Source organism: Camellia sinensis, chromosome 2, assembly GCF_055761805.1.
Source record: "Camellia sinensis isolate YWXY chromosome 2, ASM5576180v1, whole genome shotgun sequence".
Taxonomy (NCBI): domain Eukaryota; kingdom Viridiplantae; phylum Streptophyta; class Magnoliopsida; order Ericales; family Theaceae; genus Camellia; species Camellia sinensis.
The window spans coordinates 128,390,796-128,462,884 of NC_138962.1; the positions used below are offsets into that span (position 1 = coordinate 128,390,796).

Below are 72,089 nucleotides of genomic sequence, written 5' to 3' on the forward strand. Positions count from 1 at the left end.
TCTCTTCTAGCTCTCAAGAAGATAGTTTATCTGTATCTTTCTCTGTCCATCTTCTTCCTTCTCCCTTTTGGTCTAGAAACTAATTAGCTTAGGTAACTAACTGTTTCATCAGCTTAAGTGCCCAAAAGTTTAAATCAAACTAATTTTCCTTAGCCTCTAACGAAGAGAATTGTCTGAGTAATTGTAGTTCAACGATATTAATTTATAACTTAAACACCTCATTTATGGTTTTCTAAATCACCTAAGTGTTCAATTGTCAAGTCCGAAAGGATGAATTTGAATTCCGGTTAATTTTCTTCCAATTTCTCTTTCTTTTCTATGACTTTCTCTTCTTGCTCTCAAGAAGAAAGTTTTTCTGTAACTTCCTCTGTCCCTCTCCTTCCTTCTCTCTTTTGTTCTAAAAACTAATTAGGCTTGGTAAATAATTGTTTCATAAGCTTAAGTGACCGAGTTTAACTGAAACTAATCTTGCTTAGCTTCTAAGATACAGAATTTTCTAAGCAATTGTAACTTAACGATACTCATTTAAGTTAAGTACCTTATTTATGGTTTTCTAAATCAACTGAGTGCTCAATTCTCAAGTCAGAAAGGATGAATTTGAATTCTTTTCGATTTTCTTCATATTTCCCCTTCTTTGCACTAACCTTTTTTTTTTTCCAGCTCCGAGGAAGGAAGTTTCTCTGTAAGTTTCTCTGTCCCTCTCCTTCCTCCTCTCTCTTTTGTTCCACGTACTCATTAGCTTAGGTAACAAATTGTTTTTCATAAGCTTAAGTAGCCAAGTTTAACTCAAGCTAATCTTGCTTAGCCACTAAGATAGCGAACTTTCTGAGTTATTGTAGCTTAACGATACTAGTTTAACATAAGCACCTCATTTAAGATTTTCTAAATCACCAAGGTATTCAATTCTCAATTTCACAAAAATTGAATTTGAATTCTCTTTGAATTTTTTTGGGTGGGTAAGTCATAAATTAAAGACAAAAATTTACACATTTACAAGGGGCATACCCCAGGTAATACAAGATATCAACTTGACCACCCAAAAAGGGGGAACGAATTCTCTTTGAATTTCCTCCTATTTCTCTTTCTTTTCTCTAACTTCTCTTCTAGCTCTCAAGAAGGAAAGTTTCTCTGTAACTCTCTCCATCCTTCTGCTTCCTTCTCTCTTTTGTTCTATAAACTAATTAGCTTAGGTGAGTAATTGTTTCATAACCCTAAGTGGCGGAGTTTAACTCAAACTATCCTTGCTTGGCCTCTAAGAAAGAGAATTTTCTGTAGCTCAACGATATTAGTTTAATATAAGAACTTCATTTAAGGTTTTTGAAATCGCCTATGTGTTCAATTCTCGAGTCCAAAAGGTTGAATTTGAATTCCCTTTGATTTTCTTCCTATTTCTCTTTCTTTGCTCTAACTTTCTCTTCGAGCTCTCAAGAAGATATTCACCCAAAAAAAAAGAGCTCTCAAGAAGAAAGTTTCTCTGTAACTCTCTCCTTCCTTCTCCTTCTTTCTCCTTTGGTTCCAGAAACAAATTAGTTGTGGTAACTAATTATTTCATAAGCTTAAGTAGCCAAGTTTAAGACAAACTAATCTTGCTTACCCTCTAAGAAAGAGAATTTTCTTAGTAATTTTAGCTTGACGATATTAGTTTTACTTCGGCAACTCATTTAACGATTTCGAAATCACCTAAGTGTTCAATTCTCTAGTCCAAAAGGATGAATTTGAATTTCCATTTTGTTCCAATTTCTCTTTCTTTGCTCTTACTTTCTCTTCTAGCTCTCAAGTGGCCAAGTTTATGAAGAATTTACCAAGTAATTTACTAAAATTTTGCTGGGAATTTACTATTTAATTTACTGAGAATTTACCGGGAATTTTCTGAGTAATTTACTAAGAATTTCCATGGAATTTTGTGGAAATTTACGGAGAATTTACTATGAATTTACTAAGTAATTTACTGTGTATTTATTGAGAATTTGCTAGGAATTTACTGATTAATTTACAGAGAATTTATTGAGTAATTTACAAAGAATTTAATGAGTAATTTACTGAGAATTCACTCGAAATTTACTAAGAATTTACTAAGTAATTTGTTGGGAATTTACTAAATAATGTAGTTAGAATTTATTGGGAATTTACTGAGAACTTACTGTTAATTTACTTGAAATTTTCTGAGTAATTTCTGAGAATTTACTGAGTAATTCATTAGCAATTTACAGAGTAATGCACTGAGTAATTTACTGCGAATTTACTGGGAATTTGCTGTGTAATTTATTGAGAACATAGTGGGAATTTCTAGAGTAATTTATTGAGAATTTACAGGGAATTTACTTAGAAATTACTGGCAATTTTCTGAGTAATTTACTGAGAATTTACAAGGAATTTACTTAGAATTCACTGAGTATTTTCTGAGAATTTACTGAGTAATTTACTAAGTAATTTACTCAGTAATTAATTGAGTAATTTTTAGGGAATTCACTGAGAAAATTTCTAAGTAATTTATAGAAAATTTATTACGAATTTACTGTGTAATTTACTGGGAATTTGTTTAGAATTTATTTGGAATTTACTGAAAATTTAGAGAGTAATTTACTGAGTAATTTACATTGAATTTACTTTGTAAATTATTGGGAATTTACGGCGCAACTTTTTGAGTGTTTCCTGGGAATTTATTGAGAATTGATTGGGAATTAACTGAGTAATTTACTGAAAATTTAATGAGTAATTTTTAGAGAATTTACTGAGAATTTTCTGAGTAATCTACTGAGCATTTGTTGGCAATTTACTGAGTAATTTTATGAGAATTTACTGAGAACTTACAGAGTAATTTGCTGGGATTTTATAGGGAATTGACAGAGAATTTACTGGGTAATTTATCGAGAATTTATTGTTTAATTTGTTGAGAAATTTTCTTAGAATTTTCTAGGAATTTACAGATAATTTAAGGAGTAATTTATAAAGAATTTACTGGAAATTTACTAAGTAATTTTACTAGGAATTTTATGAGTAATTTACTGGAAATTTACTTATTAATTTACTGAGAATATACTAGGAATTTGCTGAGTAATTTACTAAGAATTTACGAAAAATTTGCAAGGAATTGCCTGAGATTTATTGAGAATTTACTGAATAATTTACTGGGAATTTACTAGTAATTTACTGAGCAATTTACTGAGAATTTACTGAAAATTTACTAAGAAATTTACTGGGAATTTAAGGATTAAATTACTGAGAATTTTTTTAAAATTTGCTGAGAATTTACTCAGTAATTTACTTAGTGATTTACTGAGTATTTATTGAGAATTTACTGAATAATTTTGTGAGAATTTATTAGAGATTTACTGAGCAATTTCTAGGAATTTACTGAGAATTTACTGGAAATTTACTTGGTAATTTACTCACAATTTACTGAATAAATGTACTGAGTAATTTAATGGGAATTTACTGAGTAATTTATTGAGAATTTATTTAGATTTTACTGAGTAATTTACCGAGAATTATAGTGTAATTGACTGAGAATTTACTGACTAATTTATTGAGAATTTACTGGGAATTTATTGTGTAATTTACTGAGAATTCACTGAGTAATTTAGTTAGATTTTTTTTTGGAATTTATTGGGAATTTATTAGGTAATTTTCTGAGAATTTATAGAGAATTTACTGAAAATTTACCGAGTAAATTACTGAAAATTTACTATGTAATTTACTGAGAATTTACTAACAATTTACTGAGTAATTTTCTGAGTAATTTACAAAAAATTTAGTGAGAACTTATCAAGTAATTTACTGAGAATTTACAGGGACCTGAGAATTGAGCACTTAGGTGATTTAGAAAACATTAAATGAGTTTCTTAGGCAAAAGAAATGTCGTTAAGCTACAATTGCACCGTATATTCTCTTTCTTGGAGTCTAAGAAAGATTAGTTTGAGTTAAACTTGGCCGCTTAGGCTAATGAAACTAATAGTTGCCTAAGCTAGTTTGTTCTTTTTCTTTTTTTTTTTTTTTTTTTTTTTTTTTTTTTTTTGTTCTTTTGTTCTTAGGGTTTTTGCTTCAAAAATTTCGGCGGGGAAGAAAGCAGAGCTTCTCTCTCTAGAATCTAAGCTCCCCCCGGAGTGAAATGGTGGCATGTTACCGTCTTTTCCTCACCCTTTGGGGGAAAAAAGTGAGTTTGAGTGTGTGGTTTGGTTTAGGGTGATATTGGGTGCACGGTTGTACTCTGGTAGAGCAAATACAAGACTTTTTGTGATCAGGTGTGTCTACTCCGGCACCGGTTCGGTCTGGTATTGGTGTTGGACTGGCTTATTTTCGGCTGTTCTGGACTGGTGGTGTGCTGTAACTCAGTTCTCCTGTGAGGTTTTCTGGGTGTGTCGTGCCGTTTCAGACATGACGTTGGTTGCTTGGTTGTTATTCCGATGCCATGTCTATGGTATTAGAAGAGTGGATGTTTAGTGATCTGCTGCTGTAGGTGTTTCTATGTGTAAGCCTCAGTGCTTCTGTTTTGGGTGGCTGGTGTTTCATTGGTATATGGAGTGACGCTGGGGTTATCATGTGTCACGGGTGCGCTGCTGTGGTGTGGACACTGGTGCGTCGCCGGGGTGTGTCTCTTTTGGGCACCTCAGGTGAGGCCGGTGTATCTTGGTACTGGATCTGGATTTCCAAGCTGGTTTATATGGATATTCAGTTTCCTTTGGTCCAGGTCGGTGATTACGCCACCCATGGTAGCAGCCCAATGACGCTGTTGCTCTCTGCTTCCAGCGCGAGATTGACGGGCACTGGGCTTTCTAGCATGGTTATCAGAATCCCGATCCGGATCTTACGATCCTACGATCTTACGATCCATTTGAGTGCAATCGATCCGGATCGTGTAAAAAACTCTTTATAGATAGGATCTTTCGATCCTGGTAGTGGGATCTTATAGGATCGTGGAATCCCGATCCGAATCCGATCCTATCCGATCCAATTTACAAGTCTTGTTTTGTATTGTATGACATATTTTGTTGTAAATTTTATGTTTGTTGTCTAAATATCAATTTATGTTGTCAAAATAAATAATAAAAATTAAGTAGTATTGAATCAAATAGACTAAGAAAAACAAACTAGGAAACAAATATTCAAATATTGCGGTAATTTAAGAAAATTAAATAGTCGGAAAAACAAACTTAGCTTTAGCGGAGTCTAAGAAGGGTAAGATGATTGTAACTTTATCCCAATTTCTGGAGAAATTATTTTCGGAGAGAGTTAGAGAGAAACTTTCTTCCTGAGAACTAGAAGAGATAGTTGGGGAAAAGGGAGATAAATAGAATGAAACTTACAGGGAATTGAAATTCATAGATTTGGATATGAGAATTGAACACTTAGGTGATTTAGATAACATGAAACGAGTTGCTTAAGTTAAACTATTAACGATAAACTACGATTATTCCGTAAATTACCTTTCTTGGAGGCTAAGCAAGATAAGTTTGAGTGAAACTTGGTCTCTTAAGCCAATGAAACTGATAGCTGCCTAAGCGAATTAGTTTCTCCAATAAAAGAGCGAAGGTTCTAGAAGGACGGAGGGAGTTAGAGAAAATCTTTCTTCCACGGTGGTGGAAGAGAAAGCTTGGGCAAATAAAGGGAAATATGATGGGAATTGAAATTCAACTTTTTGGAATTGAGAATTGAACACTTAGGTGATTTAGAAAACATTAAATGAGTTGCTTTGGTAAAGGTAATATCGTTAAGCTACCATTACTCCGTATATTCTCTTTCTTGGAGGCTAAGAAAGATTAGTTGGAGGTAAACTTAGCAACCTAAGCGAATGATACTAATAGTTGCCTATGCTAATTGGTTTGTAGAAGAAAAGATAGAAGGTTGAAGAAGGACAGAGAGAGTTAGGGAAAAAATAGGGAGCTAGAGAGACGATAGGGAATTAGGAAGAAAATTAAAGGAAATTCAAATTCAACCGTTTGGACTTGAGAACCGAACACTTAGGTGATTTAGAAAACATGAAATGAGTTGCTTAAGTTAAACTAATATCGTTAAGCTACAATTACCCCGTAAATTCTCAGTCTTGTAGGCTAATCAAGATTAGTTTGCGTGAAGCTTGACCTCTTAAGATAATGACTAAGCTAATTTGTTCCTACAATAAAAGAGAGAACGTTCTAGAAGGACGGACGGAGAGAGTTAGAGAGAATCTTTCTTCCAGAGTGGTCGAGGAGAAAGTTAGAGAAAGGAAATGGAAATACGATGAAAAGTAAGGCGAATTCAGATACATCCTTTTGGACTTGGGAATTGAGCACTTAGGTGATTTAGAAAACATTAAATAAGTTGCTTAGGTAAAAGTAATATCGTTAAGCTACAATTACTTCGTATATTCTCTTTCTTAGAGGCTAAGAAAGATTAGTTTGAGCTAAACTTGGCCACCTAAGCAAATGATACTAACAGTTGCCTAAGCTAATTAGTTCCTAGAGCAAAAGGGAGAAGGTTAGAGAAGGACGGAGAGAGGAAGAGGAAAAGGAGAAGGCTAGGGAAATGAAAGGGAATTGGGATGAAATTTAACAGGAATTCAAATTCGTCCATTTGGGCTTGAGAACTGAACACTTAGGTGATTTAGAAAACATGAAATGAGTTGCTTAAGTTAAACTAATATCGTTAAGCTACAGTTACTTCGTAAACTCTCTTTTCTTGGAGGCTAATCAAGATTAGTTTGCGTGAAACTTGGCCTCTTAAGATAATGACTAAGCTAACTTGTTCCTACAATAAAAGAGAGAACGTTCTAGATGGACGGAGAGAGTTAGAGAGAATCTTTGTTCCTGAGTGGTAGGGGAGAAAGTTAGAAAAAAGAAATGGAAATACGAAGAAAATTAAGGCGAATTCAAACTCAAATTGTTTCATAAGCTTAAGTGGCCAAGTTTAACTCAAGCTAATCTTGCTTAGCCACTAAGATAGCGAACTTTATGAGTTATTGTAGCTTAACGATACTAGTTTAACATAAGCACCTCATTTAAGATTTTCTAAATCACCAAGGTATTCAATTCTCAATTTCACAAAAATTGAATTTGAATTCTCTTTGAATTTCCTCCTATTTCTCTTTCTTTTCTCTAACTTCTCTTCTAGCTCTCAAGAAGGAAAGTTTCTCTGCAACTCTCTCCGTCCTTCTGCTTCCTTCTCTCTTTTGTTCTATAAACTAATTAGCTTAGGTGAGTAATTGTTTCATAACCCTAAGTGGCGGAGTTTAACTCAAACTATCCTTGCTTGGCCTCTAAGAAAGAGAATTTTCTGTAGCTCAATGATATTAGTTTAATATAAGAACTTCATTTAAGGTTTTTGAAATCGCCTAAGTGTTCAATTCTCGAGTCCAAAAGGTTGAATTTGAATTCCCTTTGATTTTCTTCCTATTTCTCTTTCTTTGCTCTAACTTTCTCTTCGAGCTCTCAAGAAGAAAGTTTCTCTGTAACTCTCTCCTTCCTTCTCCTTCTTTCTCCTTTGGTTCTAGAAACAAATTAGTTGTGGTAACTAATTATTTCATAAGCTTAAGTGGCCAAGTTTAACACAAACTAATCTTGCTTACCCTCTAAGAAAGAGAATTTTCTTAGTAATTTTAGCTTGACGATATTAGTTTTACTTCAGCAACTCGTTTAACAATTTCAAAATCACCTAAGTGTTCAATTCTCTAGTCCAAAAGGATGAATTTGAATTTCCATTTTGTTCCAATTTCTCTTTCTTTGCTCTTACTTTCTCTTCTAGCTCTCAAGTGGCCAAGTTTATGAAGAATTTACCAAGTAATTTACTAAAATTTTGTTGGGAATTTACTAATTTATTTACTGAGAATTTACCGGGAATTTTCGGAGTAATTTACTAAGAATTTACATGGAATTTTGTGGGAATTTACGGAGAATTTATTATGAATTTACTAAGTAATTTACTGTGTATTTATTGAGAATTTGCTAGGAATTTACTGATTAATTTACAGAGAATTTATTGAGTAATTTACAAAGAATTTAATGAGTAATTTACTGAGAATTCACTCGAAATTTACTAAGAATTTACTAAGTAATTTGTTGGGAATTTACTGGGAATTTACTAAATAATGTAGTTAGAATTTATTGGGAATTTACTGAGAACTTACTGTTAATTTACTTGAAATTTTCTGAGTAATTTCTGAGAATTTACTGAGTAATTCATTAGCAATTTACAGAGTAATGCACTGAGTAATTTACTGCGAATTTACTGGGAAATTGAGAACATAGTGGGAATTTCTAGAGTAATTTATTGAGAATTTACAGGGAATTTACTTAGAAATTACTGGCAATTTTCTGAGTAATTTACTGAGAATTTACAAGGAATTTACTTAGAATTCACTGAGTATTTTCTGAGAATTTACTGAGTAATTTACTAAGTAATTTACTCAGTAATTAATTGAGTAATTTTTAGGGAATTCACTGAGAAAATTTCTAAGTAATTTATAGAAAATTTATTACGAATTTACTGTGTAATTTACTGGGAATTTGTTGAGAATTTATTTGGAATTTACTGAAAATTTAGAGAGTAATTTACTGAGTAATTTACATTGAATTTACTGTGTAAATTATTGGGAATTTACGGCGCAACTTTTTGAGTGTTTCCTGGGAATTTATTGAGAATTGATTGGGAATTAACTGAGTAATTTACTGAAAATTTAATGAGTAATTTTTAGAGAATTTACTGAGAATTTTCTGAGTAATCTACTGAGCATTTGTTGGCAATTTACTGAGTAATTTTATGAGAATTTACTGAGAACTTACAGAGTAATTTGCTGGGATTTTATAGGGAATTGACAGAGAATTTACTGGGTAATTTATCGAGAATTTATTGTTTAATTTATTGAGAAATTTTCTTAGAATTTTCTTGGAATTTACAGATAATTTAAGGAGTAATTTACAAAGAATTTACTGGAAATTTACTAAGTAATTTTACTAGGAATTTTATGAGTAATTTACTGGAAATTTACTTATTAATTTACTGAGAATATACTGGGAATTTGCTGAGTAATTTACTAAGAATTTACGAAAAATTTGCAAGGAATTGCCTGAGAATTTATTGAGAATTTACTGAATAATTTACTGGGAATTTACTAGTAATTTACTGAGCAATTTACTGAGAATTTACTGAAAATTTACTAAGAAATTTACTGGGAATTTAAGGATTAAATTACTGAGAATTTTTTTAAAATTTGCTGAGAATTTACTTAGTAATTTTCTTAGTGATTTACTGAGTATTTATTGAGAATTTACTGAATAATTTTGTGAGAATTTATTAGAGATTTACTGAGCAATTTCTAAGAATTTACTGAGAATTTACTGGAAATTTACTTGGTAATTTACTCACAATTTACTGAATAAATGTACTGAGTAATTTAATGGGAATTTACTGAGTAATTTATTGAGAATTTATTTAGATTTTACTGAGTAATTTACCGAGAATTATAGTGTAATTGACTGAGAATTTACTGACTAATTTATTGAGAATTTACTGGGAATTTATTGTGTAATTTACTGAGAATTCACTGAGTAATTTAGTTAGATTTTTTTTTGGAATTTATTGGGAATTTATTAGGTAATTTTCTGAGAATTTATAGAGAATTTACTGAAAATTTATCGAGTAAATTACTGAAAATTTACTATGTAATTTACTGAGAATTTACTAACAATTTACTGAGTAATTTTCTGAGTAATTTACAAAAAATTTAGTGAGAACTTATTGAGTAATTTACTGAGAATTTACAGGGACCTGAGAATTGAGCACTTAGGTGATTTAGAAAACATTAAATGAGTTGCTTAGGCAAAAGAAATGTCGTTAAGCTACAATTGCACCGTATATTCTCTTTCTTGGAGTCTAAGAAAGATTAGTTTGAGTTAAACTTGGCCGCTTAAGCTAATGAAACTAATAGTTGCCTAAGCTAGTTTGTTCTTAGAACAAAAGAGAGAGGGTTGGAGAAGCACGGAGAGAGTTAGAGGAAAACTTTCTTCTTGAGTGGTAGGAGAGAAAGTTAGAGAAAAGAAAAGGGATTAGGATGCAAATTAAAGGGAATTCAAGTTCATCCTCTTGGACTTGAGAATTGAACACTTTAGTGATTTAGAAAACTTTAAATGAGATGCTTAAGTTCGACTAATACGGTTTTGCACAATCACTAAGTAAAATCTTTTTTCTGGAGGCTTAGCAAGATTAGTTCGAGTTAAACTTGGCCACTTAAGCTAATGAAACTGTTCGTTGCCTAAGCTAATTAGTTCCTAGAAAAAAAGAGAGAGGGGCGGAGAGAGTTAGAGAGAAACTTTCTTCCTGAGAACTAGAAGAGATAGTTGGGGAAAAGGGAGATAAATAGAATGAAACTTACAGGGAATTGAAATTCATAGATTTGGATATGAGAATTGAACACTTAGGTGATTTAGATAACATGAAACGAGTTGCTTAAGTTAAACTATTAACGATAAGCTACAATTATTCCGTAAATTACCTTTCTTGGAGGCTAAGCAAGATAAGTTTGAGTGAAACTTGGTCTCTTAAGCCAATGAAACTGATAGCTGCCTAAGCTAATTAGTTTCTCCAATAAAAGAGCGAAGGTTCTAGAAGGACGGAGGGAGTTAGAGAAAATCTTTCTTCCACGGTGGTGGAAGAGAAAGCTTAGGCAAATAAAGGGAAATATGATGGGAATTGAAATTCAACTTTTTGGAATTGAGAATTGAACGCTTAGGTGATTTAGAAAACATTAAATGAGTTGCTTTGGTAAAGGTAATATCGTTAAGCTACCATTACTCCGTATATTCTCTTTCTTGGAAGCTAAGAAAGATTAGTTGGAGGTAAACTTAGCCACCTAAGCGAATGATACTAATAGTTGCCTATGCTAATTGGTTTGTAGAAGAAAAGATAGAAGGTTGAAGAAGGACAGAGAGAGTTAGGGAAAAAATAGGGAGCTAGAGAGACGATAGGGAATTAGGAAGAAAATTAAAGGAAATTCAAATTCATCCGTTTGGACTTGAAAACCGAACACTTAGGTGATTTAGAAAATATGAAATGAGTTGCTTAAGTTAAACTAATATCGTTAAGCTACAATTACCCCGTAAATTCTCAGTCTTGTAGGCTAATCAAGATTAGTTTGCGTGAAGCTTGGCCTCTTAAGATAATGACTAAGCTAATTTGTTTCTACAATAAAAGAGAGAACGTTCTAGAAGGACGGACGAAGAGAGTTAGAGAGAATCTTTCTTCCAGAGTGGTCGAGGAGAAAGTTAGAGAAAGGAAATGGAAATACGATGAAAAGTAAGGCGAATTCAGATTCATCCTTTTGGACTTGGGAATTGAGCACTTAGGTGATTTAGAAAACATTAAATGAGTTGCTTAGGTAAAAGTAATATCGTTAAGCTACAATTAGGGAATCCTGGGGAAGAAAGTAGAGCCCCTCTCTCTAGATTCTTGAGAGAGAAAGCTCCCCCCTGGTGGCAATGGTCTGGTGCATTATTTGGCCAGTTGTTTAGCTCCTCTACCCATTTCTGAGGGGTGAGTGAGTATGTATTTCAGATTGTGCGATAGTTCAGGCGCTGCCTTTCAAAAGTTTTGGAGGTGGGCCTGCAACGTTAAGTTTGTGAGTCATCTCCGGTTAGTTCAGAGCCTCTACAGTGCGTGGTTGGTCATGAATGACAGGGTGGTTTTTGGTTTGGTTTTGCAGGTGCGTTATCACCGGCCGGTTTGTGTTAGTCCGTTATCATGGTGTTGCTGCCGGAGTCTGTTTTTGTGGCTCGGTTATGGCAAACTTTGATTCGGCGTTGGTTTGTGTTGCTTCTGTGGTGAGAGTTTCATTCTTCTCGTAGCAGGTGTGGGATGTTAGCTCGCTAATCTGGTATGCTTGAAGGTGGAGTTGCCAGTTGATGATCCCATGAGCTACGGGTGGTGTCGTGTAAATGACGCGTGGGTTTCCGTTCTGCGTCCGTCGTTCTTGGCTTCAAGCGTGTACTGTTGATGGGTTCTTCACCAACGGTGCATCTGTTTTGGAGTCAGATGTTGGGCTGGGTTACTACCACGGTGGATTTCCAGTTCGTGAGAAACTCATGGTCGTCGATAAGCTGCGGTCGGCGGGGCTGGGCTTCGCTGTGTGTCGTGATTGTTTGCTATACCTTGCCGTGTTCTGGCCGTTGGTACATTTGTTTTTTGATGCACGTGTTCTGAAGGAGATGAAGTGGGTTTCACGAGCCTTGGGCGCGTGGGATTATGACTGATGTGTTTGGACGTGTGATGAGTGCTATAATGCAGCTACGCAGTAGGTTGCACCTTGGCTCACGATTTTGGGGAGGCCTGTTGTTTCAGACATGGTGTAGGTATGTGAGTGGTATATATAATATGTGTATATATAATATGTTATATATAAGTCTTGGTTAGTGGAGTTGCCTTTTTGGTTCAAACGTGGGGCAGGTTGTTTGTGAGTGCTATATATAATATTTTATATATACATTTTGTTAGTGGAATCCACCTGTGGGCTTTGAAGAAATTTTGAAGTGTTGGTCATCACCACACGTGGGTCTAGTTTGGGGAATGCCGTGGGTGTTTTTGTTACCGTGTGGAAAAGGTTGCAGTGGATATATTAGATATTTATTTATATAATATTGTTTAGCTGGGCCACCTTGGGTTGGAGTGCTTCAAATTACAGTGATGCTGTGTTTGGGGGCGTGAAGTGGAGTGGCAGTGGGCAAATTTTGGGCCCACGGCAAAGTTGATTTTATGAAGAAATCGTGTGGGGCCCATTTGGACTTCATGGCTATTTTATTAAATGGGTCTACTTTCCACGGTTATGGATTTTTTTTTGGGGCCCGCGGTGCAATTTCTATCTGTCAGTATGGACTATCTGTGGGCTGGTTTATTGGTGTAGAAAGTGGGTTTATTCTTGGGCTCATTATTTTTGTGGGCCCTGCTTTTGGGTGTGCTCGTTTATTTCTGTTTAGCCACATTACAGCGTACTATTTATAGTTGATTTTTTCATCTTGATTGATCATGTGATCCTCATGTGACTCGATACGAGGTGAGTTTTGAGCCATCTCCGCCAAGAGTGATTGAGGGGTCACTGCTATGGGGAATAGTGGTTCGATGACTTGCTGAGTTAGAGACTGGGAGATGAGCGGGAGGATAGCTACCGGTTATGGTTGCTTCTTGTCTTCATGTGACCCATCCTAATTGATTATATTGCCACGCCTGACATGGAGTGAAGGGCACACTGCCGTGGGGTTTGAGGCTTGTGATCTACCAAGGAAGGGACTGGGGGATGTGATGTTTGATCTTATGCGATTTTTGACTATGTACTGGGCTGTTGCTATGGGGCTATTGGTTTTTTGCAACAACTCCCAAGACCGTTGATTATGGTTACCGCTCGTGCTAGCTTCATGTGACTCTGTCGAGATGTGTCGTGGGGTAGATTTTTTCCTCTGTTATGGCTTTGGTTAAGTGGCTAGGATGTCACGGCTGTGAGGAGTGGAAGGCTTACTGGACTCCATGTGCTCATCTTCAGTAGAGACTGGCGGCTTGTGAGGGAGGCTATCCTTTTGATTTGGGCTTGTGGGTTGCAGCTTTGTGTGTTTGTTTGTTATGATTAATTAGCTTTGTGGTGTTTGTTTGTACCTTTGCCCATATATCCACCCCAAGTTTCCATCTATTATCTCTGATGGTAGGGGTTACTTTGGGGACAAAAGGATATATGGGCAAAGTTGGGTTATTTTGTTTATCTGTTGTTCTTGCGTTTCTCCCCCCCATCTTAGGGGTGCTTTAGTTTTATGTTGGTTATGTAATCTTTTATTTATCTGTTGTTGGGCGTACCTGGGGTATGCCCCTTGTAAACTTGTATATTTCATCGTCTTTATTTTATGACTTACTTACCCAAAAAAAAGTTAAGCTACAATTACTCCGTATATTCTCTTTCTTAGAGGCTAAGAAAGATTAGTTTGAGCTAAACTTGGCCACCTAAGCAAATGATACTAACAGTTGCCTAAGCTAATTAGTTCCTAGAGCAAAAGGGAGAAGGTTAGAGAAGGACGGAGAGAGGAAGAGGAAAAGGAGAAGGCTAGGGAAATGAAAGGGAATTGAGATGAAATTTAACGGGAATTCAAATTCGTCTGTTTGGGCTTGAGAACTGAACACTTAGGTGATTTAGAAAACATGAAATGAGTTGCTTAAGTTAAACTAATATCGTTAAGCTACGGTTACTCCGTAAACTCTCTTTTCTTGGAGGCTAATCAAGATTAGTTTGCGTGAAACTTGGCCTCTTAAGATAATGACTAAGCTAACTTGTTCCTACAATAAAAGAGAGAACGTTCTAGATGGACGGAGAGAGTTAGAGAGAATCTTTGTTCCTGAGTGGTAGGGGAGAAAGTTAGAAAAAAGAAATGGAAATACGAAGAAAATTAAGGCGAATTCAAACTCAAATTGTTTCATAAGCTTAAGTGGCCAAGTTTAACTCAAGCTAATCTTGCTTAGCCACTAAGATAGCGAACTTTATGAGTTATTGTAGCTTAACGATACTAGTTTAACATAAGCACCTCATTTAAGATTTTCTAAATCACCAAGGTATTCAATTCTCAATTTCACAAAAATTGAATTTGAATTCTCTTTGAATTTCCTCCTATTTCCCTTTCTTTTCTCTAACTTCTCTTCTAGCTCTCAAGAAGGAAAGTTTCTCTGTAACTCTCTCCGTCCTTCTGCTTCCTTCTCTCTTTTGTTCTATAAACTAATTAGCTTAGGTGAGTAATTGTTACATAACCCTAAGTGGCGGAGTTTAACTCAAACTATCCTTGCTTGGCCTCTAAGAAAGAGAATTTTCTGTAGCTCAACGATATTAGTTTAATATAAGAACTTCATTTAAGGTTTTTGAAATCGCCTAAGTGTTCAATTCTCGAGTCCAAAAGGTTGAATTTGAATTCCCTTTGATTTTCTTCCTATTTCTCTTTCTTTGCTCTAACTTTCTCTTCGAGCTCTCAAGAAGAAAGTTTCTCTGTAACTCTCTCCTTCCTTCTCCTTCTTTCTCCTTTGGTTCCAGAGACAAATTAGTTGTGGTAACTAATTATTTCATAAGCTTAAGTGGCCAAGTTTAACACAAACTAATCTTTCTTACCCTCTAAGAAAGAGAATTTTCCAAGTAATTTTAGCTTGACGATATTAGTTTTACTTCAGCAACTCGTTTAACGATTTCGAAATCACCTAAGTGTTCAATTCTCTAGTCCAAAAGGATGAATTTGAATTTCCATTTTGTTCCAATTTCTCTTTCTTTGCTCTTACTTTCTCTTCTAGCTCTCAAGAAAATAGTTTCTCCGTAACTTTCTCCGTCCTTCTCCTTCCTTCTCTCTTTTGCTCTAGAAACTAATTAGCTTAGGAAACTAATTGTTTCATAGGATTAAGTGGCCAATTTTAACTCAAACTAAGCCCTCTAGGAAATGGAATTTTTTGAGTGATTGTAGCTTAACGATACTAGTTTCACTTAAGAACCACATATAAGGTTTTCTAAATCACCTACGTGTTCAAATCTCAAGCCAGAAAATATTGAATTTGAATTCCTTTTGATTTTCTTCTTATTTCTCTTTCTTTTCTATAACTTTCTCTGCTAGCCCACAAGAAGAAATTTCTCTGCAACTTTCTCCGTCCTTCTCCTACCTTATTTCTTTTGTTCTACGAACTAATTAGGTTTGGTAACTAATTGTTTCATAAGCTTAAGTGGCCAAGTTTAACTCAAACTAATCTTGCTTAGCCTCTAAGAAAGTTTCTCTGTAACTTTCTATGTCCTTCTCACTCCTTCTCTCTTTCATTCTAGAAACTAATTAGCTTAGTCATAAACTTAGGTCGCCAAGTCTGACTAGAACTAATCTTGCATAATCTCTAAGAAATAGAATTTTCTGAGTAATTGTAGCTTTTTTTTTGGGTGAATAAGTAATTGTAGCTTAACGATATTGGTTTAACTTATTCACCCAAAAAAAGATATTGGTTTAACTTAAGCACCTCATTTAAGGTTTTCTAAATCACATAAGTGCAAGCCCAAAAGGTTGAATTTGAATTCCCTTTTATTATCTTCCTGTTTCTCTTTCTTTTCCTTGACTTTCTCTTCTAGCTCTCAAGAAGAAAGTTTCTCGGTTACTTTCTCTGCCCTTCTCCTTCGTTCTCTCTTTTGTTCTAGAAACTAATTAGCTCAGACAACCAATTGTTTTCATAACCTTAAGTGGGGAAGTAGAACTCAAACTAACCTTGCTTTGCCTCTAAGAAAGAGAATTTCTGAGTAATTCTAGCTTAACAGTATTAGTTTAACTTAAGCACCTCATTTAAGGTTTCTGACTCACCTAACTGTTCAATTCTCAAGACCGAAATTGTCAATTTGAACTCCCTTTCATTTTCTTCCTATTTCTCTTTCTTTTCTCCGACTTTCTCTTCTATCTCTCAAGAAGATAGTTTATCTAGAAGTTTCTCTGTCCTTCACTTTCCTTCTTTCTTTTGTTCTAGGAACTTTGCCTTCCTTCTTTCTTTTGTTCCAGGAACTAATTTGCTTTGGCAACTAATTGTTTCATAAGCTTAAGTGGCCAAGTTTAACTCAAACTAATCTTGCTTGGCCTCTAATAAAGAGATTTTTCTGAGTAATTCTAGTTTAACGATATTAGTTTAATCTAAGCACCTCATTTAAGGTTTTCTAAATCATCTAAGTCTTCAATTCTCAAGTCCAAAAGGATGAATTTGAATTTCTTTTGATTTTGTTCCTCTTTCTCTTCCATTTCCCTGACTTTCTCTTCTAGCTCTCAAGAAGAAAGTTTCTCTACAACTTTCTCCGTCCTTCTCTCTTTTGTTCTAGAAACTAATCAACTTAGCTAACTAATTGTTTTATAAGCTTAAGTAGCCAAGGTTAACTCAGACTAACCTTGCTTAGCCTCTAAGAAAGAGAATTTTATGTGTAATTGTAGCTTAACGATATTTAAGGTTTTGTAAATCATCTAAGTGTTCAATTCTCAAGTCAAAAATGATGAAGTTGAATTTCCTTTGTTTTTTTTCCTATTTCTCTTTCCTTTCTCTAACTCTCTCTTCTAGCTCTCAAGAACAAAGTTTCGCTGTAACTTTCTCTGTCCTTCCTTCTTTTTTTCAAGATACTAATTAGCTTAGGTAACTAATTGTTTCGTAAGCTTAATAATTGGCCAAGTTTAACTCAAACTAATCTTGCCTAGCCTATAAGAAAGGGAATTTTCTGTGTAACTATAGCTTAATCATGTTAGTTTAACTTAAGCAACCCATTAAATATTTTCTAAATCACCTTAGTGTTCAACTCTCACGTCCAAAATGATGAATTTGAATTCCTTTTGACTCGTTTTTGTTTTTTTTTTCCCTTTCTATTTCTCATTCTTTTCTCTAACTTTCTCTTCTAGCTCTCAAGAAGATAGTTTATCTGTATCTTTCTCTGTCCATCTTCTTCCTTCTCACTTTTGTTCTAGAAACTAATTAGCTTAGGTAACTAACTGTTTCATCAGCTTAAGTGCCAAAAGTTTAAATCAAACTAATTTTCCTTAGCCTCTAACGAAGAGAATTGTCTGAGTAATTGTAGTTCAACGATATTAATTTATAACTTAGACACCTCATTTATGGTTTTCTAAATCACCTAAGTGTTCAATTTTCAAGTCCGAAAGGATGAATTTGAATTCCGGTTGATTTTCGTCCAATTTCTCTTTCTTTTCTATGACTTTCTCTTCTTGCTCTCAAGAAGAAAGTTTCTCTGTAACTTCCTTCGTCCCTCTCCTTCCTTCTCTCTTTTGTTCTAAAAACTAATTAGGCTTGGTAAATAATTGTTTCATAAGCTTAAGTGACCGAGTTTAACTGAAACTAATCTTGCTTAGCTTCTAAGATACAGAATTTTCTAAGCAATTGTAACTTAACGATACTCGTTTAAGTTAAGTACCTCATTTATGGTTTTCTAAATCAACTAAGTGTTCAATTCTTAAGTCAGAAAGGATGAATTTGAATTCTTTTCAATTTTCTTCATATTTCCCCTTCTTTGCACTAACCTTTTTTTTTTTCCAGCTCCGAAGAAGGAAGTTTCTCTGTAACTCTCTCCGTCCCTCTCCTTCCTCCTCTCTCTTCTGTTCTACGTACTCATTAGCTTAGGTAACAAATTGTCTCATAAGCTTAAGTGGCCAAGTTTAACTCAAGCTAATCTTGCTTAGCCACTAAGATAGCGAACTTTTTGAGTTATTATAGCTTAACGATATTATTTTAACATAAGCACCTCATTTAAGATTTTCTAAATCACCAAGGTATTCAATTCTCAATTTCACAAAAATTGAATTTGAATTCTCTTTGAATTTCCTCCTATTTCTCTTTCTTTTCTCTAACTTCTCTTCTAGCTCTCAAGAAGGAAAGTTTCTCTGTAACTCTCTCCGTCCTTCTGCTTCCTTCTCTCTTTTGTTCTATAAACTAATTAGCTTAGGTGAGTAATTGTTTCATAACCCTAAGTGGCGGAGTTTAACTCAAACTATCCTTGCTTGGCCTCTAAGAAAGAGAATTTTCTGTAGCTCAACAATATTAGTTTAATATAAGAACTTCATTTAAGGTTTTTGAAATCGCCTATGTGTTCAATTCTCGAGTCCAAAAGGTTGAATTTGAATTCCCTTTGATTTTCTTCCTATTTCTCTTTCTTTGATCTAACTTTCTCTTCGAGCTCTCAAGAAGAAAGTTTCTCTGTAACTCTCTCATTCCTTCTCCTTCTTTCTCCTTTGGTTCCAGAAACAAATTACTTGTGGTTACTAATTATTTCATAAGCTTAAGTGGCCAAGTTTAACGCAAACTAATCTTGCTTACCCTCTAAGAAAGAGAATTTTCTTAGTAATTTTAGCTTGACGATATTAGTTTTACTTTCAGCAACTCGTTTAATGATTTCGAAATCACCTAAGTGTTTTTCGATTGCGGCGGCATTACAACGGGGACATGCTGCAATACAACAAAACGGTCTATTTCCGTGCCCCTGACCATACAACCAGTTCGTGGGTCACCACTAGACCACAGGAAAACATCTTCAAACTTAGTCGTATACGCAGGATTAGGAAACCGATCCAACACAACGACAAATTCACACTGTCCATTATCAAGTATAGCAGATGGATCAATGGCCACAGTTTGTTCCGCAGTCTGAGTAGGGGCATCACGCATGTCGCTTTCGAGACCAGGCATATCAACAGCAACTTCGGAGAGACCGCCAGTTTGACGTAAAACTACACCTTGGATGTAGAGCCCTGACAGATTCAATTTTCGGGATAGTCGTTCATCCCTTTCAGTACCAACCTCCGGCAAATCGAAATTGAAAAAATGAGGCTCATCGTACGGGAGAAAATCGTCAATCCTCCAGATAAAATCACACAACGATTTGGACGTGAATCATTTTTTTTGTAATAACTATGTTTCCGTAGTTTAAAATAACTTCGACCGGAAACACCAGATCTGCTGGATGTTGTCCAACGGTGACTAAAATTTAATTTAGTTCTGGCGGTATATGGACGCTGTTGCGAAAAACGGAAAGTAGTCACCATAATCGATGATGGAACCCCACCATTAAATACAGCACATCGATTTTGTTTTATAGGCGTAAAATGTTGACCGTGTCATGGGTCAACGTAAACAGTTCATATTTTTAAATCAGGTTCCTGTATAACGTATGGCACAAAATAATAACAAATCACCCACGATACAGAAAAATCAAGACGTGGGCCATACGTAGGTTAACTGTTTACACCATCAGCTTGTGCTTGCCTTTAAATTCAAATTTCCTGCTTGCGCTTGCCTTTTTCAGATATTTAATCCTGGCCGCAGATCTGGGCGCGGAGCGGAAGCCTTAGACGACAACACGCCGCGAATTGCGGAGGGGAGCACTAATCAGGGGACGACACGTGGCGCGGGGGGAGCGTCCCAGGTAATATTAGTGGGACGCTCCGGGGAACCTATATAACTCACTCTCTAACTCTCTTCCAGCAGTAAAGTTTTTTAGAGAGTGACTTGCGTTATCCGAGAGAGTAAGTGACGTCATCGAGAGTGAGTTATGGCATCAATGCGACGTCGTTTTAGAGACTTCGGCTTACATTAATTGTTCTCCCATCTCTATGAAATTGGATATATAAGAACATGCATTAGCCATTGATGCCCCATATGAGAATTGTGTGCCTGACAATTCTAACACATTGCTGCGCTATCATAATGTCTAAAGAAATACAACAAGCCGATCTTACAGATAATCTCCACGAAAATGAAGAGGGCGATTTGGAAACCCAAATCATAGACGCGACATCAAACGTGCCGGTATCCAACATTTTTTTTTTTTTTTTTGGGTAAGTAAGTCATAAAATAAAGACAATGAAATTTACACGTTTACAAGGGGCATACCCCAGGCACGCCCAACAACAAATAAAAAAAAAAAAAAAAAAACAAATATAACCAATATAAACTACCACTGCAACCCCTAAAAATAGGGAGGACAAGCAAGAACAATAAAAATACAGAAAAACCCCAACTCTGCCCATATATCCTCTTTATCCTCAAGTAACCCCTACCATCAAAGATAATAGATGGGAACTTGAGGTGGATATATGGGCAGAGATTTTTTTGGGTGAATAAGTCATAAATTAAAAACACAGAAAATTACAAATATACAAGGGGCATGCCCCAGGCCCTAACCAAAGAAACAAAGAAAACAAATGAACATAACCAACCTAGATCAACACGCTAAGGATACAAAAGAACCAAAAATAATAAACATGCCTAACGAACAGTCCACACACACCGACACAGACCCGAACATACAAAAATGTTCATATGTCCCATAATAAACATATGGGAAATATGAACACAATCAGCCAGGTTTGGGACCATACAGACCAGCTTAAACATGCACATCCCGCAGTTAAAGCATAAGACCAAAAAATACAGCATGCAATCATCAGACTTTGATAACCAAATAATAAAATAAATAATAAACAAAAAGTTCATCACGTTCTGGGCATTTCCAGCAGCCATAGTTAGCAAAAAAAACTGAAGTCCATCTCTTGGCTGTCCCATTTAGCAGAGAACTTAGAATGCTATTCACAGATAATGCTCCTGTGCAAAAGAGGAACATGTCGAAAGAAGACCAAGGATAGCTCACAAGCGTACCATAACCCACAGTACGAAACCCAAAAAGCAGCAAAACAGAAATACCGTGCACATCCCGCACGGATAGGCCAAAAAGAATTAAACATAGCAAACCATCTATAATGTCCAAACCTAAGAAGACAAAATAAACGAAAAGAAAGACAATCTTCCCACCAGAGGCGCTACAAGCAGCCATAACCACACACCAAGAAACTTTTAAAACCGAGGCAATTGTACCAGCAGACCAGCAATACCCATAGAGACACAGCTGACCTCCCATGCCACCCATGCCTTGCTTACACTCTGTAGTAAACCCTGCATTGTGTAACTTGAAGACATTACAACCAAATGAAGAAAGAAAACCATGCTTCAGGAACATAATAATAGAGCTCACAATATAGGACCTCACAACACTCAACCCACAATATAGGAACTCACACCACTCAATAACAGCATCCTTAGCCTGCATATAAAAAATTACTATATATATAAACATTAGTACAAAACAATTTGGGAACTGGATTCACTCAACCCACAATAAGCTACTGAAAGTGTTTGTTTCTCACAACACTCAACTCTCAAGAGAAATCCGTAAGCACAGCAACTGCAAATATGAGCAAACAGTTAGTAAACAAATTTTGCTCCCCTTCACTCAACCCTCATGTAGAGGAACTCACATCACTCAGCAGCCCTCCCATTCCTGACAGAGGAAAGGGGCTTCAAGACATTTTCAGGCAAATTCCAATGAGTTAGAAACCATTTATCCCCTGGAGATCTGGGAAAGGTATTAACAGAAAGTAATCTCCCCCTAACCATGTGAATAATAGATTTGATCACAACCTGTACAGGTTTAGAGACATTACTGAATTTCCTGTTATTCCTCTCAAGCCAAAGATTGTAAACAGTGCACATCAAAGCCAACTTAAGGACATGAGCTCTGAGAGATTTACCCTTAGTTTCTCCTGTAGCATGAGTAATGATCCCAGGCCAATGAAGATCTGGCCAGTTAACATTGCATTTACCCTGAATAGCTTGCCAAACATTTGACGAGAATATGCAATCAAAAAAGAGATGAGAATGACTTTCATTGGGATCCTGGCAAAAGGAACAGGTTGTGATAACCCCAAAAGCAGACACTCTATCACCAGTATTAAGCCTCTCCTGGATAGCAAGCCAGACAATAAAGCTAACCTTAGGTATTTTATGGGAGCCCCAGACAAAATCATGCCAAGCTACCTTGGCAAACTTACTTCTCCAGTGATGCCAGGTAGACTTGATGGTGAATTCCCCATCAGAAGTGAGGGTCCAACTAAGAAGGTCATTTTTAGAGGAATCAGGTCTACAACTCTCAGGGGTAGACGAGATCCACTCTTGAATCTCCCATGAATTAGGGAAAGGCCAATGCCAAGAGTTACCACGAACAATTTGACTAACTTTGGTCTCACTATTAAAGCCAGAATCATACTGAATTCTATCCCCATATCTATCCCAAAGGGGCCCAAGAGGATGCCAATTATCATACCAAAGGAATGTGGAGTCACCCTTACCTATCTTGTGGAGAATAAGAGGGGAGACAATATTCCTAAGAGACAATAGCTTCCTCCAAACCCAAGAAGGGTCACTAGGAGTTTTGACGTGCCAGAAACTTCTACCCTTTAGTAAGTACGATTTTATCCATTGGCACCACATAGATTGTTCCCCCCCGGAAAATAGAAACCAAATGTGTTTGGCAATAGCAGCCCTATTCCAAATCTCAATGGATTTAAAACCCAGACCGCCCTCATTTTTAGGAGCACACACCTTGTCCCACGCAACTTTAGCACTATGCTTTTTGAGCTCAGTACCAGACCAAAGAAACGCCCGAAGGATACTCTCAATCTCCTTAACCACCTTCTTAGGAAGGATGAAAAGAGAAGACCAATACACTTGCATAGAAAAGAGAATGGTCTGAATGAGCTGGCCTCTTCCAGCATATGACAGAATCCTGTTAGTCCAGCTCTTAACCCTTTTAGTGATTCTATCAGTGAGTTGGTTACAGTCAACCGCTCTTAACTTAGTAGTAATGAGAGGAACCCCAAGATATTTAACAGGGAGGGTCCCTTCACTAAACTTAGCAACTCTAAGGATCGACTCTCTCAACTCATGGTTGCAACCAGAGAAGTAGATATTGCTCTTGTTAGAGCTAGGAGTAAGGCCAGAGAGACTACTAAACTCATCAAGGCCAGCCATGATAAGTTCAACCGTGGGGACATCCCCTCTACAAAAAATCATAAGATCATCAGCAAAACAGAGGTTAACAATTCTAGTTTTGTCACACCGCCAATGAAACTTGAAAGCCGGAAGATGAGACTTTTCAGCAAAAATCCTAGCAAGAATTTCCATGGCTAGGACAAAAAGGTAAGGGGACATGGGATCACCTTGTCTAAGCCCCCTAGCACCTCTAAAATAGCCATGCAGGCTACCATTGATACTGATAGAGAAGGAAGGGCTAGTAATGCACGCTTGTATCCAAGACACCATAATAGGAGGAAAGCCCATAGCTCGAAGAATGTCAATGATAAACTCCCATCTAACGCTATCATAAGCTTTCATAATGTCCACTTTCATGGCACACTTAGGGGTAGGGGAACCTCTATGGTACCCTCTCAGCAGCTCTTGGGAAAGGAAAATATTATCAGATATTTTCCTACCAGAAACAAATGCGGACTGAACAGGATCAATCAGATCAGGGAGAACTGTTTTAACCCTATTAGCAATAATTTTCGCAATGCACTTGTAAATGGTATTACAGCAAGATATAGGCCTATAGTCCCCAACTTTTACAGGGTTAGGAACTTTAGGAATAAGAGCGATAATGGTACTATTGACTTCAGAGAGTAACCGACCAGACTCAAAGAATGTTCTAATGGCTTGGGTGACCTCTCTACCAACAACATCCCAGGAGCTCTTAAAGAAGCCAGCAGAAAACCCATCAGGGCCAGGGGCCTTATTGGGTTTTAACGACCAGAGGACTTCTTTAATCTCCTTATCAGACACAGGACTAGCAAGCAACAAAGATTGGTCATGAGACAGCTTAGTTTTCACCAGAGAATTAATCCTAGCAAAACCATTGTAGTGATCATCAATAGGCTTGCCAAATAAACCAGTAAAGAAGCTAATGAAAGCATCTTGAATATCCTCCGGCTTAGTAGTTCTAAGCCCATCATGACTCTCAATACAGAGAATTTTACCCCGATTAATGTTGCCTTTAATAGACCTAAAGAAAAACTTGCTATTACTATCCCCCAAACCAAGCCACTGGATCCTAGACTTTTGGCGGGCCAAGCTTTCTTCAGCAGCACTAAGATCCACATACTGTTTGTAGAGACTCTTTTCAAGTGTTTGTAGAACAGGATTGCCAGGATCCTTATCCAACTTCCACTGAACAGAATTTAACTCCGAACTCGTAGCCAGGACTCTAGTAGAGATATCACTAAAATCCTTTTTGTTCAAAGCTTTAAGACCAGGCTTCAAGTCGCGGAGTTTTTGACAAATACGAAACATAGGAACCCCAGGGATATACTGGTTCCACACCTCAGACACAGTAGGAATAAAGTTTTCATGGTGAGCCCAAAAATCAAAAAACTTAAATGGTTTCTTAAAAGAGGCCCCATCAGTAGAGACAGTAACCACTGCCGGGGAGTGATCAGAGACAGAAGAGGGATGAAAATAAGCAGAGGAAGCTGAGAAAGAATCAAGCCACGATTCATTCACCAGAACTCTATCAATTTTAGTTGCAATATAAGCCCCACTGTCTCTTTTATTAGCCCAAGTGAATTGGCAACCACCATAAGATAAATCCACCAATTCAGATTGAAGAATGTGAGAATTTAAAGCTTCTTTTTCACTAGACCACACAGATGAGCCACCAAACTTCTCAGACCCATACCGAATAGCATTAAAATCACCTAACATAATCAGAGGGTCTTTGGACAGCAGACAAGCGGTCCTGACCATGTATTCAAAAAACTCCTTCCTAACAATATGCCTATTATCGGTATAAACAAAACAGGCTTTAAAAACAGCATCTTTCGCAAAATCAGTGATTTCACACAGCAAAAATTGATCAGATGACTCAATTAATTTAACTGAACAAAAAGTAGTATCCCAGCATACACAAATTCTCCCAGTTTGAGTAGGAAGTGAGTTAGTCAAAAAGGACCAATTATTTAAACAAGATGATAAAATACGATTTTCATTTGTAGCTTTTATTTTGGTCTCCAAAATGCCCAAGACCTTAATATCTTCACGGTTCAAAATTTTTTTAACTTCTTTATGCCTAGAAGGGTCATTAAACCCTCTAACATTCCATGATGCAATTTTAAAAGTCATTGGAAACAACAAAAAATTTTACTAACCCACTCTCAAACTAAACTGGGACTTACCTTTGTTTCTTCTTCTGGCTCTTTTTGCCCTTGCCAGAGGAGCTACTTTTTGCAGATTGAGTTTGTTTTGCCTGCTCTTCTATTGGAACAACTTTTTTTGGTGTAGTACCCTTTAAATTTTCCACTTTCTTGATTAGCTCTGTATCATGTGGTAGGACCAACTTAGTAAGCGCCATCAACTCCTTCTGAAGCTCATCCAGCCCCTCAAGGGTGGGAACAGACTGCTCCCCAGGACTAACCCCCTGATCAGTTTCCTTAAGCCCCTCACTTAGGTCCTCCACTTCCACTGCTGTAGGTGGAAGGCTCTGACCAGTTTCGTGAGTTTCTTGAGTAGCCTCCTCTTGCACTTCTAGTTGCTCCAAGGTAGGGTCCCCCACCTTCCTTTTACCCTTGGCTTTCACTGTACTCCATCCCGGATCAGGATGATCTTCAGTCTCCTTTTGAAGGGAAATCAAATGGGCTACTTGGGTCTTCACACACTTAGTAGTATCATGACCAAAAGCTATGCAGTGGTCACATTTGGGAGGAAGCCCTTGATATTCCACGTGGATAACCACCTCTTCACCCCCGCAGTTGGCTCTAAACATAGACGGCAGTGTGGAACTAGCATCAGCTTCTACACAAACTCTAGCAAAAGAAACCCGGCTTCCCTTCTCTGTAAGATTATCCATAAACAACGGAATTCCCACTGCACTCGCAATACGGCTAAGCCCATCACTGTCCCAGTATTCAAAGGGGACATTAAAAAATTTAGCCCACACAGGGACTTTAGTTGCTTTTTCCTTAGTCAATTTCATCATCCTGGTCCACTTCTTGAGAAAGAGATTGAAGCCCCCTATGTACCATGGACCCCCTTCAAGGACAGAGCTACAACAGTCTGGATTATCGAAGATAAAGAAACTAAATCCCTCAGTATTAACCAGAACTTCTTTCAACCCCTTACTTTTCCACAAACCAAAAGCACTATTGCGTAAATAGTTGAAAGAAACTCCCTTATCCAGAAAATAACCCACCAAACACGAGTCCCATTTTTCTAAAGGATTAGGTCTAGGGGGCAGATCCACACTAACAGCACCCTCATTACGAATTGGTGGAACATACCTCAACGGAACATTGGACCGAAGTGAAGGCGACGCTATTTCTGCCCAGGATTTGGTGTTTGGTTGCCCGTGACCACCCCCGCGTCCTCTCCCTCCTCTACCTCCTCTGACTGCAAAACTACCTCCCCGAGGAGGATCAACCTCATCACGAACCTGTACGGGCTCCTCAGAGGGGTTCCGATCATATACCACTTCAATCTGATGAACTCCGATGGACGGAGATCGGTTGTCTTCCATCGTGGCAAGAGACGGATCTGACTGTAACGTCTCCGTTTCCCCCTGAGCGCGAGAATCACTACGATTTTTTGCCACCACAATGCTATCCGGAAGATTTTGAAACAGATACACACAAAATAACACCACTAAGCTAATAAACAAAAGCAGATATAGACCAAACAACAACCCTCAAGCCGAGTCAAAGATAATAATCAACCCCACAAGCCCCCAGTCTCTGTTGCAGATAAAACATGGAATCCAATAAGCAACCCACTCCTCACAGCCGTGACATCCAAGCCACTAATCCCAAGCCATGACGGAGGATAAGATCTACCCCATGAGACATCCCAGCAGAGTCACATGAAGCTAGCACGATCATAAAAACCATAAGCCACGGACCAGGGAGTTGAAGTGAAAAGACAGTAGCCCCTCAGCAACAAAACCAATACACAGCCAGCAAAATCATGAGATCAATCATCACATCCCCCAGTCCCATCCTTAGTAGATCACAAGCCTCAAACCCCACGGCAGTGGGCCCACACTCCATGTCAGGCGTGGCAGTACGATCAATTAGGACGGTCACATGAAAATAAGAAGCAACCAGAAAACCGATAGCTATCCTCCCGCTCATTTCCCAGTCTCTAACTCGGTTGGTTATCAAACCACTGTTCCCCATAGCCGGTATCCAACATACCAATCTATAATCCAAAGATAGGCGATACAATGTGGCAAAAACTCACGTTTAAGTTTATGATGATTGACAAATGCAAGATAAGCTACAGGCCACAGTGTCCGTTTAATTCCACCGGCCGCGTCGAAGTTGAAATACGAGACACACGGCTACGAGCGGATGATCAATTACAGGCCCGCTTTACGTTTCCAGTTACATTCCCAGTAGACATAACATATTTTGGAAACGCCTATGCTGCTACAGATAAAAAAGGATGTCCATGGACAGGGTCCTACAAATTGCTACAAACAAACATCAACGATGATGTGAAATATTGCAAAATGAAAGCAACATTGGCTTTCCAAACATCATCGTTCCCAGAGGAAATTGCTTATCGGCCACCATTAATAACTGTTTTGTCCAAGGTATTCAACAACAGCCACGTGGATATTTGGCACGTGGAGCGCAAAGTGACGAAGGCAAGACAAACACGCAGCAATTCCGAATCACATTTTCGATCCACAAAGACATTGTCAGCACCGATGGGCCAATACGGTTCAACGGCCCAAAGAATAATGGCGGCACGAATGTTAGCAAGTTCAATTCGAGATGGGCCTGAATCATTCAGTTGGCGCGACATAATTTTGCCGACCCAGGGCCCATCAATAATCCACACTGGGCCAAATAATCAGCCTAGCGGCCCAGTTGACATAGGCCCATCAGTAAGCGAGGGCAGATCCAATAACTCAGAATCATCAAAACTCACTACAGACAACGCGGCTAAATTAATAGGAGAAGCTGTAAAAGCCGCACTGGAAGGATCCACATCAGCCTAGAAAGCAAATGTACAACGGAGACAATTGTAAAATAATTTGTAACCAATATTTGTATTAATAAGAAATTATTTTACTAGTAACAATATTTCAATCTATAATTCAAATGCGCGCTTACAATCGATTTTGTGCGACATTCCCACACAAAATGACAAATAATTGCGTTTTTTACAATATTATTGTACGCACCGTTCAGTTGACCTAAACTATCTCGGAATTCGGACACAACATTTTTTCCAATGTTGATAAATGTTTTAACGCCTTGACGGCTAACAACTGGATATTCATTCGATTGCGGGGGCATTGCAACGGGGACCCGCCGCAATACAACAAAACGGTCTATTTCCGTGCCCCTGACCATACAACCAGTTTGTGGGTCACCACTGGACCACAGGAAAACATCTTCAAACTTAGGCGTATACGCAGGATTAGGAAACCGATCCAACACAACGACAAATTCACACTGTCCATTATCAAGTATAGCAGATGGATCAATGGCCACAGTTTGTTCCGCAGTCTGAGTAGGGGCATCACGTATGTCGCTTTCGAGACCAGGCGTATCAACAGCAACTTCGGAGAGACCGTCAGTTTGACGTAAAACTACACCCTGGATGTAGAGCCCTAGCAGCTTCAATTTTTAGGATAGTCGTTCATCCCTTTCAGTACCAACCTCCGGCAAATCGAAATGGAAAAAATGAGGCTCATCATACGGGAGAAAATCGTCAATCCTTCAGATAGAATCACACAACGATTTGGACGTGAATCGTTTTTTTTTGTAATAACTATGTTTCTGTAGTTTAAAATAACTTCGACCGGAAACACCAGATCTGCTGGATGTTGTCCAACGGCGACTAAAATTTAATTTAGTTCTGGTAGTATATGGACGCCGTTGCGAAAAACGGAAAGTAGTCACCATAATCGATGATGGAACCCCACCATTAAATACAGCACATCGATTTTGTTTTATAGGCGTAAAATGTTGACCGTGACATGGGACAACGTAAACAGTTCATATTTTTAAATCAGGTTCCTGTATAACGTATGGCACAGAATAATAACAGATCACCCACGATACAGAAAAATCAAGACTTGGGCCATACGTAGGTTAACTGTTTACACCATCAGCTTACGCTTGCCTTTAAATTCAAATTTCCCGCTTGCGCTTGCCTTTTTCAGATATTTAATCCTGGCCGCAGATCTAGGAGCGAATCTAGGAACGGCACATGCCTTTTTAGATTTTTAATCCTAGCCGCAGATCTGGGCGCGGAGCGGAGCCACTAGCCGACAACACGCCACAAAATGCGGAAGGAAGCACCAATCGGGGGACGACACGTGGCGCGGGGGGGAGCGTCCCAGGTAATATTAGTGGGACGCTCCGGGGAACCTATATAACTCACTCTCTAACTCTCTTCCAGCAGTAAAGTTTTTCAGAGAGTGACTTGCGTTATCCGAGAGAGTAAGTGACGTCATCGAGAGTGAGTTATGGCATCAATGCGACGTCGTTTTAGAGACTTCGGCTTACATTAATTGTTCTCCCATCTCTATGAAATTGGATATATAAGAACATGCATTAGCCATTGATGCCCCATATGAGAATTGTGTGCCTGACAATTCTAACACATTGCTGCGCTATCATAATTTCTGAAGAAATACAACAAGCCGATCTTACAGATAATCTCCACGAAAATGAAGAGGGCGATTTGGAAACCCAAATCATAGACGCGACATCAAACGTGCCGGTATCCAACATACCAATCTATAATCCAAAGATAGGCGATACAATGTGGCAAAAACTCACGTTTAAGTTTATGATGATTGACAAATGCAAGCTAAGCTACAGGCCACAGTGTCCGTTTAATTCCACCGGCCGCGTCGAAGTCGAAATACGAGACACACGGCTACGAGCGGATGATCAATTACAGGCCCGCTTTACGTTTCCAGTTACATGCCCAGTAGACATAACATATTTTGGAAACGCCTATGCTGCTGCAGATAAAAAAGGATGTCCATGGACAGGGTCCTACAAATTGCTACAAACAAACATCAACGATGATGTGAAATATTGCAAAATGAAAGCAACATTGGCTTTCCAAACATCATCGTTCCCAGAGGAAATTGCTTATCGGCCGCCATTAATAACTGTTTTGTCCAAGGTATTCAACAACAGCCACGTGGATATTTGGCACGTGGAGCGCAAAGTGACGAAGGCAAGACTAACACGCAGCAATTCCGAATCACATTTTCGATCCACAAAGACATTGTCAGCACCGATGGGCCAATACGGTTCAACGGCCCAAAGAATAATGGCGGCACGAATGTCAGCAAGTTCAATTCGGGATGGGCCTGAATCATTCAGTTGGCGCGACATAATTTTGCCGACCCAGGGCCCATCAATAATCCACACTGGGCCAAATAATCAGCCTAGCGGCCCAGTTGACATAGGCCCATCAGTAAGCGAGGGCAGATCCAATAACTCAGAATCATCAAAACTCACTACAGACGACGCGGCTAAATTAATAGGAGAAGCTGTAAAAGCCGCACTGGAAGGATCCACATCAGCCTAGAAAGCAAATGTACAACGGAGACAATTGTAAAATAATTTGTAACCAATATTTGTATTAATAAGAAATTATTTTACTAGTAACAATATTTTAATCTACAATTCAAATGCGCGCTTACAATCGATTTTGTGCGACATTCCCACACAAAATGACAAATAATTGCGTTTTTTACAATATTATTGTACGCACCGTTCAGTTGACCTAAACTATCTCGGAATTCGGACACAACATTTTTTCCAATGTTGATAAATGTTTTAACGCCTTGACGGCTAATAACTGGATATTCATTCGATTGCGGCGGCATTACAACGGGGACACGCCGCAATACAACAAAACGGTCTATTTCCGTGCCCCTGACCATACAACCAGTTTGTGGGTCACCACTGGACCACAGGAAAACATCTTCAAACTTAGGCGTATACGCAGGATTAGGAAACCGATCCAACACAACGACAAATTCACACTGTCCATTATCAAGTATAGCAGATGGATCAATGGCCACAGTTTGTTCCGCAGTCTGAGTAGGGGCATCACGTATGTCGCTTTCGAGACCAGGCGTATCAACAGCAACTTCGGAGAGACCGCCAGTTTGACGTAAAACTACACCCTGGATGTAGAGCCCTAACAGCTTCAATTTTTAGGATAGTCGTTCATCCCTTTCAGTACCAACCTCCGGCAAATCGAAATGGAAAAAATGAGGCTCATCATACGGGAGAAAATCGTCAATCCTCCAGATAGAATCACACAACGATTTGGACGTGAATCGTTTTTTTTTGTAATAACTATGTTTCTGTAGTTTAAAATAACTTCGACCGGAAACACCAGATCTGCTGGATGTTGTCCAACGACGACTAAAATTTAATTTAGTTCTGGTAGTATATGGACGCCGTTGCGAAAAACGGAAAGTAGTCACCATAATCGATGATGGAACCCCACCATTAAATACAGCACATCGATTTTGTTTTATAGGCGTAAAATGTTGACCGTGACATGGGTCAACGTAAACAGTTCATATTTTTAAATCAGGTTCTTGTATAACGTATGGCACAGAATAATAACAGATCACCCACGATACAGAAAAATCAAGACGTGGGCCATACGTAGGTTAACTGTTTACACCATCAGCTTGCGCTTGCCTTTAAATTCAAATTTCCCGCTTGCGCTTGCCTTTTTCAGATATTTAATCCTAGCCGCAGATCTAGGAGCGGATCTAGGAACGGCACATGCCTTTTTAGATTTTTAATCCTAGCCGCAGATCTGGGCGCGGAGCAGAGCCACTAGCCGACAACACGCCACAAAATGCGGAAGGAAGCACCAATCGGGGGACGACACGTGGCGCGGGGGGAGCGTCCCAGGTAATATTTGTGGGACGCTTCGGGGCACCTATATAACTCACTCCCTAACTCTCTTCCAGCAGTAAAGTTTTTCAGAGAGTGACTTGCGTCATCCGAGAGAGTAAGTGACGTCATCGATATTCACCCAAAAATTTTATATTCACCCAAAAAAAAAAAAGTGACGTCATCGAGAGTGAGTTATGGCATCAATGCGACGTCGTTTTAGAGTCCAAAACAAGAACATCTTCCTCACATATGCCCGATGTTCTATACCTAAAGAGAGATTGTTAGAGAAAATTAGAGAGCTGTTCACAACCAGGCCACCAAATTATGTGAGGGTTGCACATGAATTACACGAGGACGGGCAACCACACCTCCATGCCCTTGTGTAATTTCCATACCGTTTTCACACACAAAATGAACGGTTCTTCGACGTTACTCACGATCGAACCAGTCGCCATTTCCATCCGAATGTACAAGGGGCATACAACCAACAGAATGTGCTAGAATACATCTCCAAACACGGGGATTACACAGAATGGGGTGAATTCCGTGAGAGAAGCCGCTGCGCTAACCAGAATAACAAAGACAATATATATCGGGATGCACTTGCAGTCGGCACCAAGGACGAAGCACTAGCAGTGGTACGAAATGGCGACCCAAAATGTTTCTGGTTAAATTATGACAAGTTGTCATCAAATTATGACCGGATTTCATTTAATCCAACATTGCCGTATGCTCATCCATTTACAGACACAGTATGCAGCCGGCACCAAGGATGAAGCACTAGCAGTGGTACGAAATGGCGACCCAAAATGTTTCTGGTTAAATTATGACAAGTTGTCATCAAATTATGACCGGATTTGATTTAATCCACCATTGCCGTATGTTCATCCATTTACAGACACAGTGTGGGTCGTTCCAACAGCAATACAGCAATGGGTTGCAGACAATATAAGAGACGAAGCCCAAAGACCGCATAGGCCCAAGAGCATTATAATTGAAGGCCCATCTCGAATTGGGAAAACATGTTGGGCCCGGTCTTTGGGACCACATAATTATTATTCTGGCCACATCGACCTGAGGGACCACAAGAATGACGCTTTCTACAACATAATCGATGATGTGGCCCCACAATAGTTGAAACATTGGCGCGAGTTTATTGGAGCGCAACGGGATTTTTTTTCAAATTGTAAATATGCCCGCCCAAAGAAAATAACGGGCGGGATTCCAAGTATTATATTATGTAACCTCGGAGCCGACTCCAGTTACAAAGAGTTTTTGGAAAAACATGAACACGCCGGGCTCAAAGCGTGGACGTACCGAAACGCAGAATTCAATACAGTCAACGAGCCCCTGTTCGCCAGAACCAGTCAAGAAGAGGCATCGTAATGCCAAGAAGAAGGCCCAACGCAGGAAGATATTCCACTTCCAATGCGGCTGTTCGATATTCCATACGAACGGATGCGTCGAACCACATACATTGGAGAAAGAGGACGCTGTCAGGGGTCTTTTACGATACTTTGAAGAACCCGATGTGGTTCAAAGCAATAGACCTCTCCAGACCGGGCAATCAAGGGGTCTACAAGATACAATGCCTATTCAACTACAACCTCCGGAAAGCATTGGGAATCCGGACGTTAACAGCAACAATGTATACATGGCTGACTTCCAGTGGTCGCAGAAGCCTGTCGGAGACTGTATTTACCCAGCTTATTGCACGCAGGATGACGAACAAATTATCCAGCTTTGGGATTATTAGCCCTGTAAATTATTGTCTCGCACTGACCATTGTACTCGACGAGCTTTCATATTATGTAAAAGATTGGCGATGGGAAAATATTTATGTATATTTTTATGAATAAATAAAAATGCAAGTTTATTGAATTTATGTGTCTTAATAAATTCGATTTCTGAGCAGGTTTAAGCTGGATAAATGGGCTGTAATTGGTAGACAGACCAACGGCCCAATTACAACAATGAGGCCCATTTAATGTTTATTAGGAAGAATTAAAATAGGCCCAGGCATATGACACAGCAGCCCATTAGAGATAGGCCCATCAACAAGCAACGCGGTCCATTAAACATAGGCCCATCCAAACTATGAAAGAAGTGGACACTAAAGAGAAGGCCCAAATTTTATTACGCATAAAACAGTTACAAAATAATAATTTACAATTTTTTTTTTATTATCTAAACATCCAGAACCAGAACGCCCGGCCTGATTTTCTGAAGGCGCGGTGATGTAGCAGACATCAGCGACGGAATATATGTCTGACGTCCCAAAAGGTTGAATTTGAATTCCCTTTTATTATCTTCCTGTTTCTCTTTCTTTTCCTTGACTTTCTCTTCTAGCTCTCAAGAAGAAAGTTTCTCGGTTACTTTCTCTGCCCTTCTCCTTCGTTCTCTCTTTTGTTCTAGAAACTAATTAGCTCAGACAACCAATTGTTTTCATAACCTTAAGTAGGGAAGTAGAACTCAAACTAACCTTGCTTTGCCTCTAAGAAAGAGAATTTTCTGAGTAATTCTAGCTTAACAGTATTAGTTTAACTTAAGCACCTCACTTAAGGTTTCTGACTCACCTAACTGTTCAATTCTCAAGACCGAAATTGTCAATTTGAACTCCCTTTCATTTTCTTCCTATTTCTTTTTCTTTTCTGTGACTTTCTCTTCTATCTCTCAAGAAGATAGTTTATCTAGAAGTTTCTCTGTCCTTCACCTTCCTTCTTTCTTTTGTTCTAGGAGCTTTGCCATCCTTCTTTCTTTTGTTCCAGGAACTAATTTGCTTTGGCAACTAATTGTTTCATAAGCTTTAAGTGGCCAAGTTTAACTCAAACTAATCTTGCTTGGCCTCTAATAAAGAGATTTTTCTGAGTAATTCTAGTTTAACGATATTAGTTTAATCTAAGCACCTCATTTAAGGTTTTCTAAATCATCTAAGTCTTCAATTCTCAAGTCCAAAAGGATGAATTTGAATTTCTTTTGATTTTCTTCCTCTTTCTCTTCCATTTCCTTGACTTTCTCTTCTAGCTCTCAAAAAGAAAGTTTCTCTACAACTTTCTCCGTCCTTCTCTCTTTTGTTCTAGAAACTAATCAGCTTAGCTAACTAATTGTTTTATAAGCTTAAGTAGCCAAGTTTAACTCAGACTAACCTTGCTTTTTTTTTTTTTTGGGTAAGTAAGTCAGACTAACCTTGCTTAGCCTCTAAGAAAGAGAATTTTATGTGTAATTGTAGCTTAACGCTATTTAAGGTTTTCTAAATCACCTAAGTGTTCAATTCTCAAGTCAAAAATGATGAAGTTGAATTTCATTTGTTTTTTTTTCCTATTTCTCTTTCCTTTCTCTAACTCTCTTTTCTAGCTCTCAAGAACAAAGTTTCGCCGTAACTTTCTCTGTCCTTCTTTCTTTTTTTCTAGATACTAATTAGCTTAGGTAACTAATTGTTTCGTAAGCTTAATAATTGGCCAAGTTTAACTCAAACTAATCTTGCCTAGCCTATAAGAAAGGGAATTTTCTGTGTAACTATAGCTTAATCATGTTAGTTTAACTTAAGCAACCCATTAAATATTTTCTAAATCACGTTAGTGTTCAACTCTCACGTCCAAAATGATGAATTTGAATTCCCTTTGACTGTTTTTTGTTGTTTTTTTTTTCCTTTCAATTTCTCATTCTTTTCTCTAACTTTCTCTTCTAGCTCTCAAGAAGATAGTTTATATGTATCTTTCTCTGTCCATCTTCTTCCTTCTCCCTTTTGTTCTAGAAACTAATTAGCTTAGGTAACTAACTGTTTCATCAGCTTAAGTGCCCAAGTTTAAATCAAATTAATTTTCCTTAGCCTCTAACGAAGAGAATTGCCTGAGTAATTGTAGTTCAACGATATCAATTTATAACTTAAACACCTCATTTATGGTTTTCTAAATCACCTAAGTGTTCAATTGTCAAGTCCGAAAGGATGAATTTGAATTCCGAATGATTTTCTTCCAATTTCTCTTTCTTTTCTATGACTTTCTCTTCTTGCTCTCAAGAAGAAAGTTTCTCTATAGCGATCCCGGTTGTCCTTTTACTGTTCTGTTGTATTCCGGACTCGGTTCCGTGAAGTTAGTAGTGGTATCTATCTTGTTGCTGTCCTTTAATTCCAATTGATTAAGTTTTAGGATGTTTTAAGCAGGGTTGTTACAGGTTGGTTAGGCCTTGGTTTCAAATCCTTGTTGTTGTCCAGTTTTTAGGCGATCCGCTCGAGCGGGTCTTCTTGCGCTCGAGCGGGGATTGCACACCTCCAGTATTTCGTGTTCCTACAAAACTTCTGCAGATGTGATTTTTATGCTCGAGCGGGTTTGTTTACGCTCGAGCGGTAGCGCTCGAGCGGGTTTGTTGGCGCTCGAGCGGGTAGTACTTTCTGGGTATAAGTTCTGGGAGGGTGAAATCTACGCTCGAGCGGACTGGTTTTCGCGCTCGAGCGGATGTGCTTTATTCTTGTGTCTTGGCGCTCGAGCAGGGCTTTTTACGCTCGTGCGGACCTAGTTTTTGTTCTTGACGCTCGAGCGTTGTGTTTTCCGCTCGAGCGGGAATGTCGTATATCAGTTGGCTGTGGGTCAATTTTAAATCACTTTTTCACTTCTCTTCTCTCTCTTACTTTTTCAAAAACACCATTGTTGAGCTTCTCACTCTAGAGCTCTACCTTCTCTCTAGGTATTGATCTAGTAGGAGTGATTTCCTCACCTTTGGCCTTTACAAAAGAGTTGTTGGCTATCTTTTGATCCGAGAAATTCGTGGTTTGGAGCATTTTCGTTTTCTTCACCTTCTTGGTTGGGAGTTATCTTTCGAGGTAGGGATAACCTACTCCTCCCTATGGGTTTTGTCTTTAAATTTTAGCATTTTGAGATGTTGGGGTTGGTTTGGTAATTTTGTGAAAGTTTGGGACTTTTGTGTAAATTTACAAAAGTTGGGGTTTTAGCTATGTAAAACCTAGAGGCGTGTTTGGCATGGAAAAGTGAAATTAATGTTAAAACATTAATGAAAATGGAACCTAAGGGTTGTAATGTTAATTATGGAATATGCCCTAATTACATTGGTTAATTAATTTGCAAAATTAATGATGAGGAATGAGAAATTGATTTGGAAATGTATGGAATTAAAGGGTGTAGTTGGATTATTTATCACTCACCTGGTTGAAATGTTGATTATATATATTCATTGTTGCATTTATTTTCTGTATAGAAATAACTGCTTTGGGCTATCGGTGGAGGATAGTCTTGATTGTTGTAGACAATGCATGATGATTAGGCAAACTGAAACTAATCATTGGAATGTATCATTGAGTATGACGGTTGAAAGAATACATTAAATTTATGTGTTGTGTGATGATGTGTATAATTATTGTTTATATGCATTGCGTCGTGTTGGAGGAGATATGGGATGTACTCCACGGTTTAGGGGAAGATAGGGGATGGACCTCTAAACCGGATGTTGTTGGGAGAAGATAGGGGATGGACTCCATAGATAGAGTTCATATGCTTATCTAGTAATGTGTTGACAGAGCTCATGTGCTTGTCTTTGGAAGTGTGATAGTGCTCTTATGCATCTCTATGGAAGTGATGATATAGCTTGTATGCTTATCTGTTGGTGTGTGATATAGCTAGTATGCTTATCTATTATGAAATGGGAAAGTGCTTAATATGAGTTACTGTCTCATATGAGTTGTTTGGCCAGGTTCTGAGCCATGGTTATAAATTGAGAATTGAAAGGAATTGGAAAATGGATTGTAACATGGACTTGTATCTCATGAAACTGTAAAGTGTGATACGGGAAAGTATCAGTGTTGGCCATCCATCAACTGCTAATCTTTTAGTCAACTGCAATGGCTTGGTCTTGGGGATAGAAATAGCAAATTTTTTTTTAGGTCTGTGAAGAGCAATATCAACAGAGGGAAAATTTTGAGTGTTGATATGGGTGATGGTACTAGGTCTACTAACAGCTCTGATATCCATACCTCTTTTGTCAATTTCTATACCAAGTTATTTGGCACTCCCTGTGTGGACCAGTATAATGGCTTTGAGAGAATTCAATCTTTGGTGCATAAAAAAGTCTCTCCTTCTCAATATGACTTGATGTCTAAACCTGTTTCTGAGACTGAAATCAAGGAGGTTTTTTGGTCCTTAAAAGCCAATAAAGCCCCTGGTCCTGATGGGTATTCCGCTGGGTTCTTCAAAAATTCTTGGGATATTGTTGGTAAGGATGTCACATTAGCCATCAAGTCTTTTTTTGACACTGGTAAACTTCTTTCTGAGGTCAATAGTACCATCATTGCTCTCATTCCTAAAGTTCCCAATCCTATGCATGTTGGTGACTATAGACCCATTTCTTGTTGTAACACCATCTACAAATGCATTGCTAAGATCATAGCTAATAGACTTAAATTGGCCCTCCCTGATCTGATTGATCCTGTGCAATCTGCTTTTGTCCAAGGTAGAAGGATCTCGGACAACATTTTCCTGTCCCAAGAGCTTATGAGAGGTTACCATAGGAAGTCCCTTACTCCTAAGTGTGCCATGAAAGTGGACATTATGAAGGCGTATGATACTGTCCTGTTTTCAATGCAGGTGTATTGGTCCTCTCTTTTTATCCTTCCTAAGAAGATAATTAGCGACATTGAGAGCATTCTTAGATCCTTTTTTTGGTCTGGGGTTGAGATGAAAAAGCATAGTGCTAAGATTGCTTGGAAGTATATATGCAGAAATAAGAGTGAAGGTGGCCTTGGTTTTAAGGATCTGGAAGTCTGGAACAAGGCTGCTATAGACAAACATGTTTGGTATTTGTTTTCGGGTGGGGATTGCTCTATGTGGTGCCAATGGGTTAAGTCCTACTTGCTCAAAGGTAGGAGTTTCTGGTCCGTTAAGACCCCTAGTGATCCGTCTTGGGTTTGGAGGAAAATTTTGTCTCTCAGGAACTTAATTTATCCTCTCATCAAATTTAAAATTGGTAATGGTGACAATGTGTTCCTTTGGCATGACAATTGGCACCCTCTAGGTTCACTTTGGCAGAGGTTTGGGCCTAGGATCCTTTATGATACTAACCTTCCTGACAGTTCCAAGGTTAGCTCTATTGTCTCTAATTGTTCTTGGAAGTGGCCTGTTTCTAATTCTTGGGAGATTAAGGAGTGGATTTCCTCCACTCCCTCACCTCTCTTACCTTCTCCGGGCTCTTCAGACATTCCGGTTTGGAGCTTGACCGCTGATGGTACTTTTTCTATCCAGTCTGTTTGGGATTGGTGGAGGGAAAAAGGGCCTAAAGTCCCTTGGTCTAAACTTATCTGGGCCCCCCCCATTAATTCCTAGGGTTAGTTTTATTGTTTGGTTGGCCATTAACGAGAGACTTAATACTGGTGACAGGCTTCAATCTTTTGGTCTTGTCTCTAGTCCTTGCTGCCCTTTCTGTCAAGCTCCTGAGGAGGATCACTCCCATCTCTTTTTCAGGTGTATTTTTTCCTCTAGGGTTTGGGGTGGCATGATGGCCAAATGTAATGCTAACTGGCCTTCTCTGTCTTGGCTGGGCACTGTTGAGTTTGCTACTAAATCTACCTGTGGTAATTCTTTGAAAATGCTGGTCCTGAGGTTGTCTTTTCTCTGCACTGTCTACCACATTTGGATGGAGAGGAATAGTAGAATCTTTAGTAAGGTCCACAAACCTGAAGAGGTTGTTACTAACTCTATTATCCAAATGGTTAGGGGTAGGCTCCTTTCTTTGGATAACATTAAATTTTCTGCAGGTGATCACTGGTTTTGGGAGAAATGGAACCTTCCCTACAAAATTATGCAGCCGACCAATGCTACTGCAGATGGTAGGAGAATGAGTGGTGTGAGTTCACCTACAATTAGGGTTGAGTGATGGTGAGCATATACTGTGGGGTTTTTACTAATTGGGTGTTCTTTTGTAGGTTCTCTTCTTTCTTATCAGGTTATGAAGAATCCTATATCATTGAAGTGGCTGATTGGAGGGTTGAGTGATGTGAGCAAGCAAAGTATTCTACGCCACTGTGGGTTGAGTGAAGAGAGACAGTATACATGTTTTGCTCTAACATTTATTATATATTATATATGTTTTATGCAGGTTTATGGAGCTTTCAAGTATACTACCTATCTTGTTCTATTGAGGAATCTGGTGAGATGTGGGCCTAGTGATGTGAGGTTCTATATGGAGTGTAATAATGTTTTTTACTGTGGGCCGAGTGTGGGGAGGTCTTATACAGTGTGTTTATTATTTCTGCTGCTTTATGATCTTCATTATGGAGGTGGTGATTTCTATCCATGGCAGGCTGTGGCTTATGTCGTGGTTCGGTGGTGTGGTAGCTCCTTATTCCGTAGTTACCTGAGGCTGTTATCAGTTTATTTCTCTTTTGCTGTGGAGGAGTGGTGGCTGATTGCTGTTCAGATTTGGGTGGCAGTTGGCAGTGTGCGTATGTACCATGGTGATGGCTGCTTCCAGCGCCTTGCTATGCTACAAGTGGGAGATAATCAGTGGTTATTACTTTTATTTTATTTTTATTTGTTCACAGGTGTTGTTTGCAGTTTGCCTACTCCTACGGGTTGTGTAGGAGGCTTCATGTGTACTTTGGTGTCTCGTGTAACAGATTTCCTGAGCAATTCGGTAGGTGGGCCCCTCTTGGCTCATTTTTTCGGTTTGCTTGGACTTCTATTTTTTTGTATTATATTTATTTTGTTACAGGTGCCTATCCCTACGAGCTGTGTAGGGAGGTTTTGTGGGTGTGATGGTGCCCATCCCTACGGGTTGTGTAGGGGGTTTTCTGACTGTGTTGTGGTGCTTGTTGGCTGCTGGTTTTGTATTTTGTACAAGGTCCCTATTCATCATAGGATATGGCCTTTGTACAATTTTATTGGCTAAGTTTCTTTTGGCTCTCCTAATTTTCGGATGTAGCTCCTAGGTTTGGTCTAGTTCTTTGTTGTGTTTTTGGGCTTCGGTGTCTGTGGGCTGAGGCTCGTGTTGTTTTCTGTTGTTAGGGCCTGGGGTATGCCCCTTGTATTTTTGTAAATCTTTCTGTTTTATATTATTTCTTATTCACCCAAAAAAAAAAAATTCTTTTAGTCATTGTTCATATTTGGTTTAGTGTATTTCTACTGGGCTGTGGCTCACCTTATATGGGAATATCATTTTCAGGTACAGGTAGCATGCCACCTTCAGGGGCGTAGCTTGGGAGGCTAGAGGCGGGCGGACTTTTGTTGTTTAGTTTCTTTGATGTATTACGTGTATATTCAAGCCAAGGGCTTAATGTGTAAATGAGTTAGCACTCTTTTGTTGTAACCAAATGTTAACTTGGAAAGCTGTAAGCCTTTAGGGCATTTGCTTTTGTCATTAACATGTAATACTTTTTGGTAATGAAACTCTGATGAATAGAAGAAAGTGGAGCTTTTATATATCAATGCATGTCTATATTGGTGGGTTTAATGTTATTATTTCGAGGGCGTCACATTCTCTGTAACTTCCTCCGTCCCTCTCCTTCCTTCTCTCTTTTGTTCTAAAAACTAATTAGGCTTGGTAAATAATTGTTTCATAAGCTTAAGTGACCGAGTTTAACTGAAACTAATCTTACTTAGCTTCTAAGATACAGAATTTTCTAAGCAATTGTAACTTTTTTTTTTTTTTTTTTGGGTAAGTAAAGGCAATTGTAACTTAACGATACTCGTTTAAGTTAAGTACCTCATTTATGGTTTTCTAAATCAACTGAGTGTTCAATTCTCAAGTCAGAAAGGATGATTTTGAATTCTTTTCGATTTTCTTCATATTTCCCCTTCTTTGCACTAACCTTTTTTTCTTTCTAGCTCCGAAGAAGGAAGTTTCTCTGTAACTTTCTCCGTCCCTCTCTTCCTCCTCTCTCTTTTGTTCTGCGTACTCATTAGCTTAGGTAACAAATTGTTTCATAAGCTTAAGTGGCCAAGTTTAACTCAAGCTAATCTTGCTTAGCCACTAAGATAGCGAACTTTCTGAGTTATTGTAGCTTAACGATATTAGTTTAACATAAGCACCTCATTTAAGATTTTCTAAATCACCAAGGTATTCAATTCTCAATTTCACAAAAATTGAATTTGAATTCTCTTTGAATTTCCTCCTATTTCTTTTTCTTTTCTCTAACTTCTCTTCTAGCTCTCAAGAAGGAAAGTTTCTCTGTAACTCTCTCCGTCCTTCTGCTTCCTTCTCTCTTTTGTTCTATAAACTAATTAGCTTAGGTGAGTAATTGTTTCATAACCCTAAGTGGCGGAGTTTAACTCAAACTATCCTCGCTTGGCCTCTAAGAAAGAGAATTTTCTGTAGCTCAACGATATTAGTTTAATATAAGAACTTCATTTAAGGTTTTTGAAATTGCCTAAGTGTTCAATTCTCGAGTCCAAAAGGTTGAATTTTAATTCCCTTTGATTTTCTTCCTATTTCTCTTTCTTTGCTCTAACTTTCTCTTCGAGCTCTCAAGAAGAAAGTTTCTCTGTAACTCTCTCCTTCCTTCTCCTTCTTTCTCCTTTGGTTCCAGAAACAAATTAGTTGTGGTAACTAATTATTTCATAAGCTTAAGTGGCCAAGTTTAACACAAACTAATCTTGCTTACCCTCTAAGAAAGAGAATTTTCTTAGTAATTTTAGCTTGACGATATTAGTTTTACTTCAGCAACTCGTTTAACGATTTCGAAATCACCTAAGTGTTCAATTCTCTAGTCCAAAAGGATGAATTTGAATTTCCATTTTGTTCAAATTTCTCTTTCTTTGCTCTTACTTTCTCTTCTAGCTCTCAAGAAAATAGTTTCTCCGTAACTTTCTCCGTCCTTCTCCTTCCTTCTCTCTTTTGCTCTAGAAACAAATTAGCTTAGGTAACTAATTGTTTCATAGGATGATGTGGCCAATTTTAACTCAAACTAAGCCCTCTAGGAAATGGAATTTTTTGAGTAATTGTAGCTTAACGATACTAGTTTCACTTAAGAACCACATATAAGGTTTTCTAAATCACCTACGTGTTCAAATCTCAAGCCAGAAAATAATGAATTTGAATTCCTTTTGATTTTCTTCATATTTCTCTTTCTTTTCTATAACTTTCTCTACTAGCCCACAAGGAGAAATTTCTCTGCAACTTTCTCCGTCCTTCTCCTACCATATTTCTTTTGTTCTACGAACTAATTAGGTTTGGTAACTAATTGTTTCATAAGCTTAAGTGGCCAAGTTTAACTCACACTAATCTTGCTTAGCCTCTAAGAAAGTTTCTCTGTAACTTTCTACGTCCTTCTCACTCCTTCTCTCTTTCATTCTAGAAACTAATTAGCTTAGTCATAAACTTAGGTCGCCAAGTCTGACTCGAACTAATCTTGCATAATCTCTAAGAAATAGAATTTTCCGAGTAATTGTAGCTTAACGATATTGGTTTAACTTTAGTACCTCAGTTAAGATTTTCTAAATCCCATAAGTGCAAGCCCAAAAGGTTGAATTTTAATTCCCTTTCATTGTCTTCCTGTTTCTCTTTCTATAGCTTGACTTTCTCTTCTAGCTCTCAAGAAGAAAGTTTCTCGGTTACTTTCTCTGCCCTTCTCCTTCGTTCTCTCTTTTGTTCTAGAAACTAATTAGCTCAGACAACCAACTGTTTTCATAACCTTAAGTGGGGAAGTAGAACTCAAACTAACCTTGCTTTGCCTCTAAGAAAGAGAATTTTCTGAGTAATTCTAGCTTAACAGTATTAGCTTAACTTAAGCACCTCATTTAAGGTTTCTGACTCACCTAACTGTTCAATTCTCAAGACCGAAATTGTCAATTTGAACTCCCTTTCATTTTCTTCCTATTTCTCTCTCTTTTCTGTGACTTTCTCTTCTATCTCTCAAGAAGATAGTTTATCTAGAAGTTTCTCTGTCCTTCACCTTCCTTCTTTCTTTTGTTCCAGAAACTAATTTGCTTTGGCAACTAATTGTTTCATAAGCTTAAGTGGCCAAGTTTAACTCAAACTATTCACCCAAAAAAAGTTTAACTCAAACTAATCTTGCTTGGCCTCTAATAAAGAGATTTTTCTGAGTAATTCTAGTTTAACGATATTAGTTTAATCTAAGCACCTCATTTAAGGTTTTCTAAATCATCTAAGTCTTCAATTCTCAAGTCCAAAAGGATGAATTTGAATTTCTTTTGATTTTCTTCCTCTTTCTCTTCCATTTCCTTGACTTTCTCTTCTAGCTCTCAAGAAGAAAGTTTCTCTACAACTTTCTCCGTCCTTCTCTCTTTTGTTCTAGAAACTAATCAGCTTAGCTAATTAATTGTTTTATAAGCTTAAGTAGCCAAGTTTAACTCAGACTAACCTTGCTTAGCCTCTAAGAAAGAGAATTTTATGTGTAATTGTAGCTTAACGCTATTTAAGGTTTTCTAAATCACCTAAGTGTTCAATTCTCAAGTCAAAAATGATGAAGTTGAATTTCATTTGTTTTTTTTCCTATTGCTCTTTCCTTTCTCTAACTCTCTCTTCTAGCTCTCAAGAACAAAGTTTCGCCGTAACTTTCTCTGTCCTTCTTTCTTTTTTTCTAGATACTAATTAGCTTAGGTAACTAATTGTTTCGTAAGCTTAATAATTGGCCAAGTTTAACTCAAACTAATCTTGCCTAGCCTATAAGAAAGGGAATTTTCTGTGTAACTATAGCTTAATCATGTTAGTTTAACTTAAGCAACCCATTAAATATTTTCTAAATCACGTTAGTGTTCAACTCTCACGTCCAAAATGATGAATTTGAATTCCCTTTGACTCTTTTTTGTTGTTTTTTTTTCCTTTCTATTTCTCATTCTTTTCTCTAACTTTCTCTTCTAGCTCTCAAGAAGATAGTTTATATGTATCTTTCTCTGTCCATCTTCTTCCTTCTCCCTTTTGTTCTAGAAACTAATTAGCTTAGGTAACTAACTGTTTCATCAGCTTAAGTGCCCAAGTTTAAATCAAATTAATTTTCCTTAGCCTCTAACGAAGAGAATTGCCTGAGTAATTGTAGTTCAACGATATCAATTTATAACTTAAACACCTCATTTATGGTTTTCTAAATCATCTAAGTGTTCAATTGTCAAGTCCGAAAGGATGAATTTGAATTCCGGATGATTTTCTTCCAATTTCTCTTTCTTTTCTATGACTTTCTCTTCTTGCTCTCAAGAAGAAAGTTTCTCTATAGCGATCCCGGTTGTCCTTTTACTGTTCTGTTGTATTCCGGACTCGGTTCCGTGAAGTTAGTAGTGGTATCTATCTTGTTGCTGTCCTTTAATTCCAATTGATTAAGTTTTAGGATGTTTTAAGCAGGGTTGTTACAGGTTGGTTAGGCCTTGGTTTCAAATCCTTGTTGTTGTCCAGTTTTTAGGCGATCCGCTCGAGCGGGTCTTCTTGCGCTCGAGCGGGGATTGCACACCTCCAGTATTTCGTGTTCCTGCAAAACTTCTGCAGATGTGATTTTTATGCTCGAGCGGGTTTGTTTACGCTCGAGCGGTAGCGCTCGAGCGGGTTTGTTGGCGCTCGAGCGGGTAGTACTTTCTGGGTATAAGTTCTGGGAGGGTGAAATCTACGCTCGAGCGGACTGGTTTTTGCGCTCGAGCGGATGTGCTTTATTCTTGTGTCTTGGCGCTCGAGCGGGGCTTTTTACGCTCGAGCGAACCTAGTTTTTGTTCTTGACGCTCGAGCATTGTGTTTTCCGCTCGAGCGGGAATGTCGTATATCAGTTGGCTGTGGGTCAATTTTAAATCACTTTTTCACTTCTCTTCTCTCTCTTACTTTTTCAAAAACACCATTGTTGAGCTTCTCACTCTAGAGCTCTACCTTCTCTCTAGGTATTGATCTAGTAGGAGTGATTTCCTCACCTTTGGCCTTTACAAAAGAGTTGTTGGCTATCTTTTGATCCGAGAAATTCGTGGTTTGGAGCATTTTCGTTTTCTTCACCTTCTTGGTTAGGAGTTATCTTTCGAGGTAGGGATAACCTACTCCTCCCTATGGGTTTTGTCTTTAAATTTTAGCATTTTGAGATGTTGGGGTTGGTTTGGTAATTTTGTGAAAGTTTGGGACTTTTGTGTAAATTTACAAAAGTTGGGGTTTTAGCTATGTAAAACCTAGATGCGTGTTTGGCATGGAAAAGTGAAATTAATGTTAAAACATTAATGAAAATGGAACCTAAGGGTTGTAATGTTAATTATGGAATATGCCCTAATTACATTGGTTAATTAATTTGCATAATTAATGATGAGGAATGAGAAATTGATTTGGAAATGTATGGAATTAAAGGGTGTAGTTGGATTATTTATCACTCACCTGGTTGAAATGTTGATTATATATATTCATTGTTGCATTTATTTTCTGTATAGAAATAACTGCTTTGGGCTATCGGTGGAGGATAGTCTTGATTGTTGTAAACAATGCATGATGATTAGGCAAACTGAAACTAATCACTGGAATGTGTCATTGAGTATGACGGTTGAAAGAATACATTAAATTTATGTGTTGTGTGATGATGTGTATAATTATTGTTTATATGCATTGCGTCGTGTTGGAGGAGATAGGGGATGTACTCCACGGTTTAGGGAAAGATAGGGGATGGACCTCTAAACCGGATGTTGTTGGGAGAAGATAGGGGATGGACTCCATAGATAGAGCTCATATGCTTATCTAGTAATGTGTTGACAGAGCTCATGTGCTTGTCTTTGGAAGTGTGATAGTGCTCTTATGCATCTCTATGGAAGTGATGATATAGCTTGTATGCTTATCTGTTAGTGTGTGATATAGCTAGTATGCTTATCTATTATGAAATGGGAAAGTGCTTAATATGAGTTACTGTCTCATATGAGTTGTTTGGCTAGGTTCTGAGCCATGGTTATAAATTGAGAATTGAAAGGAATTGGAAAATGGATTGTAACATGGACTTGTATCTCATGAAACTGTAAAGTGTGATACGGGAAAGTATCAGTGTTGGCCATCCATCAACTGCTAATCTTTTAGTCAACTGCAATGGCTTGGTCTTGGGGATAGAAATAGCAAATTTTTTTTTAGGTCTGTGAAGAGCAATATCAACAGAGGGAAAATTTTGAGTGTTGATATGGGTGATGGTACTAGGTCTACTAACAGCTCTGATATCCATACCTCTTTTGTCAATTTCTATACCAAGTTATTTGGCACTCCCTGTGTGGACCAGTATAATGGCTTTGAGAGAATTCAATCTTTGGTGCATAAAAAAGTCTCTCCTTCTCAATATGACTTGATGTCTAAACCTGTTTCTGAGACTGAAATCAAGGAGGTTTTTTGGTCCTTAAAAGCCAATAAAGCCCCTGGTCCTGACGGGTATTCCGCTGGGTTCTTCAAAAATTCTTGGGATATTGTTGGTAAGGATGTCACATTAGCCATCAAGTCTTTTTTTGACACTGGTAAACTTCTTTCTGAGGTCAATAGTACCATCATTGCTCTCATTCCTAAAGTTCCCAATCCTATGCATGTTGGTGACTATAGACCCATTTCTTGTTGTAACACCATCTACAAATGCATTGCTAAGATCATAGCTAATAGACTTAAATTGGCCCTCCCTGATCTGATTGATCCTGTGCAATCTGCTTTTGTCCAAGGTAGAAGGATCTCGGACAACATTTTCCTGTCCCAAGAGCTTATGAGAGGTTACCATAGGAAGTCCCTTACTCCTAAGTGTGCCATGAAAGTGGACATTATGAAGGCGTATGATACTGTGAGGTGGGATTTTATTATTGATACTCTTACAGCTATGGATTTCCCTCCTTGCATGATTACTTGGATAAAGGCTTGTATCACGAGCCCTTCCTTTTCGGTCTGTATTAATGGGAGCCTTCAGGGGTATTTTAAAGGGGCTCGGGGGTTAAGACAAGGGGACCCTATGTCCCCGTATCTTTTTTTTTTTTTTTTTTTTTGGGTAAGTAAGTCATAAAATAAAGACAATGAAATTTACACGTTTACAAGGGGCATACCCCAGGCACGCCCAACAACAAATAAAAAAAACAAATATAACCAATATAAACTACCACTGCAACCCCTAAAAATAGGGAGGACAAGCAAGAACAATAAAAATACAGAAAAAACCCCAACTCTGCCCATATATCCTCTTTATCCTCAAGTAACCCCTACCATCAGAGATAATAGATGGGAACTTGAGGTGGATATATGGGCAGAGATACACACAAAATAACACCACTAAGCTAATAAACAAAAGCAGATATAGACCAAACAACAACCCTCAAGCCGAGTCAAAGATAATAATCAACCCCACAAGCCCCCAGTCTCTGTTGCAGATAAAACATGGAATCCAATAAGCAACCCACTCCTCACAGCCGTGACATCCAAGCCACTAATCCCAAGCCATGACGGAGGATAAGATCTACCCCATGAGACATCCCAGCAGAGTCACATGAAACTAGCACGATCATAAAAACCATAAGCCACGGACCAGGGAGTTGAAGTGAAAAGACAGTAGCCCCTCAGCAACAAAACCAATACACAGCCAGCAAAATCATGAGATCAATCATCACATCCCCCAGTCCCATCCTTAGTAGATCACAAGCCTCAAACCCCACGGCAGTGGGCCCACACTCCATGTCAGGCGTGGCAGTACGATCAATTAGGACGGGTCACATGAAAATAAGAAGCAACCAGAAAACCGGTAGCTATCCTCCCGCTCATTTCCCAGTCTCTAACTCGGTTGGTTATCAAACCACTGTTCCCCATAGCAGTGACTCCCCAATCACTCTTGGCGGAGATGGCTCAAAACCACCCTCATATCGAGTCACATGAAGATCACACAATCAATCATCATAAAATCACGAACTATAAATGATTCGCTGCCAAGAGTCTAAACAAAATAATAACCAAAATTAACCCAATAATAGAGCGCATCTGCCCCAAATATAGTAGCCCAAAAATGGCCACTAATATCGCCCAAGAGAAGGCCACGGACTGCCCATAGTGGGAACCAAGGGGCCCACCGCCCATTAGCAAGATAATAGCCAGCCCAAGTCAACGAAAAGCCACTGAAAAGTTGGCCATCCCACATGCTTCTCACCGAATGACATCATCAAAAGCCACTTAAACATGCCCAGCCAATATATTAATATATATTAAGATATTTATATATGTAGAAGGCTACAGAAAGACCAACGGCTAACAAAGACAGCCCACGGTCCCACATGCCCATGTGCTGCCAAACATAGGTGATAGAAAAGAGAACCACGCGGGGCCCACCAACACTACCAATTTCCAAATTTGCGGCAAAAACACAACTCAAACCAAAATATATATATAAAATATATAATGCTAATCAAGCAATTACCTTCCCAATACACATCATGCACTATCACCTTTCACTAGGTCTGTGCAGCCCATGCCGATGAACACATCTTTTGCAGGGCCTCAAAATTGCACCAACGCGTCTTCCATACTGTGAGGTAAACGCGCCAACTGCAGAACCAAAGAAACACACGCTCACGGACAGCAAATCACCTCCTTACACACAGTAGCAACGACGCCGGAAATGAAGACCTGCATCGGAATAAACCATCTCACGCCGGAGTAAACCATCATCGGTGGACCAGAAAAGAACTAGCACACGCCGAATAAGCCATCGCCGACGAGAGCACACGATACACCCAGCTACAAACAGACGTAGCAAATACACAGGTCTGGCAGGAGCCAACATTAACAACAAAAGCTAGGCTAGCTCCGCCACCGTCGTTGGACTCCCAGAACTTGGAGTACCAACCACAAACAACACACCAATATAACCAAACGGACTTGCCAGCAAGTGGTAGACCCAGCTCCGGAAAATGAAACCAGCACCATCTACACAAGCAATCCAGAAGGCATCCACTCTGAAAACTTACAACCCATGCAACTACACATTTGAAAAAGCCAGAGATGACCACGACCCCGGCAACGCAAAACCAGAGGACTACGCCGGAAATCAGGCTAGAATCCAGAATACAGTCACCGGAAACACAAACGAAATAGTGCACATGTTGACAACAAGGATACATTTCACCACAGCTAGATAGAACCCAACTATGGCAAAAGAAACTCATCCATGGAGGCCGAAGTTAACTGGGACAAGAATACCTCCAGAAACAACCGAAGAACTCCAAACAAAATTAAAAACCATGAACATAGATCCTCAAGACCCAAAACCAGGGCTTAATAGATCATAATCAAACTCACTCACCCGCAGAATCTGGGTAGAGGAGCTAAACAAGCTGGCCAGAACAGCACCAGTCATTCACCATTGTGATACACCACCGGGGGGAGCTTTCTCTCTCTAGAATCTAGAGAGAGAAGCTCTGCTTTCTTCCCCTTTCGATGGGGAACTTGGGCAATTATTGTCCCCGTATCTTTTTGTGGTGGCTATGGAGGTCCTTGCTAGGATTTTGGCTGAGAAGTCTAGGAATCCCCTGTTCAAATTCCACTGGAGATGTGAAAAAACCAAAATTGTCAATTTATGTTTTGCTGATGATCTGATGATTTTTAGCAAAGGGGATCCTGGCACTGTTAACCTTATCATGCAAGGTTTGGAGGAATTTAGAAATCTGTCGGGTCTCTCTCCTAATCCTAGTAAGAGTAACATTTTCTTCTCGGGTTGTAGTATACAGCTTAGAGACGAAATCCTTCAGATTGCAAAATTTACTGAGGGTTCCCTCCCTGTTAGATATCTTGGTGTGCCTTTAATCACTACCATGCTTAAAGTGTCTGATTGCCATATTCTGGTGGAGAGAATTACCATGAGGATCAAAAGTTGGACCAATAAATTGCTCTCTTATGCTGGTAGAGCCCAACTCATAAAGCCTATCCTGTTTTCAATGCAGGTGTATTGATCCTCTCTTTTTATCCTTCCTAAGAAGATAATTAGCGACATTGAGAGCATTCTTAGATCCTTTTTTTGGTCTGGGGTTGAGATGAAAAAGCATAGTGCTAAGATTGCTTGGAAGTATATATGCAGAAATAAGAGTGAAGGTGGCCTTGGTTTTAAGGATCTGGAAGTCTGGAACAAGGCTGCTATAGACAAACATGTTTGGTATTTGTTTTCGGGTGGGGATTGCTCTATGTGGTGCCAATGGGTTAAGTCCTACTTGCTCAAAGGTAGGAGTTTCTGGTCCGTTAAGACCCCTAGTGATCCGTCTTGGGTTTGGAGGAAAATTTTGTCTCTCAGGAACTTAATTTATCCTCTCATCAAATTTAAAATTGGTAATGGTGACAATGTGTTCCTTTGGCATGACAATTGGCACCCTCTAGGTTCACTTTGGCAGAGGTTTGGGCCTAGGATCCTTTATGATACTAACCTTCCTGACAGTTCCAAGGTTAGCTCTATTGTCTCTAATTGTTCTTGGAAGTGGCCTGTTTCTAATTCTTGGGAGATTAAGGAGTGGATTTCCTCCACTCCCTCATCTCTCTTACCTTCTCCGGGCTCTTCAGACATTCCGGTTTGGAGCTTGACCGCTGATGGTACTTTTTCTATCCAGTCTGTTTGGGATTGGTGGAGGGAAAAAGGGCCTAAAGTCCCTTGGTCTAAACTTATCTGGGCCCCCCCCATTAATTCCTAGGGTTAGTTTTATTGTTTGGTTGGCCATTAACGAGAGACTTAATACTGGTGACAGGCTTCAATCTTTTGGTCTTGTCTCTAGTCCTTGCTGCCCTTTCTGTCAAGCTCCTGAGGAGGATCACTCCCATCTCTTTTTCAGGTGTATTTTTTCCTCTAGGGTTTGGGGTGGCATGATGGCCAAATGTAATGCTAACTGGCCTTCTCTGTCTTGGCTGGGCACTGTTGAGTTTGCTACTAAATCTACCTGTGGTAATTCTTTGAAAATGCTGGTCCTGAGGTTGTCTTTTCTCTGCACTGTCTACCACATTTGGATGGAGAGGAATAGTAGAATCTTTAGTAAGGTCCACAAACCTGAAGAGGTTGTTACTAACTCTATTATCCAAATGGTTAGGGGTAGGCTCCTTTCTTTGGATAACATTAAATTTTCTGCAGGTGATCACTGGTTTTGGGAGAAATGGAACCTTCCCTACAAAATTATGCAGCCGACCAATGCTACTGCAGATGGTAGGAGAATGAGTGGTGTGAGTTCACCTACAATTAGGGTTGAGTGATGGTGAGCATATACTGTGGGGTTTTTACTAATTGGGTGTTCTTTTGTAGGTTCTCTTCTTTCTTATCAGGTTATGAAGAATCCTATATCATTGAAGTGGCTGATTGGAGGGTTGAGTGATGTGAGCAAGCAAAGTATTCTACGCCACTGTGGGTTGAGTGAAGAGAGACAGTATACATGTTTTGCTCTAACATTTATTATATATTATATATGTTTTATGCAGGTTTATGGAGCTTTCAAGTATACTACCTATCTTGTTCTATTGAGGAATCTGGTGAGATGTGGGCCTAGTGATGTGAGGTTCTATATGGAGTGTAATAATGTTTTTTACTGTGGGCCGAGTGTGGGGAGGTCTTATACAGTGTGTTTATTATTTCTGCTGCTTTATGATCTTCATTATGGAGGTGGTGATTTCTATCCATGGCAGGCTGTGGCTTATGTCGTGGTTCGGTGGTGTGGTAGCTCCTTATTCCGTAGTTACCTGAGGCTGTTATCAGTTTATTTCTCTTTTGCTGTGGAGGAGTGGTGGCTGATTGCTGTTCAGATTTGGGTGGCAGTTGGCAGTGTGCGTATGTACCATGGTGATGGCTGCTTCCAGCGCCTTGCTATGCTACAAGTGGGAGATAATCAGTGGTTATTACTTTTATTTTATTTTTATTTGTTCACAGGTGTTGTTTGCAGTTTGCCTACTCCTACGGGTTGTGTAGGAGGCTTCATGTGTACTTTGGTGTCTCGTGTAACAGATTTCCTGAGCAATTCGGTAGGTGGGCCCCTCTTGGCTCATTTTTTCGGTTTGCTTGGACTTCTATTTTTTTGTATTATATTTATTTTGTTACAGGTGCCTATCCCTACGAGCTGTGTAGGGAGGTTTTGTGGGTGTGATGGTGCCCATCCCTACGGGTTGTGTAGGGGGTTTTCTGACTGTGTTGTGGTGCTTGTTGGCTGCTGGTTTTGTATTTTGTACAAGGTCCCTATTCATCATAGGATATGGCCTTTGTACAATTTTATTGGCTAAGTTTCTTTTGGCTCTCCTAATTTTCGGATGTAGCTCCTAGGTTTGGTCTAGTTCTTTGTTGTGTTTTTGGGCTTCGGTGTCTGTGGGCTGAGGCTCGTGTTGTTTTCTGTTGTTAGGGCCTGGGGTATGCCCCTTGTATTTTTGTAAATCTTTCTGTTTTATATTATTTCTTATTCACCCAAAAAAAAAAAATTCTTTTAGTCATTGTTCATATTTGGTTTAGTGTATTTCTACTGGGCTGTGGCTCACCTTATATGGGAATATCATTTTCAGGTACAGGTAGCATGCCACCTTCAGGGGCGTAGCTTGGGAGGCTAGAAGCGGGCGGACTTTTGTTGTTTAGTTTCTTTGATGTATTACGTGTATATTCAAGCCAAGGGCTTAATGTGTAAATGAGTTAGCACTCTTTTGTTGTAACCAAATGTTAACTTGGAAAGCTGTAAGCCTTTAGGGCATTTGCTTTTGTCATTAACATGTAATACTTTTTGGTAATGAAACTCTGATGAATAGAAGAAAGTGGAGCTTTTATATATCAATGCATGTCTATATTGGTGGGTTTAATGTTATTATTTCGAGGGCGTCACATTCTCTGTAACTTCCTCCGTCCCTCTCCTTCCTTCTCTCTTTTGTTCTAAAAACTAATTAGGCTTGGTAAATAATTGTTTCATAAGCTTAAGTGACCGAGTTTAACTGAAACTAATCTTACTTAGCTTCTAAGATACAGAATTTTCTAAGCAATTGTAACTTTTTTTTTTTTTTTTTGGGTAAGTAAAGGCAATTGTAACTTAACGATACTCGTTTAAGTTAAGTACCTCATTTATGGTTTTCTAAATCAACTGAGTGTTCAATTCTCAAGTCAGAAAGGATGATTTTGAATTCTTTTCGATTTTCTTCATATTTCCCCTTCTTTGCACTAACCTTTTTTTCTTTCTAGCTCCGAAGAAGGAAGTTTCTCTGTAACTTTCTCCGTCCCTCTCTTCCTCCTCTCTCTTTTGTTCTGCGTACTCATTAGCTTAGGTAACAAATTGTTTCATAAGCTTAAGTGGCCAAGTTTAACTCAAGCTAATCTTGCTTAGCCACTAAGATAGCGAACTTTCTGAGTTATTGTAGCTTAACGATATTAGTTTAACATAAGCACCTCATTTAAGATTTTCTAAATCACCAAGGTATTCAATTCTCAATTTCACAAAAATTGAATTTGAATTCTCTTTGAATTTCCTCCTATTTCTTTTTCTTTTCTCTAACTTCTCTTCTAGCTCTCAAGAAGGAAAGTTTCTCTGTAACTCTCTCCGTCCTTCTGCTTCCTTCTCTCTTTTGTTCTATAAACTAATTAGCTTAGGTGAGTAATTGTTTCATAACCCTAAGTGGCGGAGTTTAACTCAAACTATCCTCGCTTGGCCTCTAAGAAAGAGAATTTTCTGTAGCTCAACGATATTAGTTTAATATAAGAACTTCATTTAAGGTTTTTGAAATTGCCTAAGTGTTCAATTCTCGAGTCCAAAAGGTTGAATTTTAATTCCCTTTGATTTTCTTCCTATTTCTCTTTCTTTGCTCTAACTTTCTCTTCGAGCTCTCAAGAAGAAAGTTTCTCTGTAACTCTCTCCTTCCTTCTCCTTCTTTCTCCTTTGGTTCCAGAAACAAACTAGTTGTGGTAACTAATTATTTCATAAGCTTAAGTGGCCAAGTTTAACACAAACTAATCTTGCTTACCCTCTAAGAAAGAGAATTTTCTTAGTAATTTTAGCTTGACGATATTAGTTTTACTTCAGCAACTCGTTTAACGATTTCGAAATCACCTAAGTGTTCAATTCTCTAGTCCAAAAGGATGAATTTGAATTTCCATTTTGTTCAAATTTCTCTTTCTTTGCTCTTACTTTCTCTTCTAGCTCTCAAGAAAATAGTTTCTCCGTAACTTTCTCCGTCCTTCTCCTTCCTTCTCTCTTTTGCTCTAGAAACAAATTAGCTTAGGTAACTAATTGTTTCATAGGATGATGTGGCCAATTTTAACTCAAACTAAGCCCTCTAGGAAATGGAATTTTTTGAGTAATTGTAGCTTAACGATACTAGTTTCACTTAAGAACCACATATAAGGTTTTCTAAATCACCTACGTGTTCAAATCTCAAGCCAGAAAATAATGAATTTGAATTCCTTTTGATTTTCTTCATATTTCTCTTTCTTTTCTATAACTTTCTCTACTAGCCCACAAGGAGAAATTTCTCTGCAACTTTCTCCGTCCTTCTCCTACCATATTTCTTTTGTTCTACGAACTAATTAGGTTTGGTAACTAATTGTTTCATAAGCTTAAGTGGCCAAGTTTAACTCACACTAATCTTGCTTAGCCTCTAAGAAAGTTTCTCTGTAACTTTCTATGTCCTTCTCACTCCTTCTCTCTTTCATTCTAGAAACTAATTAGCTTAGTCATAAACTTAGGTCGCCAAGTCTGACTCGAACTAATCTTGCATAATCTCTAAGAAATAGAATTTTCCGAGTAATTGTAGCTTAACGATATTGGTTTAACTTTAGTACCTCAGTTAAGATTTTCTAAATCCCATAAGTGCAAGCCCAAAAGGTTGAATTTTAATTCCCTTTCATTGTCTTCCTGTTTCTCTTTCTATAGCTTGACTTTCTCTTCTAGCTCTCAAGAAGAAAGTTTCTCGGTTACTTTCTCTGCCCTTCTCCTTCGTTCTCTCTTTTGTTCTAGAAACTAATTAGCTCAGACAACCAACTGTTTTCATAACCTTAAGTGGGGAAGTAGAACTCAAACTAACCTTGCTTTGCCTCTAAGAAAGAGAATTTTCTGAGTAATTCTAGCTTAACAGTATTAGCTTAACTTAAGCACCTCATTTAAGGTTTCTGACTCACCTAACTGTTCAATTCTCAAGACCGAAATTGTCAATTTGAACTCCCTTTCATTTTCTTCCTATTTCTCTCTCTTTTCTGTGACTTTCTCTTCTATCTCTCAAGAAGATAGTTTATCTAGAAGTTTCTCTGTCCTTCACCTTCCTTCTTTCTTTTGTTCCAGGAACTAATTTGCTTTGGCAACTAATTGTTTCATAAGCTTAAGTGGCCAAGTTTAACTCAAACTATTCACCCAAAAAAAGTTTAACTCAAACTAATCTTGCTTGGCCTCTAATAAAGAGATTTTTCTGAGTAATTCTAGTTTAACGATATTAGTTTAATCTAAGCACCTCATTTAAGGTTTTCTAAATCATCTAAGTCTTCAATTCTCAAGTCCAAAAGGATGAATTTGAATTTCTTTTGATTTTCTTCCTCTTTCTCTTCCATTTCCTTGACTTTCTCTTCTAGCTCTCAAGAAGAAAGTTTCTCTACAACTTTCTCCGTCCTTCTCTCTTTTGTTCTAGAAACTAATCAGCTTAGCTAATTAATTGTTTTATAAGCTTAAGTAGCCAAGTTTAACTCAGACTAACCTTGCTTAGCCTCTAAGAAAGAGAATTTTATGTGTAATTGTAGCTTAACGCTATTTAAGGTTTTCTAAATCACCTAAGTGTTCAATTCTCAAGTCAAAAATGATGAAGTTGAATTTCATTTGTTTTTTTTCCTATTGCTCTTTCCTTTCTCTAACTCTCTCTTCTAGCTCTCAAGAACAAAGTTTCGCCGTAACTTTCTCTGTCCTTCTTTCTTTTTTTCTAGATACTAATTAGCTTAGGTAACTAATTGTTTCGTAAGCTTAATAATTGGCCAAGTTTAACTCAAACTAATCTTGCCTAGCCTATAAGAAAGGGAATTTTCTGTGTAACTATAGCTTAATCATGTTAGTTTAACTTAAACAACCCATTAAATATTTTCTAAATCACGTTAGTGTTCAACTCTCACGTCCAAAATGATGAATTTGAATTCCCTTTGACTCTTTTTTGTTGTTTTTTTTTCCTTTCTATTTCTCATTCTTTTCTCTAACTTTCTCTTCTAGCTCTCAAGAAGATAGTTTATATGTATCTTTCTCTGTCCATCTTCTTTCTTCTCCCTTTTGTTCTAGAAACTAATTAGCTTAGGTAACTAACTGTTTCATCAGCTTAAGTGCCCAAGTTTAAATCAAATTAATTTTCCTTAGCCTCTAACGAAGAGAATTGCCTGAGTAATTGTAGTTCAACGATATCAATTTATAACTTAAACACCTCATTTATGGTTTTCTAAATCACCTAAGTGTTCAATTGTCAAGTCCGAAAGGATGAATTTGAATTCCGGATGATTTTCTTCCAATTTCTCTTTCTTTTCTATGACTTTCTCTTCTTGCTCTCAAGAAGAAAGTTTCTCTATAGCGATCCCGGTTGTCCTTTTACTGTTCTGTTGTATTCCGGACTCGGTTCCGTGAAGTTAGTAGTGGTATCTATCTTGTTGCTGTCCTTTAATTCCAATTGATTAAGTTTTAGGATGTTTTAAGCAGGGTTGTTACAGGTTGGTTAGCCCTTGGTTTCAAATCCTTGTTGTTGTCCAGTTTTTAGGCGATCCGCTCGAGCGGGTCTTCTTGCGCTCGAGCGGGGATTGCACACCTCCAGTATTTCGTGTTCCTGCAAAACTTCTGCAGATGTGATTTTTATGCTCGAGCGGGTTTGTTTACGCTCGAGCGGTAGCGCTCGAGCGGGTTTGTTGGCGCTCGAGCGGGTAGTACTTTCTGGGTATAAGTTCTGGGAGGGTGAAATCTACGCTCGAGCGGACTGGTTTTCGCGCTCGAGCGGATGTGCTTTATTCTTGTGTCTTGGCGCTCGAGCGGGGCTTTTTACGCTCGAGCGAACCTAGTTTTTGTTCTTGACGCTCGAGCATTGTGTTTTCCGCTCGAGCGGGAATGTCGTATATCAGTTGGCTGTGGGTCAATTTTAAATCACTTTTTCACTTCTCTTCTCTCTCTTACTTTTTCAAAAACACCATTGTTGAGCTTCTCACTCTAGAGCTCTACCTTCTCTCTAGGTATTGATCTAGTAGGAGTGATTTCCTCACCTTTGGCCTTTACAAAAGAGTTGTTGGCTATCTTTTGATCCGAGAAATTCGTGGTTTGGAGCATTTTCGTTTTCTTCACCTTCTTGGTTAGGAGTTATCTTTCGAGGTAGGGATAACCTACTCCTCCCTATGGGTTTTGTCTTTAAATTTTAGCATTTTGAGATGTTGGGGTTGGTTTGGTAATTTTGTGAAAGTTTGGGACTTTTGTGTAAATTTACAAAAGTTGGGGTTTTAGCTATGTAAAACCTAGATGCGTGTTTGGCATGGAAAAGTGAAATTAATGTTAAAATATTAATGAAAATGGAACCTAAGGGTTGTAATGTTAATTATGGAATATGCCCTAATTACATTGGTTAATTAATTTGCATAATTAATGATGAGGAATGAGAAATTGATTTGGAAATGTATGGAATTAAAGGGTGTAGTTGGATTATTTATCACTCACCTGGTTGAAATGTTGATTATATATATTCATTGTTGCATTTATTTTCTGTATAGAAATAACTGCTTTGGGCTATCGGTGGAGGATAGTCTTGATTGTTGTAAACAATGCATGATGATTAGGCAAACTGAAACTAATCACTGGAATGTGTCATTGAGTATGACGGTTGAAAGAATACATTAAATTTATGTGTTGTGTGATGATGTGTATAATTATTGTTTATATGCATTGCGTCGTGTTGGAGGAGATAGGGGATGTACTCCACGGTTTAGGGGAAGATAGGGGATGGACCTCTAAACCGGATGTTGTTGGGAGAAGATAGGGGATGGACTCCATAGATAGAGCTCATATGCTTATCTAGTAATGTGTTGACAGAGCTCATGTGCTTGTCTTTGGAAGTGTGATAGTGCTCTTATGCATCTCTATGGAAGTGATGATATAGCTTGTATGCTTATCTGTTAGTGTGTGATATAGCTAGTATGCTTATCTATTATGAAATGGGAAAGTGCTTAATATGAGTTACTGTCTCATATGAGTTGTTTGGCTAGGTTCTGAGCCATGGTTATAAATTGAGAATTGAAAGGAATTGGAAAATGGATTGTAACATGGACTTGTATCTCATGAAACTGTAAAGTGTGATACGGGAAAGTATCAGTGTTGGCCATCCATCAACTGCTAATCTTTTAGTCAACTGCAATGGCTTGGTCTTGGGGATAGAAATAGCAAATTTTTTTTTAGGTCTGTGAAGAGCAATATCAACAGAGGGAAAATTTTGAGTGTTGATATGGGTGATGGTACTAGGTCTACTAACAGCTCTGATATCCATACCTCTTTTGTCAATTTCTATACCAAGTTATTTGGCACTCCCTGTGTGGACCAGTATAATGGCTTTGAGAGAATTCAATCTTTGGTGCATAAAAAAGTCTCTCCTTCTCAATATGACTTGATGTCTAAACCTGTTTCTGAGACTGAAATCAAGGAGGTTTTTTGGTCCTTAAAAGCCAATAAAGCCCCTGGTCCTGACGGGTATTCCGCTGGGTTCTTCAAAAATTCTTGGGATATTGTTGGTAAGGATGTCACATTAGCCATCAAGTCTTTTTTTGACACTGGTAAACTTCTTTCTGAGGTCAATAGTACCATCATTGCTCTCATTCCTAAAGTTCCCAATCCTATGCATGTTGGTGACTATAGACCCATTTCTTGTTGTAACACCATCTACAAATGCATTGCTAAGATCATAGCTAATAGACTTAAATTGGCCCTCCCTGATCTGATTGATCCTGTGCAATCTGCTTTTGTCCAAGGTAGAAGGATCTCGGACAACATTTTCCTGTCCCAAGAGCTTATGAGAGGTTACCATAGGAAGTCCCTTACTCCTAAGTGTGCCATGAAAGTGGACATTATGAAGGCGTATGATACTGTGAGGTGGGATTTTATTATTGATACTCTTACAGCTATGGATTTCCCTCCTTGCATGATTACTTGGATAAAGGCTTGTATCACGAGCCCTTCCTTTTCGGTCTGTATTAATGGGAGCCTTCAGGGGTATTTTAAAGGGGCTCGGGGGTTAAGACAAGGGGACCCTATGTCCCCGTATCTTTTTGTGGTGGCTATGGAGGTCCTTGCTAGGATTTTGGCTGAGAAGTCTAGGAATCCCCTGTTCAAATTCCACTGGAGATGTGAAAAAACCAAAATTGTCAATTTATGTTTTGCTGATGATCTGATGATTTTTAGCAAAGGGGATCCTGGCACTGTTAACCTTATCATGCAAGGTTTGGAGGAATTTAGAAATCTGTCGGGTCTCACTCCTAATCCTAGTAAGAGTAACATTTTCTTCTCGGGTTGTAGTATACAGCTTAGAGACAAAATCCTTCAGATTGCAAAATTTACTGAGGGTTCCCTCCCTGTTAGATATCTTGGTGTGCCTTTAATCACTACCATGCTTAAAGTGTCTGATTGCCATATTCTGGTGGAGAGAATTACCATGAGGATCAAAAGTTGGACCAATAAATTGCTCTCTTATGCTGGTAGAGCCCAACTCATAAAGCCTATCCTGTTTTCAATGCAGGTGTATTGGTCCTCTCTTTTTATCCTTCCTAAGAAGATAATTAGCGACATTGAGAGCATTCTTAGATCCTTTTTTTGGTCTGGGGTTGAGATGAAAAAGCATAGTGCTAAGATTGCTTGGAAGTATATATGCAGAAATAAGAGTGAAGGTGGCCTTGGTTTTAAGGATCTGGAAGTCTGGAACAAGGCTGCTATAGACAAACATGTTTGGTATTTGTTTTCGGGTGGGGATTGCTCTATGTGGTGCCAATGGGTTAAGTCCTACTTGCTCAAAGGTAGGAGTTTCTGGTCCGTTAAGACCCCTAGTGATCCGTCTTGGGTTTGGAGGAAAATTTTGTCTCTCAGGAACTTAATTTATCCTCTCATCAAATTTAAAATTGGTAATGGTGACAATGTGTTCCTTTGGCATGACAATTGGCACCCTCTAGGTTCACTTTGGTAGAGGTTTGGGCCTAGGATCCTTTATGATACTAACCTTCCTGACAGTTCCAAGGTTAGCTCTATTGTCTCTAATTGTTCTTGGAAGTGGCCTGTTTCTAATTCTTGGGAGATTAAGGAGTGGATTTCCTCCACTCCCTCATCTCTCTTACCTTCTCCGGGCTCTTCAGACATTCCGGTTTGGAGCTTGACCGCTGATGGTACTTTTTCTATCCAGTCTGTTTGGGATTGGTGGAGGGAAAAAGGGCCTAAAGTCCCTTGGTCTAAACTTATCTGGGCCCCCCCATTAATTCCTAGGGTTAGTTTTATTGTTTGGTTGGCCATTAACGAGAGACTTAATACTGGTGACAGGCTTCAATCTTTTGGTCTTGTCTCTAGTCCTTGCTGCCCTTTCTGTCAAGCTCCTGAGGAGGATCACTCCCATCTCTTTTTCAGGTGTATTTTTTCCTCTAGGGTTTGGGGTGGCATGATGGCCAAATGTAATGCTAACTGGCCTTCTCTGTCTTGGCTGGGCACTGTTGAGTTTGCTACTAAATCTACCTGTGGTAATTCTTTGAAAATGCTGGTCCTGAGGTTGTCTTTTCTCTGCACTGTCTACCACATTTGGATGGAGAGGAATAGTAGAATCTTTAGTAAGGTCCACAAACCTGAAGAGGTTGTTACTAACTCTATTATCCAAATGGTTAGGGGTAGGCTCCTTTCTTTGGATAACATTAAATTTTCTGCAGGTGATCACTGGTTTTGGGAGAAATGGAACCTTCCCTACAAAATTATGCAGCCGACCAATGCTACTGCAGATGGTAGGAGAATGAGTGGTGTGAGTTCACCTACAATTAGGGTTGAGTGATGGTGAGCATATACTGTGGGGTTTTTACTAATTGGGTGTTCCTTTGTAGGTTCTCTTCTTTCTTATCAGGTTATGAAGAATCCTATATCATTGAAGTGGCTGATTGGAGGGTTGAGTGATGTGAGCAAGCAAAGTATTCTACGCCACTGTGGGTTGAGTGAAGAGAGACAGTATACATGTTTTGCTCTAACATTTATTATATATTATATATGTTTTATGCAGGTTTATGGAGCTTTCAAGTATACTACCTATCTTGTTCTATTGAGGAATCTGGTGAGATGTGGGCCTAGTGATGTGAGGTTCTATATGGAGTGTAATAATGTTTTTTACTGTGGGCCGAGTGTGGGGAGGTCTTATACAGTGTGTTTATTATTTCTGCTGCTTTATGATCTTCATTATGGAGGTGGTGATTTCTATCCATGGCAGGCTGTGGCTTATGTCGTGGTTCGGTGGTGTGGTAGCTCCTTATTCCGTAGTTACCTGAGGCTGTTATCAGTTTATTTCTCTTTTGCCGTGGAGGAGTGGTGGCTGATTGCTGTTCAGATTTGGGTGGCAGTTGGCAGTGTGCGTATGTACCATGGTGATGGCTGCTTCCAGCGCCTTGCTATGCTACAAGTGGGAGATAATCAATGGTTATTACTTTTATTTTATTTTTATTTGTTCACAGGTGTTGTTTGCAGTTTGCCTACTCCTACGGGTTGTGTAGGAGGCTTCATGTGTACTTTGGTGTCTCGTGTAACAGATTTCCTGAGCAATTCGGTAGGTGGGCCCCTCTTGGCTCATTTTTTCGGTTTGCTTGGACTTCTATTTTTTTGTATTATATTTATTTTGTTACAGGTGCCTATCCCTACGAGCTGTGTAGGGAGGTTTTGTGGGTGTGATGGTGCCCATCCCTACGGGTTGTGTAGGGGGTTTTCTGACTGTGTTGTGGTGCTTGTTGGCTGCTGGTTTTGTATTTTGTACAAGGTCCCTATTCATCATAGGATATGGCCTTTGTACAATTTTATTGGCTAAGTTTCTTTTGGCTCTCCTAATTTTCGGATGTAGCTCCTAGGTTTGGTCTAGTTCTTTGTTGTGTTTTTGGGCTTCGGTGTCTGTGGGCTGAGGCTCGTGTTGTTTTCTGTTGTTAGGGCCTGGGGTACGCCCCTTGTATTTTTGTAAATCTTTCTGTTTTATATTATTTCTTATTCACCCAAAAAAAAAAAATTCTTTTAGTCATTGTTCATATTTGGTTTAGTGTATTTCTACTGGGCTGTGGCTCACCTTATATGGGAATATCATTTTCAGGTACAGGTAGCATGCCACCTTCAGGGGCGTAGCTTGGGAGGCTAGAGGCGGGCGGACTTTTGTTGTTTAGTTTCTTTGATGTATTACGTGTATATTCAAGCCAAGGGCTTAATGTGTAAATGAGTTAGCACTCTTTTGTTGTAACCAAATGTTAACTTGGAAAGCTGTAAGCCTTTAGGGCATTTGCTTTTGTCATTAACATGTAATACTTTTTGGTAATGAAACTCTGATGAATAGAAGAAAGTGGAGCTTTTATATATCAATGCATGTCTATATTGGTGGGTTTAATGTTATTATTTCGAGGGCGTCACATTCTCTGTAACTTCCTCCGTCCCTCTCCTTCCTTCTCTCTTTTGTTCTAAAAACTAATTAGGCTTGGTAAATAATTGTTTCATAAGCTTAAGTGACCGAGTTTAACTGAAACTAATCTTACTTAGCTTCTAAGATACAGAATTTTCTAAGCAATTGTAACTTTTTTTTTTTTTTTTTGGGTAAGTAAAGGCAATTGTAACTTAACGATACTCGTTTAAGTTAAGTACCTCATTTATGGTTTTCTAAATCAACTGAGTGTTCAATTCTCAAGTCAGAAAGGATGATTTTGAATTCTTTTCGATTTTCTTCATATTTCCCCTTCTTTGCACTAACCTTTTTTTCTTTCTAGCTCCGAAGAAGGAAGTTTCTCTGTAACTTTCTCCGTCCCTCTCTTCCTCCTCTCTCTTTTGTTCTGCGTACTCATTAGCTTAGGTAACAAATTGTTTCATAAGCTTAAGTGGCCAAGTTTAACTCAAGCTAATCTTGCTTAGCCACTAAGATAGCGAACTTTCTGAGTTATTGTAGCTTAACGATATTAGTTTAACATAAGCACCTCATTTAAGATTTTCTAAATCACCAAGGTATTCAATTCTCAATTTCACAAAAATTGAATTTGAAATCTCTTTGAATTTCCTCCTATTTCTTTTTCTTTTCTCTAACTTCTCTTCTAGCTCTCAAGAAGGAAAGTTTCTCTGTAACTCTCTCCGTCCTTCTGCTTCCTTCTCTCTTTTGTTCTATAAACTAATTAGCTTAGGTGAGTAATTGTTTCATAACCCTAAGTGGCGGAGTTTAACTCAAACTATCCTCGCTTGGCCTCTAAGAAAGAGAATTTTCTGTAGCTCAACGATATTAGTTTAATATAAGAACTTCATTTAAGGTTTTTGAAATTGCCTAAGTGTTCAATTCTCGAGTCCAAAAGGTTGAATTTTAATTCCCTTTGATTTTCTTCCTATTTCTCTTTCTTTGCTCTAACTTTCTCTTCGAGCTCTCAAGAAGAAAGTTTCTCTGTAACTCTCTCCTTCCTTCTCCTTCTTTCTCCTTTGGTTCCAGAAACAAATTAGTTGTGGTAACTAATTATTTCATAAGCTTAAGTGGCCAAGTTTAACACAAACTAATCTTGCTTACCCTCTAAGAAAGAGAATTTTCTTAGTAATTTTAGCTTGACGATATTAGTTTTACTTCAGCAACTCGTTTAACGACTTCGAAATCACCTAAGTGTTCAATTCTCTAGTCCAAAAGGATGAATTTGAATTTCCATTTTGTTCAAATTTCTCTTTCTTTGCTCTTACTTTCTCTTCTAGCTCTCAAGAAAATAGTTTCTCCGTAACTTTCTCCGTCCTTCTCCTTCCTTCTCTCTTTTGCTCTAGAAACAAATTAGCTTAGGTAACTAATTGTTTCATAGGATGATGTGGCCAATTTTAACTCAAACTAAGCCCTCTAGGAAATGGAATTTTTTGAGTAATTGTAGCTTAACGATACTAGTTTCACTTAAGAACCACATATAAGGTTTTCTAAATCACCTACGTGTTCAAATCTCAAGCCAGAAAATAATGAATTTGAATTCCTTTTGATTTTCTTCATATTTCTCTTTCTTTTCTATAACTTTCTCTACTAGCCCACAAGGAGAAATTTCTCTGCAACTTTCTCCGTCCTTCTCCTACCATATTTCTTTTGTTCTACGAACTAATTAGGTTTGGTAACTAATTGTTTCATAAGCTTAAGTGGCCAAGTTTAACTCACACTAATCTTGCTTAGCCTCTAAGAAAGTTTCTCTGTAACTTTCTACGTCCTTCTCACTCCTTCTCTCTTTCATTCTAGAAACTAATTAGCTTAGTCATAAACTTAGGTCGCCAAGTCTGACTCGAACTAATCTTGCATAATCTCTAAGAAATAGAATTTTCCGAGTAATTGTAGCTTAACGATATTGGTTTAACTTTAGTACCTCAGTTAAGATTTTCTAAATCCCATAAGTGCAAGCCCAAAAGGTTGAATTTTAATTCCCTTTCATTGTCTTCCTGTTTCTCTTTCTATAGCTTGACTTTCTCTTCTAGCTCTCAAGAAGAAAGTTTCTCGGTTACTTTCTCTGCCCTTCTCCTTCGTTCTCTCTTTTGTTCTAGAAACTAATTAGCTCAGACAACCAACTGTTTTCATAACCTTAAGTGGGGAAGTAGAACTCAAACTAACCTCGCTTTGCCTCTAAGAAAGAGAATTTTCTGAGTAATTCTAGCTTAACAGTATTAGCTTAACTTAAGCACCTCATTTAAGGTTTCTGACTCACCTAACTGTTCAATTCTCAAGACCGAAATTGTCAATTTGAACTCCCTTTCATTTTCTTCCTATTTCTCTTTCTTTTCTGTGACTTTCTCTTCTATCTCTCAAGAAGTTAGTTTATCTAGAAGTTTCTCTGTCCTTCACCTTCCTTCTTTCTTTTGTTCTAGGAGCTTTGCCTTCCTTCTTTCTTTTGTTCCAGGAACTAATTTGCTTTGGCAACTATTTGTTTCATAAGCTTAAGTGGCCAAGTTTAACTCAAACTAATCTTGCTTGGCCTCTAATAAAGAGATTTTTCTGAGTAATTCTAGTTTAACGATATTAGTTTAATCTAAGCACCTCATTTAAGGTTTTCTAAATCATCTAAGTCTTCAATTCTCAAGTCCAAAAGGATGAATTTGAATTTCTTTTGATTTTCTTCCTCTTTCTCTTCCATTTCCTTGACTTTCTCTTCTAGCTCTCAAGAAGAAAGTTTCTCTACAACTTTCTCCGTCCTTCTCTCTTTTGTTCTAGAAACTAATCAGCTTAGCTAACTAATTGTTTTATAAGCTTAAGTAGCCAAGTTTAACTCAGACTAACCTTGCTTAGCCTCTAAGAAAGAGAATTTTATGTGTAATTGTAGCTTAACGCTATTTAAGGTTTTCTAAATCACCTAAGTGTTCAATTCTCAAGTCAAAAATGATGAAGTTGAATTTCATTTGTTTTTTTTTCCTATTTCTCTTTCCTTTCTCTAACTCTCTCTTCTAGCTCTCAAGAACAAAGTTTCGCCGTAACTTTCTCTGTCCTTCTTTCTTTTTTTCTAGATACTAATTAGCTTAGGTAACTAATTGTTTCGTAAGCTTAATAATTGGCCAAGTTTAACTCAAACTAATCTTGCCTAGCCTATAAGAAAGGGAATTTTCTGTGTAACTATAGCTTAATCATGTTAGTTTAACTTAAGCAACCCATTAAATATTTTCTAAATCACGTTAGTGTTCAACTCTCACGTCTAAAATGATGAATTTGAATTCCCTTTGACTCTTTTTTGTTGTTTTTTTTTTCCTTTCTATTTCTCATTCTTTTCTCTAACTTTCTCTTCTAGCTCTCAAGAAGATAGTTTATATGTATCTTTCTCTGTCCATCTTCTTCCTTCTCCCTTTTGTTCTAGAAACTAATTAGCTTAGGAAACTAACTGTTTCATCAGCTTAAGTGCCCAAGTTTAAATCAAATTAATTTTCCTTAGCCTCTAACGAAGAGAATTGCCTGAGTAATTGTAGTTCAACGATATCAATTTATAACTTAAACACCTCATTTATGGTTTTCTAAATCACCTAAGTGTTCAATTGTCAAGTCCGAAAGGATGAATTTGAATTCCGGATGATTTTCTTCCAATTTCTCTTTCTTTTCTATGACTTTCTCTTCTTGCTCTCAAGAAGAAAGTTTCTCTATAGCGATCCCGGTTGTCCTTTTACTGTTCTGTTGTATTCCGGACTCGGTTCCGTGAAGTTAGTAGTGGTATCTATCTTGTTGCCGTCCTTTAATTCCAATTGATTAAGTTTTAGGATGTTTTAAGCAGGGTTGTTACAGGTTGGTTAGGCCTTGGTTTCAAATCCTTGTTGTTGTCCAGTTTTTAGGCGATCCGCTCGAGCGGGTCTTCTTGCGCTCGAGCGGGGATTGCACACCTCCAGTATTTCGTGTTCCTGCAAAACTTCTGCAGATGTGATTTTTATGCTCGAGCGGGTTTGTTGGCGCTCGAGCGGGTAGTACTTTCTGGGTATAAGTTCTGGGAGGGTGAAATCTACGCTCGAGCGGACTGGTTTTCGCGCTCGAGCGGATGTGCTTTATTCTTGTGTCTTGGCGCTCGAGCGGGGCTTTTTGCGCTCGAGCGGATCGAGTTTTTGTTCTTGACGCTCGAGCGTTGTGTTTTCCGCTCGAGCGGGAATGTCGTATATCAGTTGGCTGTGGGTCAATTTTAAATCACTTTTTCACTTCTCTTCTCTCTCTTACTTTTTCAAAAACACCATTGTTGAGCTTCTCACTCTAGAGCTCTACCTTCTCTCTAGGTATTGATCTAGTAGGAGTGATTTCCTCACCTTTGGCCTTTACAAAAGAGTTGTTGGCTATCTTTTGATCCGAGAAATTCGTGGTTTGGAGCATTTTCGTTTTCTTCACCTTCTTGGTTGGGAGTTATCTTTCGAGGTAGGGATAACCTACTCCTCCCTATGGGTTTTGTCTTTAAATTTTAGCATTTTGAGATGTTGGGCTTGGTTTGGTAATTTTGTGAAAGTTTGGGACTTTTGTGTAAATTTACAAAAGTTGGGGTTTTAGCTATGTAAAACCTAGATGCGTGTTTGGCATGGAAAAGTGAAATTAATGTTAAAACATTAATGAAAATGGAACCTAAGGGTTGTAATGTTAATTATGGAATATGCCCTAATTACATTGGTTAATTTATTTGCATAATTAATGATGAGGAATGAGAAGTTGATTTGGAAATGTATGGAATTAAAGGGTGTAGTTGGATTATTTATCACTCACCTGGTTGAAATGTTGATTATATATATTCATTGTTGCATTTATTTTCTGTATAGAAATAACTGCTTTGGGCTATCGGTGGAGGATAGTCTTGATTGTTGTAGACAATGCATGATGATTAGGCAAACTGAAACTAATCACTGGAATGTGTCATTGAGTATGACGGTTGAAAGAATACATTAAATTTATGTGTTGTGTGATGATGTGTATAATTATTGTTTATATGCATTGCGTCGTGTTGGAGGAGATAGGGGATGTACTCCACGGTTTAGGGGAAGATAGGGGATGGACCTCTAAACCGGATGTTGTTGGGAGAAGATAGGGGATGGACTCCATAGATAGAGCTCATATGCTTATCTAGTAATGTGTTGACAGAGCTCATGTGCTTGTCTTTGGAAGTGTGATAGTGCTCTTATGCATCTCTATGGAAGTGATGATATAGCTTGTATGCTTATCTGTTGGTGTGTGATATAGCTAGTATGCTTATCTATTATGAAATGGGAAAGTGCTTAATATGAGTTACTGTCTCATATGAGTTGTTTGGCCAGGTTCTGAGCCATGGTTATAAATTGAGAATTGAAAGGAATTGGAAAATGGATTGTAACATGGACTTGTATCTCATGAAACTGTAAAGTGTGATACGGGAAAGTATCAGTGTTGGCCATCCATCAACTGCTAATCTTTTAGTCAACTGCAATGGCTTGGTCTTGGGGATAGAAATAGCAAAATTTTTTTTAGGTCTGTGAAGAGCAATATCAACAGAGGGAAAATTTTGAGTGTTGATATGGGTGATGGTACTAGGTCTACTAACAGCTCTGATATCCATACCTCTTTTGTCAATTTCTATACCAAGTTATTTGGCACTCCCTGTGTGGACCATTATAATGGCTTTGAGAGAATTCAATCTTTGGTGCATAAAAAAGTCTCTCCTTCTCAATATGACTTGATGTCTAAACCTGTTTCTGAGACTGAAATCAAGGAGGTTTTTTGGTCCTTAAAAGCCAATAAAGCCCCTGGTCCTTATGGGTATTCCGCTGGGTTCTTCAAAAATTCTTGGGATATTGTTGGTAAGGATGTCACATTAGCCATCAAGTCTTTTTTTGACACTGGTAAACTTCTTTCTGAGGTCAATAGTACCATCATTGCTCTCATTCCTAAAGTTCCCAATCCTATGCATGTTGGTGACTATAGACCCATTTCTTGTTGTAACACCATCTACAAATGCATTGCTAAGATCATAGCTAATAGACTTAAATTGGCCCTCCCTGATCTGATTGATCCTGTGCAATCTGCTTTTGTCCAAGGTAGAAGGATCTCGGACAACATTTTCCTGTCCCAAGAGCTTATGAGAGGTTACCATAGGAAGTCCCTTACTCCTAAGTGTGCCATGAAAGTGGACATTATGAAGGCGTATGATACTGTGAGGTGGGATTTTATTATTGATACTCTTACAGCTATGGATTTCCCTCCTTGCATGATTACTTGGATAAAGGCTTGTATCACGAGCCCTTCCTTTTCGGTCTGTATTAATGGGAGCCTTCAGGGGTATTTTAAAGGGGCTCGGGGGTTAAGACAAGGGGACCCTATGTCCCCGTATCTTTTTGTGGTGGCTATGGAGGTCCTTGCTAGGATTTTGGCTGAGAAGTCTAGGAATCCCCTGTTCAAATTCCACTGGAGATGTGAAAAAACCAAAATTGTCAATTTATGTTTTGCTGATGATCTGATGATTTTTAGCAAAGGGGATCCTGGCACTGTTAACCTTATCATGCAAGGTTTGGAGGAATTTAGAAATCTGTCGGGTCTCACTCCTAATCCTAGTAAGAGTAACATTTTCTTCTCGGGTTGTAGTATACAGCTTAGAGAGGAAATCCTTCAGATTGCAAAATTTACTGAGGGTTCCCTCCCTGTTAGGTATCTTGGTGTGCCTTTAATCACTACCAAGCTTAAAGTGCCTGATTGCCATATTCTGGTGGAGAGAATTACCATGAGGATCAAAAGTTGGACTAATAAATTGGTCTCTTATGCTGGTAGAGCCCAACTCATAAAGTCTATCCTGTTTTCAATGCAGGTGTATTGGTCCTCTCTTTTTATCCTTCCTAAGAAGATAATTAGCGACATTGAGAGCATTCTTAGATCCTTTTTTTGGTCTGGGGTTGAGATGAAAAAGCATAGTGCTAAGATTGCTTGGAAGTATATATGCAGAAATAAGAGTGAAGGTGGCCTTGGTTTTAAGGATCTGGAAGTCTGGAACAAGGCTGCTATAGACAAACATGTTTGGTATTTGTTTTCGGGTGGGGATTGCTCTATGTGGTGCCAATGGGTTAAGTCCTACTTGCTCAAAGGTAGGAGTTTCTGGTCCGTTAAGACCCCTAGTGATCCGTCTTGGGTTTGGAGGAAAATTTTGTCTCTCAGGAACTTAATTTATCCTCTCATCAAATTTAAAATTGGTAATGGTGACAATGTGTTCCTTTGGCATGACAATTGGCACCCTCTAGGTTCACTTTGGCAGAGGTTTGGGCCTAGGATCCTTTATGATACTAACCTTCCTGACAGTTCCAAGGTTAGCTCTATTGTCTCTAATTATTCTTGGAAGTGGCCTGTTTCTAATTCTTGGGAGATTAAGGAGTGGATTTCCTCCACTCCCTCATCTCTCTTACCTTCTCCGGGCTCTTCAGACATTCCGGTTTGGAGCTTGACCGCTGATGGTACTTTTTCTATCCAGTCTGTTTGGGATTGGTGAAGGGAAAAAGGGCCTAAAGTCCCTTGGTCTAAACTTATCTGGGGCCCCCCATTAATTCCTAGGGTTAGTTTTATTGTTTGGTTGGCCATTAACGAGAGACTTAATACTGGTGACAGGCTTCAATCTTTTGGTCTTGTCTCTAGTCCTTGCTGCCCTTTCTGTCAAGCTCCTGAGGAGGATCACTCCCATCTCTTTTTCAGGTGTATTTTTTCCTCTAGGGTTTGGGGTGGCATGATGGCCAAATGTAATGCTAACTGGCCTTCTCTGTCTTGGCTGGGCACTGTTGAGTTTGCTACTAAATCTACCTGTGGTAATTCTTTGAAAATGCTGGTCCTGAGGTTGTCTTTTCTCTGCACTGTCTACCACATTTGGATGGAGAGGAATAGTAGAATCTTTAGTAAGGTCCACAAACCTGAAGAGGTTGTTACTAACTCTATTATCCAAATGGTTAGGGGTAAGCTCCTTTCTTTGGATAACATTAAATTTTCTGCAGGTGATCACTGGTTTTTGGAGAAATGGAACCTTCCCTACAAAATAATGCAGCCGACCAATGCTACTGCAGATGGTAGGACAATGAGTGGTGTGAGTTCACCTACAATTAGGGTTGAGTGATGGTGAGCATATACTGTGGGGTTTTACTAATTGGGTGTTCTTTTGTAGGTTCTCTTCTTTCTTATCAGGTTATGATGAATCCTATATCATTGAAGTGGCTGATTGGAGGGTTGAGTGATGTGAGCAAGCAAAGTATTCTATGCCACTGTGGGTTGAGTGAAGAGAGACAGTATACATGTTTTGCTCTAACATTTATTATATATTATATA

The 72,089-nt window shown here is 38.4% G+C and overlaps 1 protein-coding gene across 1 annotated transcript; it reads right to left on the reverse strand.

The window, feature by feature from the left end:
• Positions 1–18,885: 18,885 nt before the first annotated feature.
• LOC145819025 (uncharacterized) lies at positions 18,886–26,875 on the reverse strand. Its single transcript, XM_082913005.1, has 5 exons — positions 25,539–26,875; positions 21,872–25,453; positions 21,661–21,718; positions 20,963–21,577; positions 18,886–19,278 (listed from the first exon to the last, which is right to left on the reverse strand). The coding sequence occupies exons 1-5, from the start codon at positions 26,873–26,875 to the stop codon at positions 18,886–18,888; spliced, it is 5,985 nt and encodes a 1,994-aa protein (XP_082769131.1).
• Positions 26,876–72,089: the final 45,214 nt, after the last annotated feature.

What these genes read in the sequence shown, in the direction of transcription:
- LOC145819025 (XM_082913005.1), bottom strand. Translation starts at nt 26,875, where the DNA reads ATGGAAGACAACCGATCTCCGTCCATCGGAGTTCATCAGATTGAAGTG. An exon ending in AGATCTCCAGGGGATAAATG is followed by an intron (nt 21,719 to 21,871) that starts GTTTCTAACTCA and finishes TCATATTTGCAG; the next exon opens with TTGCTGTGCTTACGGATTTC. An exon ending in GTGAGAAACAAACACTTTCA is followed by an intron (nt 21,578 to 21,660) that starts GTAGCTTATTGT and finishes TTTTATATGCAG; the next exon opens with GCTAAGGATGCTGTTATTGA.